Source organism: Chaetodon trifascialis, chromosome 6 (genome assembly GCF_039877785.1).
Source record: "Chaetodon trifascialis isolate fChaTrf1 chromosome 6, fChaTrf1.hap1, whole genome shotgun sequence".
Lineage (NCBI taxonomy): Eukaryota > Metazoa > Chordata > Actinopteri > Chaetodontiformes > Chaetodontidae > Chaetodon > Chaetodon trifascialis.
In genome coordinates, this window is record NC_092061.1 from 19,048,842 (window position 1) to 19,120,930 (window position 72,089).

Sequence of the window (72,089 nt, forward strand, 5' to 3'; positions counted from 1 at the left end):
GGGGTCTCAGAGGGAGAGGAAGATGGCTCGACGAGTGCACCCCCCGCAGAGAAACTCAACAGGGGGTCAGCTTTTTGTTTTGGAGACAAAAAAAAAAGAGAGAGAGAAAACCTCCTCACCACCCTCGACAGTAACACGGTGCTAACAGAAGCTCCATATTTCAGCTGGTGGAGCTGGAGCTTTGTTCAGAGAGATGGGGGGCTTCTTCTAATTTAGTCACTCACATCCCACCCCCACAGTCACACACATGCACACACACACACACACACACACACACACATAAAATTTAACACACAAATATAAGTATGCCGGCTGTATTAGGACAGTGACAACACGTCACATGTAAAATGAAACGATGCGTGTGTTTTTAAAGCACTTTTTAAACGCGATCTGCACAGACAAAAAGCTGCTGGGGGAGAAGTTGGTGTATCGATAAAAGCAAAATGTGACAAAATCCGAGACTTACACAGGTGAATGAATCGTGACATGCATCACATATCTGAATTAAAGACTCCAGCTTCCACTGAAGAGTTGAAAAACAGCAGCACAGAAACATCAGATTTTGGGGGAAACTGTAACGTTCCTCAAATGAATACATGAAACACACATAAATACTGCGCTTCCATCATGTTTCTCATATGGTTTTTGTCAGATTGAGCTTCGACTGACATTCTTTCATCATCTCATTGCTCTTCTGTTGCAATGGCTCTGCCAACCCTATCTGTGTGTGCACCAAAATATATTCATACACTCCAAATATGCTTTGCTAAATACTTTGATGACTTTTTATTTTCCAAAACACGTCAATGAGCCACACTGTTGCACTGCGTGACATGTTCCTTCATCACCATAAACACACATGGTGCAGTTTATTTTGACTCAATTTCATATACTCAAGCTTCAGTACAGTAAATGCTCAATAGAGCTTCAAATGTGGATTAATCCGACGAAAATAGTCCCCCAAAAATGCAGTATTTACTTGTATTTGAGTGAAGTTCACTAAAAACGTCACTGACCAGCTGTTTTAGGATATTACTTTTTTTTAAGTATATATTCATGTGATTTGTTGACAGTAGGAAAATATAGACTATCACCAGACTTGTGTGTCTTATGGTGCGTTCATGCTTTAGTTGCATACTGTAGGGAACATAAATAAAATATGCCAACACTGAATGCTTTGCAGATACCTTCATGCTCCTTGTTATAGAAAAAACAAAAGATGGATGCTGTATTTGTTGAACATGAAATTAAGCATGAGGCGACCGGGTTGAATATGAGGTTAAAGTACTAATTTTCAGCTTTAAGCATGTTTGAGGTTGTTTACATCCATATTTGGCGAACAGTAGGACTCGTAGCTCTTCTTGCCCTTGGGGCTGTTATGTATAAAGAGGGTTACAATTCCCCGGATGTGGATGTAAACGCCTTCGGATTAAAACTGAAAACCAGTATTTTAACCTCGTAGTCATTATTTCATTTCAAAGCCCATGTGCTGCAGCACAGAACAGCCGAAACAAGAGTCCAAAGACTTCAGGAGACCGTGCTGTATATTAATGCACACCCACAAAAACACCCGCAGCCTCCTGAGGAGCAGTTTAATGTGGATCCAGAGCAGATTAGCAGGCTAAAGCTAAATTCTGTAATCGCTGTGATGGGCTTAAACAAAACTGAGTAGGGGTCTTCTCAAGGTTAAACTGATTGCTGTCTTTTTCTATTACCTGTCAGTGTTCATTCAGGCGGTCGGCTTCTTCCTCTGCCTCCATTTCTGTGCAGCATGTTCAGGTATTGATTTGGATGGCAAATTTGGCACACTGTGTGTAAAAAGCTCATTTCTATTGAGTCATTTTTGTCTTTAATTGAATCTTATTTTTCACTCCTAAAAGTTTGAATTGTGTCCAAACAACAACCAAGCCAGCAAGTCGATTTCTAAATATTTTACTCCCGTAGTTTTTTCCCCACATGTTCTAAGAAAATAAAGTTTGAAGGACTCATTTAAGGACAGACTGATTTGATAAGATGAAGATTTTTTTTTGTTGTATTTAAATGAAGTGGCTGCAAATGATTCGCTGATAGAAATAAATTTGAAGGGCAGGACCGCATTTAGACCTTTAAATCCCAAATTTTACTGATTTGGCTCATTCACACCATTCATGCCGTGGTTCTCTGACACTCAGCATCATGACATTTACCAAAGACTTTCACCAAGTGCTGTTAAGTCAAACTCAACAACCATTAATAAGCAACTTGTCCCTGAAATGATTTGAAAGGTGAAAAGACTCCTTTCTCTCTCCACCCACTGCCTCGCTATTCACTTAAATGTCTTTGTAGATTCAAAGGCAGGAAAAACATGGAAAGTGCAAAAAGATCACATATTTTTTACTGATATGAAGTCAAAAAAAGGCAACGGCTCACACAGAGAAGCCTATCAGAGATATTTGGGTTGTTTTGTTGCCTTTGTGCTGTTTTGTGCCAGCTCTCCGTAACTTATTTATGATTCAGGGGACTCGCAACAGCAAACTGAAGAGGGGAATATGAAGAGGAGAGACAACAAAAGAAGAGGTTAAAAACTGAGAATCAAGCAGGAGGATTCACTGGAATGGGAGCAGAGGATGATGTGAAGGAGAGGAAATATTTTACTCCACGAGTTGTTCAAGTTGATCAGATGAAAGAAGAGAAAAGAGACCTGATGTGAGAGAAATAAAGAAAGGGAGGAAGGAGGAGAGGGAGTGGGGTGTTTCCCTGAGGCGGAGATGTGTTTGTGTGTGAACTAATCTCTCTCTCTCTCTGTCTCTCTCACACACGCACACACACACACTCCCTCCCTCTCTCTCAGTCACTCAGTCAGTTGCAACAACACGCTCTCCGAGGTCGGCAGCACAGAGCAGAGTCGCTCTCTTACCAGCCTGCACACACACTCACTCACACACATACCACGCCACACACACTCCGACACACACGCTCAGACACTCGACACACACCTCCTCAGCGACGCCCGGTGAGCTGAAGCACATCTGACTAGAGGAAGGACGGAAGGAGGAGAGAGAAGGAGACCGGCGAAGAGAAGATAAGGGAAGAAGAAGTGAAAGAAGAAGACTGGTGCTGATTTTAAGAGAACACAAAGATAGATTTTTGGGAAAACATCAGACAGGTAAGACCTGTTTTCTTTACCTCTTCCGTTCAGTCTTCCTCCTGATAGCATGCTGAATATGAAAAAGCTCTGCACTCTGTACATCACAGGCAATTTTAACTCAAAATGCAACATGTACATCAAGTAAAAATCAGTCCCGCTCCATGCTGTGCAGGGAGGCTGCACCTGTGCAGCATCAGTAGACAGAGTTAACCTCAGCTACCTTCACTCTCTGGAAGTTTGCGACCTCGCCTTCGTCTCTATAGCAAGTTGACAAAATCCAGCCCAAAATCACAGCTTTGGAGGCTTGTTTGTTTACTTCTTACTTCTTGCTCGCTCTTGCTTTTAAGCCACAAATGCTGACCCGTGGGGAGAGTATATGGGAAATGTAATGTTCATTCATTTGTGTTGATGAAGTGGACGAGGTAAGCGTGTGCAAAATCAGACACAGACTGAGTTCTGAGGGAAGTGAAAGCGGAAGGAAAATGTAGGAGGAAGTTTTTGTTGTCTGGAAAACTAATAAAACGAGCTGCCGTTGACGGCTTGTGTTGGCTGAGGCTTAACGCTAACGTGGACACTTGTTCCTGGACTTTGAGTGGAATTTGAGTTGGTTTGATTTGACTAAAGTCAAGTTACTTTTTCACATTAAAAAAAACATTTGGTTTGAATTGTACATGAGACTGTATAAAATCCTTTTGATTTGTTGTTTGCTGGATGACTTGAGGTACTTTTATTGATGATAATTTAGGCACTTTGTTCTTAGTTTGTTGGTCATATGATGTTGCCAAGCCACCTCCAAACATTTGTCTCATTTCAAGCGACAAAGCCCTTCAGTGGCTGCAGCAATAATGACTCTTGGTTGGTTTGGTCAAGAAGTCGTCGGAGTTTGTCACGGGACGCCGCAGTTTATTTCCTGTTTCTTGGCAACTGTCAACGGTGGCTTCTTTCAGCCATTATCATGATCGTTCCCTGACTGTAGTCAAGTGATTATCAATGTAACCATAACGTTGAGAGCATCCAAAGCTTAACAAAGTAGTCATTTTACCCTAAACCCAGATGTTTCTCTAACCGAAACCACAGTGTTTGCATAGAGCAGATTTGTTCTTCCAACAGTATTTTTTGAATGGTTGTGGTGACTTGTTGCAAAGACCAAAGTGGAAATGAGACGGATAATTTTTCCTTGATCATTTTCTTGTGTTTGCTTTGACGTCTCCCCTCTAATAACGTCAAATGAACATGTCTACAGCATGATGTGGTCGAGCTGTGAACACACGACAGCTAAAACAAAGCAGCAATTCCCAACCAGCAGCACTTATCATGACACTCCCTCCTGACTAATTGGTTAAGCGAGTCTGTACCATGAAAGACAAAACCTTCTCTGTAGCATCTGCAGTATTCAAACAGACTGAAAAAAGACGAAACAGGCAGTGCAGATCCAGGTCAGAGAGGCTGCGGCGGGACAGACATGGTGTGTTTTGTGTTTTTGACCTTCACCGTGTTAATAAAGAGCTGATATGAGCGGAGGAGGAGAGAGAGAGACAGAGGAGATGGAGAGAGTAAAGGGATGAATGGAGTCATTGTCTGCTGTGTGTGTGTGTGTGTGTGTGTGTGTGTGTGTGTGTGTGTGTGTGTGTGTGTGTGTGTGTGTGTGTGTGTGTGTGCGCGCGCTGAACCAGGGGGGTGTGTTTTGTGTCTCTCCAAACAAACCGTGAGCAATCAGTGTCATGTGAGAGGTTAATGTTACACCGCTTCTTGCGAACAAAGAGATCACGTTAAATAAATGTGTTACTGTTTCACTGTGAGCTGTTTCATTGTGCTCAGCGTTCGACACTGTGACACTGAAGTCTTCTTCAGAAGAATCATCTGGTTCAGAGGCAGTCGTGTGTTTTATGTTATAGGTAGAAGAAGACCTGAGCAGTCAGCATGAGCAGACCCACAGAAACCCAAAGTCAAAAAGAAAATGCATGAAGAATGACACAATAAATCTAATCAAGCACTGAACATATCAGCAAAAATAAAAACAGAAATAATCTATGTCCAATATGGATCATTTCAAATCTTTTGGATTTCCTTGGACAACTGATTTTTGGCAAAAACAAAGTTTTCAACATATCATCACCTTTTAAGTTGATATGGCAAACTTATTGAGGCAGCCAGCACATGTAGAAACTGACTTGGAGTCTTCTGAGTCTTTTAGCTCTGTTTTGGTTTCCACCAAGTCCTGGAGGAAATATTTGGCTGTTTAGCTGCTGAATGGCATTTTCAGTATAAAAGTACCGGTCAGAGCAACTTGCTCATGAAAAGCTACAGGCATTAACAGCATAAACATGAACAAAGTGAAGGAAAATGAAACTTTTTGTGGTGGAAATCCAACAAGTTTCAAAATGAGTGGCAGAATCAACCAGGCCTGAAAATTATTCCTCTGTTTCCAGACAGAAAGTTCAGCTTTTACCCCAAAAAAGTGACTTCACGGTGCACAATAGTACAATATCCCCACATCACTGCTGGGTGTGGCAACTCAAGTGCTCTACTGTCAGCCATTAAGGGTCAGCACAAATGTTTTCAGCCCTGAATGCTTCAAATGATTAAAATGAAAAGCAGCAATTTCCAGAGAGCAGCCTGCTAAATGTCTCCTGAGCGAAAACGCTTCATACATGCATTATTTCTTATAACAAATAAAAGCCATAAACCTGAGTTATATCGCACTTCAGAAGAGTTAAAGTGCTCCACAAAGACAAAAACAAAAGAGGATCACAAACCACCGAGGCAATTAAATCCACAGACGGTGAACAGGTGAATCAATTACAAAGCGATTAGAACATAAAACACTGTCGATAAAGCGCAGACGAGGAGAGCAGTGGGGATAAACATTTCACCTGAAACAGATTTTATGGTTTTTCAGGGGTTTCCTGTTTCCTTCTGGATGGAATCTGTTTAATTTCCCCCAAAACTGATTAAGATTATGCACTTAGGAAGCTCATTGTCGGAGCTTCACGGCTACAAATCCCAGTTTAGACAAAATCCTAATTCTGCAGAAAGCTGGCACCCCGGGGCCGTACAGTGGGTTTTTCAAAACTGCATTGATATATTCTCTGTTAAAAAACAGAGAGAAAGAGAATGAGCAAGGATATGCGTGGGGGAGGAGAAGGAGATGCAGTGACGATGGAGAATTAGAGCCAAATTGAGCAAAGTTCGATGGAAATATGGCGAGACAGCGTGAGCAGGAGCGATTTGGATCAAGAGTCAAATGGATTTTTTTTAGAAAATTAGGAACATCGGACAATTTCAGATGGAGATGAGAGCCTGAGAGCGACACTGAAAAAGACATTGTGACAAATCTAGGGGCGGAGGTTCGCCGATTGTGCGTGCATGTGTGTGTTAAGGGGGTCTCTGCCACCTTGGTAGCAGAGTACATTATGGCTGTTTGGGCACATTAAGGGGCATTAGCTGGAGGAGCAGTCCTGAATAATGCATGGCCTTTATTTATGAGCGGAGTGCATACATCTTCTGAAGCGCACCGAACCAGGGCACAGATACACACACACACACACACACACACACACACACACACACTGAAAGTCCTCCCTTTTTTAACTTGCTCTTTTACACTCTCTCAAAATCACATCATTTGACGAACTGGCAATGTGTTTGTGCTTATATGTATGTGTGAGAAACCATGACTGTGTGTGTGTGTGTGTGTGTGTGTGTGTGTGTGTGTGTGTGTGTGTGTGTGTGTGTGTGTGTGTGTGTGTGTGTGTGTGTGCAGCTGAGTGTGTCACTAACAATATCTCTGAAACACCTGCAGATTCCTACATGCTGACATAAAAAGGCGGCAGCAGACGGTCGGTGCGCTCTGCTGAACGGTCCTCTGGTCAAACAGGGCAGGCAACGAGCCCATTAACGTCACACACACTCTTACACACACACACACACACACACACACACACACACACACACACACACACACACACACACACACACACACACACACACACACACAAACAAACTCATGCCATGCACTTACAAGACAATCATATTCCGATGTCTTCCGACAATCAAAACTTTGAAGAGTCATTTTTATGATTACCTCCTGTCAGAGTTTTATCACAGTGTGCTTTATTTTGCAGCGTCACCTGCTACTGAACAGTCACTGAGATTACTGCAGGCATGAAAGGGAGAGTCACGTCAGATACATCATCAGCAGGAGCTTATTTTTTACAATGTGAAGGTGATTTAAGGTGGACTTGAGGATGCTTTACTTTTATATTGTTGACAGACTTATATGAGGTTTAGATCCAATCTAAATCAAAATGTACAAATCAACTTTCACCTCTAAAATATTTCCAAATAAGTCTGCAGCTAGACAGGGGCTTTTTGGATGAACATCATATTCTACTTTACTGCTTACTATTTAAAACATTTTGCCTTCTGAGGTGACTGATTTCAAGTCACAAGCAGCAACAGTGCAGTCTGCTCACCAGGACAGGATCCATCACTGTGAACAGTGTGTTCGGTTTTATCAAGTTTACATCATTCCTTTAAGGACCTGGACTGTTTTGAAAATGCATCTGTTCTGGTTCATCCAGGTGTTTGTGAGAGAGAACATTATCACATTCACAAGGACTGTGGTTGGAAAATGAAATCTCTCAAAATTGCATTATCGCAAGCGAGTGTGCTATTTTTGACAGTAAAGATGAAAGTCTACTGAACGTTGAACTTTATTTGAATAATCGTCCCTCGAGCCTAAAATTGATCACATCAGAGCGCATCTTCAATGTGCTCTTGGAAAGAAGGTTTCTCAGTAGTTTGTGGCCTGGTTTATATGATGAAGAGAGGTTGGAGCAGAGCTCGGTTTGTGGTGTTTGAAGAGCTGGAGCTGGAGGTCAGCGTTAACTGTGTTTGTTTGGAAAACCTTGGGGAAGGAGTTCATTGGCCTGGCCGCCGCCCACTCTTTCAGGGTGAAGGTTTGCACTGACTGCGGCTTATCACACACAAACACAGAGAGAGACACACACGCACACATGCACAAACATGTAGGCTGTTGAGGCCGTCACACCTCAGCAGCTCTGAGGTGACATAAACCCCTGGTGGCATAGACAGATGAAGGGAGCCAGCAAGACACACACACACACACACACACACACACACACACACACACACACACACACACACACACACACACACACACACACACACACACAAATTGTAATCTGTGTTAATTATGGTCCCACCTGTTTTCTGGCCGAGACCTGCAGGCATGGACCTGACAGCCCGACCGAGCTGTGATTCATTCAAAGATAAGTGAGAACGAGAGGGTCTTTGATTTTGTCTTAACCCTAAACCCAGGTCTTAGAGCGAAATCTGTTTTGAGTATCAAACGCCACCACTGACAGACTTGGGAGGATGGACGTTGAAGTCAAGTTGGACACACAGCACTTGCAATTGATCTTGATCTGAAGCTCTGAAGCTATAGCTACAGGTTGTGAATATTAATTAGGCTGCCACTGTCTTTAAGCGAAATTTGCAAATGAATTGATTCGGTAAGGGATTCAAAGTTCAAAATTAATTGCTGAATATGCTATTTCCATTGCAGTTTTAGAGCTATGAGGTACTGGAGGACAGGTGCAGCAGACAACAACAGACCGTAGATTGCGCAGCAGTGGTGGTTTGAGAAGATAGCCCACTGTAGATGTTTTGCAATCTGTGTTGGAATCAGTTGTGTTGTGAATCTAAGCTCACGGCTGCTGTTGTCTTCCATAAAGAAGCATGCTACAAACTTTTGAAAGGCACCTTTCGAGCCAGAGTTTGAGCGTTTGACACTCAAAAGTAAACGTATTTTAAATAAAGAATTAGCACCTTGAGATCCTGGTTAGAAGCCAAACAAACACTGCGTAAGCCAAACCCTTTAAAACCACACAACCACATTGTAAACATGTGTGTCAGTGAAGTTCACTGCAGATTGCTGGATTAAATGCTCAGAACTGGACTCTGGACTGTTTGCCTACACGATGCATTTCAGCTCTATCAATTACGTGATTCTGCATTGATCCCTGGAGGGAATTTTCCTTTCGCTTGCCCTCCTGCACACAGAGCTCAGAGGTCAGCCACAGAGCAGATGTCCTGAGGCTGGCTGGGTTTCAGTGTTCAGCTCAAGGGCACAACAGCAGGATTAGATTCCTGTCAACACAGTGGACTCGAGCCAAAGTTTTCAGGCTGAAGGATGATCTTCCCACTCACTATGAAGGGGAGCATCGTCACTCTTCCTGAGCAGAATAATGATACAGAGGGACTGAATTAGTGCACTGGATCATCTTAAGATATTGAAAAATGTGTTATTTTACAGTTACGACAGTATGAACGTTTGCTAATTAATCATGTTTTTATGATGTGATGCTTGATACTGTATTTAAGCAGCATTTTAATCAGATTCCTTAACTTTTTTGGTTGTTTTTGTTGTGTGTGTAAATGTTTCAGATGCTTTTCATATCTAACAATCTGAGATATGGCCAAAACACAAAGCCTCTCTCTTTTTTGTCATTTTGCCATGACTGAGGTCAAATTTGCAAAAGTTGCAGCTTTCAAACTCTCAAATCTGCTTGTCCCATCCCACTGACAGTCTGCACCTCCACTGCCCTCCCACCTCCTGGTGTCCTGCCAATTAAAATCAATCAACCCAATCTCCCGTATCGACCGGCTCTGAACAGTAACAAAGTCATTAGATGTGAATTCTGGCCTGCTCCCAAAATCAAAAAAAGTATGAAAGCAAGGTCATGGAGGGCAAACAAAAAGACTCCAGAGAGGAGAGCAATGCTTTAGATTAGCGGGGTGACCTTGATGGATTCCAGACGGTAGGAGGGGGCTCAAATCACAAGCTGGGTGGCAACATGTGCATGTGTGTGAGGTTTGTGATGGCTCCCATTAATTCCCTGTCCCAGAGACAGCCTGAGGAGTGTGTGTGTATGTGCGTTGTGACAGGGAGGAAGGAGGTGGTGTGTGGGGGTTAAGTAGGAAGGCAATAAAGCCATTTAAGAGTCATAAAGTGCTTGGTCAATCAAAACCGCCCCCTGCTAGGCACCTCATGTCCTCCGCTGTGTGTTATGTGTATGTGTGTGCGTATAAATGTAGATGTGATGCTGTGTGTATGTGTGGGCATATATGTGTGTGTGAATGCGGGAAAACGAGCGACAGAGTGCATGTGTGTGTTTCTGTGTGTGTAGGGAGGAATTAGGTGTGCATCTGTGTGTGAATGTGGGTGTCATTTGGGTGTGTGGGTGCGTGTGTGTGTGTGCGCTGAGGGGGTGTGCGAGTCAGTCTGGAGAGTCAGTGGGATACTGGGCTCAAAGAAAGAAAGAAAGAAAGAAAGAAAGAAAGGATGCACCACCAGTGGAGCTCTGTGAAAATAGCCACAGAGCGGCTGCAGTGATTAGAGTGTAAGGTTTGCGGCCACATCACAACGTGTTTATGCTTGTAAATGCATGTGCATGTATTTGCACCTACGTCGATGCCTGTGAGTCAGAATTTCTGCCTAATTTGCAGCCGCTGCAGGACTCTGTCCATTATGTGCTTGCCGTTCAGCTTGCAGATATGCTTTACAACAGTTTATGATGTCGAATTAAATATCCAAAGCAGCCTGCGAGTTAAACTGTGCACACAGAGCATCATCACACAGTTACTACTGGAAGCTCACATATGTCCTGATGATCCATTAAGGGAAGTTTCTGGCTTCATCTGTAGTTTTTCTCCCATTTAACACCCTTTAATGGAATCATCTGACAAAAAAAGAAAAGATAAAGATGCAGAAACAATACCTTTAAACAGTGAAAAGAAAGAGAAAGCTGCCAAGTATAAAGTGAGAATGAGCATTTGATCCATGGAGCATTTCCTTTAAAGTGTATTCATGGCTGCCTGATGGATGTAAATCAGATACTCGACTTTTAGCTCTGGCTTGGTTTGCATCATCTTCTTGAGGATGCTGAATGCTCAGCTAAGTTAATGAGTAACAAGTCATTTTTTTTGTCTTTCATTTGGGGCCAGGTAGGTGCAATCAGTTTACCAGAGTTTGTTCAGGAAAAATAAAACCTCCCTTGAGCGCTGAACCATCTAGTAAGTGTTCCTTAAAACCAAAACAATTTGCTAAAAGAGGCAGCAAAGCTGAAGAGAAATGTGGAGTAGAGTGATTATTCACTGTGATTTCAACAGTATAAGCTCTTTTATATTAATTCAATGTTAACATCAAGCTAGTGATTAATGCAGGTGCAAGTGCCCACCAGGAAACACAGTGTTGGTGGACATCTGGCCAATAAACTGCCCATTTTCTGATTTCCTGGAACCATCCCAACAAAAATTTATATTTGTGTGTGTGTGTGTGTGTGTGTGTGTGTGTGTGTGTGTGTGTGTGTGTGTGGGTGTGTGGGGGGGTGTTACTGGGTATTACAATATTTGGTTTGTACCAACCTTAAACACACTAACAGGCTAACACGCTGACAGCTGCAGCAGAGTTTACCTCACCTGCCTGCACTGTGTTTTACAGTGAGAGGCAAAAAGCAATGACATGTTATTGTACTCATCTGTCTCACAATTCTGCTGAAAACAAGCAAAATGTCAACTGGTAAAAACCTGCCTCGTTATTTTTCAGTTCATCACCTCCTGTGTTTGCACATGTGAGCATACAGTATTACGCATCAGAACTGTAACTTGGAAAACAGCATCGGGCTGATTTAGGACCACTGAGACTGGCATGTTTTTATGTAAGATTTGACTAGTGCAGCTTTAAAAGGCCCAAACATAGCTGCTAGCCAGGGTGTCTGTCTCTCTGTGGGTCTGTGTTGACTTTCGGGCTGAACAGTTGAGACACCAATCAGACTAATCGTCCATTTTGGCCAACAAAGCCACCAGCAGCCGGTTCGGTTTATTACTGTCGCCGTAGGCTACCGCTTGGCTGTAACACCACACCAACTGTGGCATCATCTGTAACCACCATCACCCTCCCTCATCCCCTGATTTTCTCTGTACGGCTACTCTCGCTCTCATTCTTTTTCCATCAACCTCAGCCTCCTCGCTTTAATAATCATCAATCCCTGGGGTCTACTGCCCAGGTGAGAGCGATCTAAACAATTGTTGCCATGGTAAGCTCGCAGCAGGAACCCAAACACACCTGATGGTGCTGGTACGTCATGTCTTTCTCTTTGTCCCTTTCTCTTCATCTGCCACTCACCCTCCACTCGTCTTCCTCCAACCTTCAAATCCTCATCTTTCACATAAACACCATCTGCTTTATTTCCCTTCATTCAGTCTCTGTTTTGATTTGTTTTCCTTCTGCGTGTGGGGAGTGTAACCCAGAAAAACCACAGTTCAGAACCCAGATAATATTTGGGCTCGCTGGCCCGTGATGATATTGACCAGACACAACTTGCCCGCCCCCATCTGTCAGCACGCCCTCGTTCCAGACGCCCATATGTACACTCAAACATACAGCACACAACACTGGATTCACCCGAAAAAACAAGCCGATAGTGTGTGTTGCCCTGAAGCTGCTGACCTTGCCGATGTGCCAAGAGGGACGCACCCAAATCCTCCTTTCTCTCATCCCCCCAGATACCACGCACACACACACACATACACACATACACAAACACAAATACAAAACAGTCCTGCACCCCTCGAGTGTCCCGTCATGCAGTGACAGTTGGGTTAAATCCACTCTGATGGGTCAGTCTCCTCTCACTGTCAGGCCAAGCTGTTGGGGCCCCACTCTCACTGTGAGAGAGACCACATATGTTATGTCTGTAAGTGCGTGTGTGTGTGTGTGTGTGAGCATGTAAACAAGGATGCTGGCAGCGGGGAGGGGACAGGGGTGTGAATTAAGCATGTTGTGTGTGGTCTATGAAGCTGCAGTAATTAAAATGATGTGTTACCCATCAAAGGAGGGACCGTCAGAAGGTGATCATCCGCCAACATCGACCAAATTCATCTCCACCGCTTTAAATAATGTTACCACTTTTTCTCCACGTATGACATTTTTTAAAAGTATAATTGGTTTCCAGATTCTGGTACGTGTGCCTCATTTTATGTGAATGTCCACAAGTCTTGAAAATGTGCAAATGCAACACATTTAGAAGACAGGTGCACAAGCCCCTTGAGGGAAATACTGGGCAAAATAAATAAAACTGACTTGACAGGTCACATCCAGGTGATCCTGCAAAATATGATTTTTCAATATGCGGCACGACAGCAAAATGATCCATTTAAATGGCTACAACTCAGTGGTCACGTATTTGACACTATTCCCTAATAAGCCCTAATAAATGTAGGCCTTGAAACAGAGAAGGACATTCAGCGAACTGTAGCCACAAGCTGGAAGCACACTGTTGTCTAAAACATCCCTTTCCCATTTCCCTTCAGTGGAACTACTGGGCCTGGAACAAAAAAACACAGAAGTTTGGGTTTTTACCAACTCTAGAAGATTTTGTGACCTTGGTGGAGGAATGCATTCAGACAGTCTTCCTTTAGACTGAAGCTGCTTACTACGGCTACAACAACAGACTTGATGCAGCCACTGAATTTCCACCTTGATCGGTGGGTAAACTATTTTGCAAGAAGAACAGAGTGAGACAGAGAGAAGATGTGGACAGACGTCGATGAAAAAGGTGGAGGAGAGAGAAAGAAAGATGGCCCCATCGTGTAGAGTACCTGACTCAGCATCGTCAGGCAGGCAGTGTCTCTCACTCACCTCACCTCTATAAAACCACATGACATGTGCTGGGCCCTGTGCCAGGTGGGCCACGAAACACACACACACACACACACACACACACACACACACACACACACACACACACACACACACACACACACACACACACACACACACAGTTTTAAGGACACTAGATAGACTTACAGTCATTTTCTGGAGACTTACCCTCACCATAACCATAACATCAACCTAAACCTAACCCTTAACGCAAGTCTTCACCCTAAAATGTAACGATTTACGCTACAGGGACCTGCATTTTGTTTCCATAAAAAAGGCAAGTGCCCACAGTGTGACCGTGTAAACAGACATGAGGTGCCTAGCAGGGGCGGTTTTGATTGACCGAGCACTTTATGCCCTGCACACACCAGACATGCAGACATACAGTAAGTGTGGATTGTGTGACCAGACACTCAGGCCAAAACCCTGTTAATTAGAGCAACATTTTACAGACTTACACTCTTTTCTTTTACAGACCCCCTCTCTCTGTCTCTCTCTTTCTCACACACCCACACCCACCCACACACACACACACACACACACACACACACACACACACACACACACACACACACACACACACACACACATACAGTACATGCACATTATTATAGAAACAGTTCACTTTTTATGTGTGTGCACACAAATATTCCTTTGATAAAACTGGATTTCCTAATCAGACTCCCCATGCACACTTTCTGATAAAACAACAGTAGACACCCACACACAATATGTGTGCTCCATACCCACACTAAACACACACCAGAGAGAAGGAGCAGGCGTATTTTGGTGTTTGATATGGTTGACCCAGATCTTGGAGCGTGCACGCCTGAAGATGCAAGGAGGTGGGGGTGGGGGTGGGGTGGGGGGGGGGGCTTAAGCTGCAGAGAGTGTTATGCATGTGTGAGTGAATAAGATGATGAGGTAGTGAAGGGACGGTGGGTGTGGGCTGCTGGGCTGCTCAGAGAGTTTTTTTTTCCAGGTTAATTTGAAAACCAGCGGGGGGCTGATGGGTAAAAGACGGACAGACCACAGTAAAGGTCAGCACGAGAGAGACAGAGAGAGTGAGAGACACAGAGAAGCCAAAAAATGAAGAAATGCTGGAAGTACGTGAGGTGAGGGGAGGCTTTCTGTATGCCAGCCATGTTGGAGGTCCTTGGTGGGGAGCTATTGTATTTGTAAAGTCACTACATTGATGTATAAGAGGGATTTAAGGGCATGCTTCATTTCTCGCGCTGCTTTTAATTTGATACAAACCTCATCACTAATACTTTGCAGCTAGTGACTTGATCCCTAACTAGATAAAGTATTAGTTTATAGTGCTAATGTTCCCTAAAGTGTTATAATTTGGCAGCTAGTAGACAAGAAATGAACGCAGACGAGAGACGATTTATTACGCGTTTTGGATTTTAGCTTTAAAAAAATGTGCAATAAATAGAAATAAACATTTATTCATGTTTATGTTTTTATTATCCATGTCAAAACTGGGTATTTTAACCCTTCCAAACCCTTCAGGGACCCAAACCTGACCTTTAACTACAGTGAACATACACTTGAATTGAAACATTCATAAATGTTTGAGGTTTGAAAGTTTGAAGATAAAGGTTCAAAATATCTGCGCTTTGCAGGATTGTACGATGCCAACATTTATTCTGGCAAATGGGCTGGGTTCAGATCAATTATTTTGCTCAACTAAATTGCAGCCTACATAACTAGACAACCAACAAAAAGAAAAACAACTTTCTGGCATCTCTATAAACACATAATTTGGGGAATGACCACGTTTCTAGTATTGTTCATCATGATGCACATAGATGATGAGACACAACTGCAAAGGTTTTATCTCATTGCCTGAGATTCATCACACTTGAAAAAAAAATTGCTAATTAAGTGTGGAAAAACAGATATTGAGCAGTCAGTTCCAACACTGCTGCAAAATCATTTGGCTTTGCAGACTCGATTTTGTTGCTTTTTGAGGATCGCATTATGTTCAAAAGAAATTGTGCTTCCAAAGAAAACAACAGAAACAGTCGTTTCAGCGAGCGCACAAAGAAACTGCGTCATCCTGCTGAGAGGAGCATCAGACCAGAAAACACTTCAATGTGTCGTGACGAAGAGCATAGAGAAACTAAATATTCTGTTATTAATTTGGAGGGCGTATTGGTTCAAAAATATCTACGTATTCATATATACAAGTACTGTTGTAGTAGACTAGAATAGTAAAATTCTGCTTGTGCACATGAGATTGTTGTTAATGCCAATACGTACTTTGGCAGCACAGACAAACTTCTGACAGAGAGATAAGGAGCGAGGAAGAGGCTCTTGTCAGGACCTACTTGGACAGTTCTGGTCTATTTCCTCCTCTCTCTATTTTCTTTTTTACTCTGAATCTCTCTCAAGAAAAGATCAAATCTTCCACTCATGTGCATAACTAAGCATATCTCTCCCCAGGCCCAGTACCTGGTGCAGGGTGTCTCATACTCCTCTCACAGACAGACAGAGTGCCTACAAGAGGCGAAACTCCTTGACTTCAATCAAGACAGCGGGGTTGTTTTCACTCTGGTCCACATCTTGCATTTCTTTCATCTTATCTCTGAACTCTGAAAGACCTGACAGCAGATAGGAAACTTTGTTGGGCTGAAAAGGATTTTCATAACATATTGTGATGGAAAAAGGAGAAAGGTGGACTTGTAGGATCTCTTTAGTATCTTCTCTGAACTCACACATCATCAAACATCTTAAAACACCATCTGAATTCTCACTGTTCAGTGTTCTCCATCTTTTTTGTGAGACGGCTGAGGAACGTAAGATGAACGCCGGCGGTCGGCCCAATCTGGAAGCATGACCGATTCCTGTCGTTCTCAGATGGCTTCATCTATTTTGATTACAAACCCCCCTCCGAGTGTTGGCCATCTCTTCTCCAGGCGGGTAATGGGAACAGGATGGGAAATAGGCCCAGCCTTGTTACATTTCGGTTTTTATTCTGAAAGCCAATCATCTCTGTGGCTGTGGCGTATGTGTGCTAATCAGCATGTGCAATTGGTCGAGCGGGAGCAGGGCACGAGAAGGTATATGGAGGCAAACTGAAAGCTGAGGAAGAGCAGTCAAAGTGGAACTTTGGAGGTAAAGAAAGACAGATGGCTGAGGAAATGAAGGTGGGACCCAGCAAATGAAGGAAAAGGAAAGAGACCAGGGAGTGAAAGAGAGATGGATGAGGGGGCAAAGAATGGAGGAAGGGAGAGAGGAAGGAGGACAGAGAGAGTTTTATCTGACTCTCACAGCCTTGGTGATATGACAGGCTTGGCAATCCAAAGCGTTTCACCATGCCACCCCCTACCAGGGACAATCTTCCTTGCAGCCTGACACACACACCCTCCTGTGGAGCACACACACGTGCACGTGCACACACACACACACACACACACACCAAATGCACCTCAGCCCCATCCGGCCTCCCCACCACCCGTCTCTTCCCTCCCTGCCACCCTCGGTCTCTCTGTACAGGATAATCCTTCCCCCACCCCCCAAATACCATCGCTCAGTCAAAAGATATTTCCAAGGGCCTGGATCGCGGGCAGTCGCATGCTGCGCGCTGGCACAAAAGGCAAAGGCGCTGCATACATGCAGATGAGACAAGATACACAGACAAATACACACACATGCACACACACGCACACACACACTCCAGCTTTAGCTTTTCTAGCCTGCATAGATACTTGTGCTTGTCAATATGGAGAATTCACGCATCATTGACAACCCTGGCATTGTTGTTGTTGTTGTTGTTTGCTCTCCCTATCCATGCTGGCTAATGTGAATCACAAGGAGCAATGAGCGGGAAAGACAAGGAGTTGCAATGAGTCATGCGAGCCTCATTGAGCAGGGCTGAGAGGCTAACTTAGAGCTCCTATGGCGCTGATAAAAAGAGCCGTACAGCCATTGAGTGGTGCTGATGAAGTCGGCCATTTTGTGTTGATTTTGTGGCATTTACAGAAAAAAGGCCAAGCATGAAATATCCTAAAACTCTTTACAGTCCTGAAGGGTGGCCAGTTTTAACCTGTGTGCAGACAGCCAGACACTACCTCATGTAAAAACAACATCCACACATACCAGCAATGGCATAAACAGAACTGTATCAGGTTTTTTCTTTCAAAAATGAATTTTTCTCCAAATTCAATAGTGTTTTTCATTTAAGAGATACATGTGTGTGTTTCAGGAACACACATGAAGAGGATAGATATACTGTAAACAGTTTTCAGGGCAAACTGGGTATTTTAGAATCTTACAAACCTGCAGTTTAAATTACAAAAAATGACTGAATATAATGTTTTGAATATATATATTCATATCCAAGAAGAAGTTTCAGTCAGAAGGACAGAACACTTTTGACATGTACAGGAAGCATTTCTAAATCCAATCCTGTCTCATTTCCAATCAGTCAAGATTAAAAGTTCAGTGACTCAAAAATATTTCAGGGCAGAAAGGTGCGCTTGTGTTTTATTTATGAGCCGCTAAGAGGCTGCTGCAGGGCATCCCCATTAGCATGGTGCCAGGGTTTGTTAGCGGATCCACGTAAACAGGGATGGATTCAAACGACGCACAAAGAAAGAGCCAGGAACAGGCGGAGGAAACAGAACAAAGGTGAGGGTTGAAGAGGACACGGAAAGGTAAGAGCGAGGGTAGGAGGAGGTGGGGGGGAGAGGGAGGAAGGTCATGAGGTGAGGTGGAAGCGAAGCGATTCGACAGCAGGGGAATATTCCAGTTTACAGAGGAGTCACAAGGGACTCACGCAACCACTTAACACAAAGCATGTGTCTCACTGTGCAACACACACATCTACACACAGACACACACAAACCTCCCCAAAGATCTGTGTTGTCTCCGTCGCTCCCATACACACGCATTAACTGTACACACTTCAGACTGTGATTGACATCAGCCCACAGTTTGCCACTTTACATCAAAAGGATGTCTGTAGGTGCTCTGGCATTCTCTCTGCTCGCTGCCAGCAGCAAATATACATGAGGAAGAATTCATATGTAGACTCATCGTGGTCAAAAATATTTTATATGAAATAATATTATATTATATATTAATCGGCCTGTCGTAGCTTATTGCAGATACATCACTATCGGTGAACATGCTGGCTAACAAGAGATTCCAGTAGAGAATGCCAAGCTGGACTTGAGGTTATTAAGAAGCAGTAGGTGGGTTTCTATCCTAAACTCAGTTGAAATGCTGAAATTTAAAAAAAAATGTGCAAGGAAGTTAAGTTAAATAAGATGCGACAAAGTGCAGTGGAGACCTATTCAGTGAGTAAATCCTACATGTCATAAATGCCATATTAACATCATGGTTTCCATATTTTTGTTCACCATTTGAGGTATGTTGGCGCCGTCTTGATGACATCATATTGTGCCCTCTTGTTTTGCAGTACGTTAATGGCATCTGACTGGAGCTTTAGCGCCACCTGCTGCTTATCTGAATGAATCCAGTAATTGCTTTTCCCCTCAACGCACAACTACATAACACAGCAGTGGTATATAAATGTGAGGGAAGCAAAGAGCTGGAGTGATATATGATTCAACGCAGACCCTGGGGTCAGCAGAGCATGGCAGCTGCAAGCCAGACCACTCAGTGAACTGTGCAGAGCAGCTCAGATGATAGCAGAGCCACCCAGCCACAGATGGAAATTTAATTCATACTGTATTTGGCCTTCTGCGCTGATTGGTTAAAGGGTATGTCAGTCATCTTGGCCTTCACTTACGAGACCACAGCGAGTGATGCCTGTGTGAGGCGAACATTACTGTGGTGAAGCAAACCACTGCATACGCTGAAAGGTTTGGAATGGCCCGCCACTAAAGCTTGATTCAGCACAGTCAGATGGCTGTGAGGAAAACGCTGCGTCTTTGAATGGTCTTTCATGATTTTAGGTTGTAGTCAGCCCTCTTAGAAAAGTAGTGTTTTGCACATGGAGAACAAAATGCCGTGCAATGGTTCAACCAGACTGACAACTGGAAGCTCAAAAAGAGACCTCCGAGCAACAGTTAAAGCTGGGGTTGGTAACACTGGAGAAAGCAGCAAGAGGAAGGTAGATGTTGAAAACATACAACCCAGAAACCCCCTCTCTCCAAAGCCCCTCCCACACACTACCTGACTGCTGGAGGACGAGGCCACGAGAGAGCGAGTAGTGATGAGAAGACCAGTTCTTTTAATAAGGAAACAACTCTGTTCTCTTTCTCTCTCTTCTCTCTTTTTTTTTGGCAGAGCATTTGATTCAGGATGTGAAGAGAATTACAGCAAATATCACAAAAAGTGCCTCTAAAATACTCTAGTGTTAAATAAGATTAGAAGAAATCACCAGTCAGTGGTGAAAGATTGGCATGAAAATCAGTTCTGATTTCAGCAGGAACAGGTTTCTCTTTTAGTGTCAAGTGCAAAATGCAGCCCATAAAAAGCTGAAATGAACAAGTATGTTTCTTTGGTAAAGCTATTCTTAATGCAAAATAGAAATAGATGAAGTCAGGTCAGAACTGGATCACAGAGTACCAGCTGAACATACTGTGGACTGACAAACAGACAGTCTGAGTAGACTGTAGCGGGATCACAGAAAAATTGATTCCCAAACTTTTCGGAGCCTAATCAAAGGCACCGTTATGTCTCCTTAATGACTCAGGGTCACTCGTGGTTTTCTGGACTCAAAAATCAAATTCAAAATCAAAGGTACTTCAGGGAAAACTGTGCAATAATATTCTACCCTGTCACGCAAGACTATGGAGACATTGACTAATGGAAGTTTAAATCATTCAATTATTTTTCTTTTGGGGCCAAAACTATCTCAAATGTAAATAATACACTTGGTGTCTGAATTCCACTGTTTTTATCAATGTTAAAATGGCCAAACTCTTGAGCTGTAGCACGTCAGCCAATGAGTGGCCTGTTGAATGAAAAAGATCACTGTAACACTGTAAAAATCCTGAATGTCTCTGACCACAATTTGTTTGGCTTTCACGTCTGCCTGTGATTGGTGATACTACACCTGGGAGGAAACTTTTTGGGTTATTGAATGCAGTCGCTCAGTTTTCAACCATGACTTTGCAGTAAAAAGTCAGAGGGGCTGAAACGGCCTTCAGCTCTTTGCATAATCAAACACAGGAGGCTGGCTTTTTTCTTTCTTTTTTTTTTTTTTTTTTAAATATTAGATCAAAAATATTATGACCTTCAAAGCAGACAAAAAGCAGGAACTGTTTAATCTTCCTCTGGAATAATGATGTGTCATGAAAATCTGTACCCACTGCTTTACAACAATTGATTCCACACACGTTTTAATATCGACTCTGAAGCTGTCCACTATGAAAATGACTATGTTTCTTTTAGCCTGTCACTTGCAAAAAGCCTTGAACAAAGAACACACTGAAGAAGACCAGAACCTTACCAAAAGCAGTGTAACGGATAGTCACCACACCCATAACAGCTACATCAAACCACACACTGCTTTACACTGGAACTCTCACCCACAGTCAGCGAGGGATGGCAAAGGTTGGAACACTGATGACGACAGTGTCACCAAGCCAGGGGATAGCACAGAAGGTCGGGGGTGCAGCGATGCTCCCTGAAGGTGCAATTAGTGCTCCGCTACAGGAACAATGCTAGACAGGGTTCCTCCTCTGAACCAGAACATTGTTACACTAATTAATAACTCAGTCGCGTCAGAGCAGCTTCAACACAACAACAACAGCAGCAACAAGAAAAGCAGAAGAACAAGAGGAAAGATTTTGCATTTTGCTAACAACCATGTACTGAGTCGCTTCAAATACATTTTTAATACTGCTAGAATTACAGCAGCAAACAATTTAACAATCATTTTTTTATGGCAGTCCTGTATTTTCTTGCCCCAACAATGACAAAATGCAATATTTCCAGTGCAAGTTTGGTAAGACAGAACATTTCAACTTTCACAAGAAAGTCAGATTTCTCTTCTGGTCTTTAAGAACCACACAGCAACAGCATCTTTCTACATCCGGGAAATTAAGCATATAACTCATCATAAATGACATGTTCACTTATTTTTTTCAAAGATTACCCCACTGCAAGATTTGCAGTGACACCATTGACATGGTCCAGATTAGCTATTTTTGTTGCGCTATATAGTTTGTTTCAAGGTAAAGCCTAAAATAGACGAACTGTGCACAGCTCCTGTATTACACGATTTTTTTATTTTTATTTATTTATTTTTTTTTTATGTAACCACAGAGGTGGTGATTTCTTTTTGCCCAGTGAGAGATTTTGTAGCTGTAAGAAAGGTTTTTCCCACTTGGCTGCTTGTGTTTACAGTCTGCAGGATGTGACATAAACGTGCCATAAATTGAAACTCTTACCTTTTCTTGTTTGGAATAACTCTCCATCTCATTCTATTTCACCACCTGAGGCTACATTTACACTTAGGGGAAACGCGTGTGTTTTCATGCAGTTTGGCCTCTCGTTTACACACAGAGGTTTTTCATGGAAAACAATCATTTTTAAAAACTCCGTCCAAAGTGGAGATTTCTGAAAACGCCGGTTAGAAACACCTGTCAGAGAAACACAGGTGGGCATAATGACATTAAAGATGGCTCTGCACCACAATAGTCAGCAGCCATTGTTAATGTGATCAGCTGCACCTGGAATCAGTCATCTTTTCCTAAATATCTAAAGGTCACTTGGTATTAAGTGCAGGGGCAACCAGATGCTTTCTGTCCTCCTCTGAATTAGTGAGAGTTAGAGGAGCTGCTAGACCAGTTTTTTTTGACAGAGTGAGGCTAGCTGTTTCCCTGTGTTTCCAGTATTGCTGCACAAGCATGAGGGTGGTATCGATCTTCTCATCTAGCTCTCGAAATAAGTAATAAGAGCCTTTCCTAAAATATTGAACTATACCTGTAATGGAATGGATTTTCATGCTAAAAGTTGTAATCACCTTCAGTGCTCATTGCTGTGTTGTTTATGTTCCATCGACCCATCAAGCCTATTAAACTGTGGATGACACTGAGGCATTTCTACATTACTTCGGGTGTTACCCTTCATAGCTTGTGGATGATTTTGGTCAGGATGAGTGCAAGCAATATGAAGGAATAAGTCCTGACATCACTTACAAACAACTCTGTTCTTATCCAGCCTCTGCTTCATGCTCATATTCTTTAAAACACACTCACTGCACAGAGTTGAGAACAACCTCACAGTCTTCTCTGTGGTCAAGCAGCTGATGAGTTCAAGCACATGGGGGTCTACGTGCCTTGCCTTGCTCAAGGGCAGCGTCGTTTAAGAAGAAGAGAAGCTATTCAAATTATATTTCACTAGTCACCGTCTCTGAATACATATAATATGTACGAAGATTCTCTCGCCTGAAGAAATCACAAACAGTTCCAGAGATGTTGTTGGCTGGTCACAGGTTTGCTTTTTCTTACAGGAGGCGAGATGATATTTGATGCTCAGCTGACACAAAACAGTCTTGATGAAGGATCAGTTGATTCTTTTAAAAGAATTCATCTGTAAAAAATGTGTGTTTTCTTATGGAACCTCCAGTGATGAAAAGCAACTAAGTGTATTCACTTCACTACTGTTCTTAAGAATTCAATTCTGAGTGACTTGTACTTTACTTAATTTGTCCAAACTTCTCACATGGGTTCATTTAAATGACTGTCTGAAGCCTAAAGAGGTCAAATTATCCAATCTTTCAAAACAAAGCTTCTAGAAAAGATTATACATATGTCCGAAATATATATGCAGATTTGTGTGTCAGAACTTTCCTCTTTCCTCCTCCATTAATCAACACCCCACATCTATATTACGACCCTTTAGAGGGGGCCTGAGCCCTAGATTGGGAACCACTGGACTAAACTAGCTAACTCTACATATAGTAGTTAAGACTAGCACCACCTCAAGCAGCTCCGACTGTAAAATGCTGCTTACACGTTGTTGCGTCAGTATGAACAATTGATTATATAACATATCATAATTTGCCAAGCAAAGGCACTTTCCCTGCAGAATCAGTACTTTTGCTATTGATATGTTCAGTAAATTTAGCTGATGATGCATTTGTGTTTATGCTGAGATAGGATTTAAAATGCAGGATTTTTACCTGTAATAGTGAGTGTTTTTGCCTTGTTTTACTGGTACTTTAACTGATCTACTTCTTCCACCACAGATTAAACTCCTACAGACATATTGTAGCATTCAGACGCTGAGGACTCAGTGCAACGTGTCTTCTATACTGTAAAAGTGGTTCAGCTCAACGCAGAGGGGTGTTTGTGCTCCTCGGGGAGACCCTAAACCTCCTAACAGCATTAATTTTCAATGCATCTTATCTCTGTCTGCTTTAGATGTACTGTAGATTAATATTTTAGCATGTTCTTTCCATAATCACATCACAGCCCTACATTCTGGGCTGAAACCACTACTGCTTGGACAGGGACTTTGTAAAATGTTAAATTAGAGTGCAGAGACATATGGGATCATGGAACAGTTGAGCTAGCATGCGTGCACGGAGCGACTGCTGTATCTGTATGAGATGAAAAGAAACGCTGTATGACTACACTCCTAATCTGAGTGATGCCGACACTGCATCCTCCCACGCTCACAGGACACATTTCACATTTTGATTTTTTTTGTACAGAAGGTTTTGGGGCCTTTATTTGTTTGAGACACACCAAATCTTCAGGAGATCTGCTGGTGTATTTTTATCTTTCACTTGCTTTCAAGTGTTTTATGTTACATAGTTGCCTGAAAATGGCCATGTTGTCGTATGGTGACATAACTGTGTTTAATATGACATTTTCTTTGGACATGATGTCTTTAATGATCACTTAAAGTTGTTGTTCATACAATGAAAAATGTTATATAGAAATCATTGTTATAATGTACTGTATTGTATACACTGGTATTATTGATATGCAATAATCAGCAGTTGAAGCCAGATTCCATGTTTTCATGAGGAAAGCTACACTTTGAGATCCATCTGAATCTTTTCAAGCTCTGTTGGAGGACATCATCAATAAGTTATCTTTGAGACAAGACTAACTTATAGTTACTGTAGAATGGATTAAGTTACCAAACAATAAATTAGGGAGTCAAAAGTGCTCACACACAAACAAATTGTGTATCTGTACTGTAGAAATTATTTGATCTATGTTTGAATCTTTTTCTTTTCTACCTTGCTTTAATTAATTGGATTTAATTGGATATTTTTTGAATGTGTGGACCCTGGGAAGATTAGCAACTAGAAGCTGATGAAAATCTGGTAAAATAAAGAAACAAATACTTTTAATACTATTATAGTGCTGATATTTTGTAATAAACAAAAACAATTAAAAATGACGTCAATTCAGGCCCTGGTTTAACCATCTGATTTGCATTAAAGAGGACTCATATTGCTTCTTTGCCAAGTTTATCACTTTTCTATCTTGTATTTCTACCAAAAAGCCAATATCAAAGAAGAAAAGTGGTCAAGACAGAAAAAGTGGCCAATAACCATTATGTTTTTCTTGGCTCATAGGTTGTCCAGTTGAAGAGCTCCCTCCTGAGGTCCCCTGCTGACTGATAACAAGCACAACTCTGTACAAGTCCAGGAGCTTCATGAGTGTGTGCACATAACCTCCACTCCACCCCTGCGTGTGTGTGTGTGTGTGTGTGTGTGTGTGTGTGTGTGTGTGTGTGTGTGTGTGTGTGTGTGTGTGTGTGTGGCACCATGCTGTGGACAGTGCTACTAGCGCTGCTGGTGCTTCTGCTTCTGCAGACTCAGCTGTCTGTGTGCTTAAGGGAATTACGCAGTGGGGGTTCTAGCTCCCCTGCCTACACCTCTTCATCATCCTCTCCCTCCTCCTCTTACAATGCCACCCAGCAGCGGCTGCCCGGAGCTATTATTATTGGCGTGCGGAAAGGTGGCACCAGAGCCCTGCTGGAGATGCTCAACCTGCACCCAGATGTGGAAGTGGCAAAGGCCGAGGTAAGACTGTCGAGGTATCACTGTCTCCTAATAACTGCACCATCACCACTGATGGACAGTAACTTAGTAGACTGACTCAAGGACTCTACTTAAGTACAATTTCAAGGTACCTTACTTGAGTATTTCCATCTTCTGTGACTGTATTTTTCTACTCCACTGCATTTCAAATATTATACTTTTTGCTCCACTAGATTCATGTGAGAGCTGGAGTTAGTGTTTTTTTTTCAGGTGAAGAAAAAAAACAACACGAGTTTAAAGATAAACTTACAGATTATACAACACATTGTTAAATATTAAACCAGTGATTCACAAACATCTTTGCTTGTGACCTTGTATAATCAAGCAGTGTCTGATCTTACATTTAAAAACAAATGATCAGTTTGGTAAAGTGCAGCACACTGTTAATGATTAATACAGTGCTTCCCAACCTTTTGGCTGCTGAATCGCTCTCTTTGATTTCACATGGCTATGAGTTGTTAGCGAATATAAGCAAATATAAGCAAATAAGCAAATATTAGAGGAAAGTGTGGAAAAAAACAGATATAAGTATCAAAACATTCTTCTTCTTCTTCTTCTTCTTCTTCTTCTTCTTCTTCTTCTTCTTCTTCTTCTCCGATTTATCTTTTGACCCATTGGAGGGATCCAACCCTTGGTTGGGAATTACTGGCCGAACCTCTTTTTCTGTATAAAGCAGTTAAAACAAGCTCAACCTCGAGCAGCTACAGCAGTTATATGCTACTTCCACACTGATGCATGAGTAAGAACAGTCTAATGATGTAATCTATAGCAATATGCAAGCCACAAGGAACACTTTACTGGTGGACAAGTACTTTCTGTGAGATAGTCATTGTTGGAAGCGTTTGCTTGTGGGGTCTCTGTACATTAAAGAGTAAGGTCTTGACCTGCTCTATATGGAAAGTGTCCTGAGACAACTTCAGTTGTGATATAACGCTATGTAAATGAAATTGAATTTGCTAGCTTTGTTAAGGATTGAGGACTCCAAACACAGACACTGATGATTTGAATAATAAAAGGACTTTTTGTCACAAAAAGGGTCATCATGATCACTGAGAGATGTTCAGTGTGGATCCAGAAAGGAGCGGGCAGGGAAGGGAGGTCAGCAGGTTCGTCAGGTGGTGGACTGGAGCAGGGCAGACATAAGGACATGGTCCTGAGACACGAGGAGAGCAGACTCAGTTTCTCAGAAAAACAGACAAAACTCTAGAGCTTAGAACAAAGCACAAGCATGCGAGACATGTGATCAGGCTGATGAACAGTCTGGTGAAGACGGGTGAGAGGATCTGGGTTTTTAACTAACCACTACTTGCCTAACCCTAACCTAAACTTAACCCAATTCTTCACCCTAAGATTTAATTATTCACATTATGAGGACCTGATGTGACTGTGTGAACAGTTTCATGATCCCCCACAACGTCAGTAATACATAGCCACACATTACGCGCACGCACACACACACACGCACACACACACACACACACACACACACACACACACACACACACACATGCACGCACACACATGCACGCACACACACACACACACACACACACACACACACACAGAGTCACACAAGGGGAGACTAACATGACACAAGTGTGTTGCAGATGAGAATTTTACATTCACCTTGAGACTCATGAAATATAAAGCATTATTGAATTTGAAACTTCCCTCTTGTATATTAAAAAGTTAGACCCAGTGCCACCTAGACCATCTGTAATGTTACAATGCTTCTTAAAGATTACCACATTAATAATTTACAGTGTGAAAGAGACCATTTTTCAAAATGACAGCTTTAAGTTGTGATACTTTGGTGTATTTTTCTCCCAATACTTATGCTTTAATTTAATGTGGGACACTATCGTGCACTCCCAAATACCACTTCAGACGATGGGTAATAACTTCAATGAATAAGCATAAACCATTACATTTCATTCAGAGAAAGCTATGCCAAGGTACTGACCATTTATTTCAAATATATTTGGCTCAAATAATCTGAGTTCTAACAAGAAGCAAGGGATAATTCAAACTGCACATTAAACCCGCAAATAATATTACATAGATGTTAGAGAGAGCTGCAAACATGCATGAACATAAAGATGTTAGAAAAGTCACTAAAAGTTTCAGCAGGTAAGGACAGAGTGGTAGAGGGAGTGTGACAGAGAGAGGTTTTAAAGGCCACACTGTACACGTATGAATATACCAGCAGTTGGCAACTACTGTACAACTCAGCAAGCTCCTTCAGCATGACTGAAACACCAATAGCCCATTAGCTGATGCATTTGCAACTTCAGTGCTGTGCTTGAACTGATTTAATGTTCCAATAGTGATAAATCTGCTTCACTGCTGGGATCGGATACTGATGTACTGTAGCAAACCTCTTATTTCCCCACTGAACCCTGCTGTTTACTCCCGGTACAAGGGACAGTAGTTTGCTTATATTGGTGTACAGTAAGCCTGGACAGTGTTTTGCTGTTGTAACCATATTGCTAAATTGGTTTCATTTGATATATCAAGTTGAACTTGTAAAACTGTTTTAGGTGAATTTGTGTCCCACTCGAGGTGAACTTTTCCCTTTTGATCATTATCAATGCAGAGAGGCAGAGATGGAATGAGAACAAAGTCAGCTCAGCTCATACGTGTATGGTTCGCAGTGTACTTGTGATTATGACTGATGACAGGCCTGTCCCGAAGAAGCTGCACAGAGAGAAATCCTAACCAGGGTAGTTTGAGGTGAGGACTGCAAAGTTGGAAAGCTGGCGCGAAGGAATAGATTGGTTTGGACAAGATGACAAGATGGGACAAAATGAAAAGAGCTTAGAGCCTTTTTAAAGGTAACAGGCTTACAGATACATTTCTCACCCCTGCACATTCTTTCTGGGTACCGGTGAAGAGGTTTTCATTAACACTGCATCAAGAGGACAATTAATCATTGAAACTGCTCCACCTTCTGTCCCCCACCAGGTGCACTACTTCAACCTGGAGGAGCACTACCGCCGAGGCCTGGCCTGGTACCGAGCCCAGATGCCCTTCACCCTCCCTGCTCAGCTGACAGTGGAGAAGACCCCTGGCTACTTTGCGGCCCCTCAGGTTCCTGCACGTGTCTGGGACATGAACCCCGCTGTCCGCTTGTTGCTCATCGTCCGGGACCCGGCCGAGAGGCTGGTCTCTGACTACACCCAGGTCCTCCACAATCGCCTGACTCGCCACAAGCCCTACCAGCCACTAGAGGAGCTCCTGATCCACAAGGGCCACATTGATCCTGGGTACAAGGCGCTGCAGAGGAGCCTGTACCACCAGCATTTAGCCCGCTGGCTGGAGGTCTTCCCCAGGGAACAGATCCACGTGGTAGACGGTGACGCCCTCATTCGGGATCCCTTCCCTGAGCTGAGAAAGGCGGAGAGGTTTCTCGACCTGCCTCCCAGAATAAGCCCCAGCAACTTCTACTACAACACCACCAAGGGCTTCTACTGCCTCCTGTCTGCTGGACACGACAAGTGCCTGGACGAGTCTAAAGGCAGGCCGCATGCGCCGCTGAGCACCCAGGCCTTTAAGAAGCTTTGTCACTACTTCAGGAAGCCCAACAAGTTGTTCTTTGAAATGGTGGGGAGGTCGTTTTCCTGGTGCTGATCCAGTGGCGAACAGCATCTGTGGAGATAAAACACCTCCTGAACAATGCCAACACATTCAGGGACGCAGAGGGAGAAAGAAAGTGTCGTTTGTGTGTTTTTATAGGTAGATGAGTGCAAAGATTTTAGTTCAATTAAGGTCATAAGCATCTCTTGTTGTTGATACCTACTCAGGTATAAATGTGGCCAACATGAGAAGCATGTGTGTGTGAGGATGTGTGGGGAATCGCCACATGTGGCCAGCACAGATTTTTACCATGACCATACTGGTGCCTCCTCCAAGAAGCTACAACAACTGTGCCATAAGTCTGAAACTGACCACACAACTAACTGCTCGTTTGTTTGTGGGGTGTTAAAAGAAAATGTGCAGACTTTGAAGTGATATAGGAATAGAGAAGTGGTGAAAATATGGTTGAATTAACTCATGGTTGCACTATGAACTCTCATTGCATTAAGAAGTCCGTTGAGGTTCAGCGGGGACAATTTGAAACAAAAAACTCCTTGCTTTGATTCCCTGCAACCGCCGTAACATGTTTGTGTGTTGGTAAAAATGCTTTAGTTGAGGCATCCTGTTCACTTCATCCTTTGTTATTTTACAAGACAACCTTTTAGATGTTCAGTGAAATCTATTTTTAGCTGTTTTGAAAGTAGCCATATTGAAAACTTTTTTTCGTTTCTCTTTAGTTTCAAGGCCAATGTAATACAATCGCTAGTTTGTGTTTGTGTTTTTTTTAAGATGACATTCTAATAAATGTGTTCGGTCCTCCAGTCTCCCGCCTGGTACCAGACTGCATTGAACCCAGCTGGGTTTAAAAACATCAAACATGAAGACACAGAGTCACTGACAGCTCTCTCTGAAAGCTCCTCTCTCTCGCTCTCTCGAAGTGTATGAAGATGTTCTCTGTCAGTGTCTATCTTACATGTTCTTTACATCGAGGATCAAAGGACCCCTGCGTTTCTTTTCATCATGAAGCCCAGGAATTACCTCCAGTTTCACCACCGCGCTGTAACAAATCACACCTGTTTGATACCCGACGTTATTCAAAGCGGGAATGGATTTCTTACGTTAATTCTGTTCATCTGGCAGAACTAGACCAGACCGCCATGATGTGACATCAGTGCAGAAAGTTTTAACCACTCAAGGATAAATGGACTGTTGTGTTTATGTGAGACTTGCTAACCCACAGTCCAGGAGGGAGGGTGTAAGGTTCAACACAGCTGAGAGGAGAACCATCAGATCGGATGGTGATGGTGATCAGCTGTTCAGTTTTGTCGAAATTGTCCTCAATTTCCTCAAAGTGACATCTTCAAATGTCTTGTTTTGTCTGATTAGCAGTCCAAAACTGAAAAGTAATCAATTTAACATAATAATTTGACATAAAACAGCAAATTCTCACAGTCAGGAAGTTGGAACTTGGGAATTTTTGTCATTTTTGTTTGAAAAATGACTTAAACAATTAATCAATTATCAAAATGGTTGAGTCCAACTCCAAGAGGAGGAGAGGGTCTGCCATACATCAAAAATGGTGTTTCTCTCTCTGGTGTTTCTTTAATTTGATTCAATCCCATTTGATTCAATCAGTTTTGCTTGTGTTTGATCACATTGCCCAGCACCCGACTGATTCCAGGTTGAATCACACTGTAACTCTTGTTAGGCCAGCCAGCAATAGAAACTAGAGTTAAACAAACACTTCTGGACTATTTGTTAAGCGCTGTCACTGTTTCGTGAGGCCCAGTTGAGCCTTCTTCTGTTCGCCGCAGAAGTAAATGGGAGCTGAAGGCTGACCTCTGGCTGTCACCCTCCCACCGTCCTCAAGAGAAAAGTGGAAAGACACAGCGAGAGAGAGATGTAAGAATAAACAAATGCTTCTCACTCTTTGAAGATGTGAGGCAGCTGCATCTTTCATGTGTTCCCACAGAGGCTCGCACTCATGTGGACAATACATCTGATGTCACATTTGATCAGAGGAATCTTGACTTCATGTGTTGGGCTTCCTGAGTGTGCAGCAGCATAACCGACTTTTCAGAGTTATTCTCTCCATCAGCTTAATTTTGGAAGACGTGAGGATCTGGTAAAGGGGTAATCTGCAGGTAATGATATTAAGTTTTCTTATTTGAGGTGAATCCAACATTTGTCCCTACTTGCGCTCGTTAGTCAAACACAGTAGGTAGGACCTATTTTAATTAATAAGAATTAATAAAGTGTTATCTTACCTTATCTAATTTGCTTGAAATTTCTGTTGATGAAATCTGAGTTTTTGGTCATGTTTTCTTTTTCTAATCAGCCAAGATGGCCATCACTGCTGAAGTAGAGACAGTTATATATCTTCTTGTGCCTTTAGTCATATGCGCAGCTCTAGGGGTGGCTATTTCAGTCAGTTCCAGACTGAAACATCTCAGAAACTATTGGATGGATTACCATGAAATCCTGCTGACTTTGATGATCCTCTGACTTTTCCTGTCATGCCACAAAGAGAAAAACATTTGTAGTTTCAGTGAAATGTAACAGCTATTGGATGGATTGTCCGGAAATTTGGTAGAGGCCATTTATACTGTATTCATGTCCACCTCAGGATGCATTGCTTCAACTTTGGTGATTCCCTGACTTCCATACAGCGTCATCAGCTGTTCTTTGTGCTTAGTGCCTATTAGCAAATGTTTGTGTGGCATATTAGCACAACTAACAAAGACGGTAAACATACTGTTAAATATCAGCGTGTTTTAGCATACATGCAGACTGGCAGAGCATCTTGCTTGGCTGTTTGTAGAACAAGCAGCAAATGGAAATAAATCCCATCAAAAAAACTCTACAGCAAATGCAGACCCACAAATATAGCAAAGCAGCAGTGGTCTGACTCTGGTGTAGAAGACGTTGTGTTCCTCCAGTTACATCTTGAAAATATGTCCATTTGTGGCTGATAATTGGACAAAACTCTAATATTGACTCAGACTCACATCTGAGATTTTCTCATCGCTGCCCTTGCAAAGGTCAGTCCTGTCAGTGTCATAATAAGATCCTCGGTGTTGGCGTTGGGCTGTGAGCCACCAGCATGTTTTTATCATTTCAGAGTGATTACACCTCTGAGTCAGACATGAGTAAACAAAACTTCAGAAGTGATTTTTTTTTTCACCCTTTTTTAAATAAACCACAGTTTTCTGTTCCTGTCATCCTCAGAGCTGCTTTTTGCTCTGCTGTCTCATCACCGGTCTCTTCCACATCATTTGCAGCTCATACAATGAAAAGACTTCCAGCCAGTAGGAACTGCAAAGGAAATAACGAGATGAGCGTGACGCTGAGGTGATGGGATGCGAAGGAGAAAACTATAGTTAGGCTCTTTTATCTTTCTACCAGAGAACAAACATTAATTATATTCCTTCTAAATGTGAAAATACAGAATTGTTGCAAGAATGACGCTGTATGAAACACATTGAAAGAGTTCAAATATGTTTACTAATTGTTTGGTATTCAAAGAACAGATCAAAATTTTGGCAAATATGCTTGATCGAGTTAAATGAGAAGATTGATGTCTGTAAACATGAAGCTACAGCCGTTCGTCAGTTAGCTTAGTTTAGCATTAAGACTGGAAACAGAGGAAACATCTTGCCTGGAGCTGTCAGGAGGTAAAGAAAATCTGTCCAGCAGCACCTTTAAAACTTTATTTTTGTCCCAGTGCAATGATTTCCCGCTGCCTTATTGCCATTATGAGGAGGTTACCATACCAAGCCAGAAATGTTTGGCTCATAACACCCCTAAAACCACAAGTTATTATTGTTATACTCTGTTTCTTGTACAGATTAAACAAACAAGGTAGAACCTGTTAATTAGGGAGCTTTGGAGGTACTGATTTTGTCACCTTTGACACAGGCAGGCTAGCTTTCAAGTCTTTATGCTAAGCTAAGCTAACCATCTGCTGGCTGTAGGTTCAGATTTCCCACACAGATATGAGAGTGCTCTAAATCTTCTCATCTAACTCTCACTGAGAAAGTGAATAAGCATGTTTCCCAAAAATGTTGAACAGCTCCTTTAATTCAATTTTAGATAACACCAGTTTTTCACAGACTGACAAACAACCCTGGTTTTCCTCATCTCACAATAAATTTGAGACATTCATCTCACCATCTAGTTTGAGTGATTTCATGAGGTGTGTGAGTCCTCAGCTGTTCGGGAAGTCGGAAAACTTTTAGAAAAAGTGCGATGTTTGTCCATCACTGTGCCTGCATGAGTCCCACTTGTAGTTTTAAATCCACAGCAGGATCGCGTTTGAAACGGTCACTGCTTCTACTGTTCATGCTTTAATAAATATGAGTTATTTTGCACTTTTAGGAAGACTTTCAGTCCATGGAAACAAGACATTGTTCCACCTGGATGATCAAACCTTTGAAATTTGTATTTTTAAGAGAGTAAATTTCAACTGCGCAGTAAAGGATTTCAATTCTTCTTCCACTGCTGCTTCTTTCACAAATACAGACTGAAGCATGAATGTTTTCCTTGTTCTTGAGCTGCCATTTCGAAAGGCTGTCACGTTAACTAAGATGAACTCTTTCAAGGTTGACATGTTTCCACACAGTTAGAAGCATCATCAACAATGCCCTTCAGAAAAACCATTACTAGCAACAAGAATGTAACAAAAGGAATAATAGAAAGCAAACATAGAGTGAAACAATAGAGTGAACACAGCTGACGCATTTCAGCCTTGAATAGCACACACAGAATATATATAAGGGTTAACACATGATTCTCACAGCAAACAGAACTGTCCTTGAAATGTCCTTGTTCACCTTGGTGAAACTGCAGTAGGACAACATGGGAACGTACAAGTTGTTCAGATGAATGCAATGAAAGCTATGCGAGGCATTTTCTTCGCAGTTTAGTGCCAGACGCAGTGGAGCTGCAGATTGCTCCATGTGAACTCTTTCCATCGTCGAAGATGAGATGTCTCCACAGCACAGATTGCTACAGCCTGTGGCAAGTTCAGACATTCACAACCAACTTGTGCAAGTGTGTGTACGTGTGTGCAGAACATACATCTCCATCTTCCTGATTATGTCTATTCTACACTAGTGTGGTGTGTGTGTCTACATACAGTATGTGGTCCATGGTCATGTAGCTTTTCAGTGTGACAGTGTGTCTTATACAGAGATGTGAGATTCTACAGTCATTAGATGTAGACAGACTGTGTTTTTCTAGCATGTAACTTGAAATATTAACATAAAACCCAACTGTGTGAATTAAAATAGTGGTAGGATGAGCTGCTGATTAAGTATGTCCACTTTTCAATGAGTGCTGCTTCATTCTACATTATTTTCTATATCATCTACTTTAACTACTTATATTTTATTGATTATTTGTATTATTTTCACAACCACCCTGCCTCTCGCCCATTGTAGCTGGGATAGGCTCCAGCCCCCCGCAACCCCGAAAGGGATAGGCGGTATAGATAATGGATGGATGGATTTTCACAACCAACTTCCCATCAAACCTATGGAACTTCATTACAAAATGCTGCCGTTAGCACATTGTTTACACACATCGTTTGATGACTGTTACTCTGAGGTAGGCTTGCCTCTTTAATCTTTGCTTCCTCTACAGATCTGATGAGCTGAAGGAATGTTGCACGCTGTCTCAGTGAATGTTCATAGTACTTATTGATCATTCAGAGATGCCATTGAGAATGTAAGTGGCACCCCCTACTGGCATGTTGTACTCCTGTGGTGAGACTGTTAGAAATACCTTCATTTAGTCAGGTGACCAAATGAAGTGATGATTTCCTTCATCAAACAAAGTGTGGGGTTCTCCTAAACTAAAACAGCACAAAGCCAGCAGTACTGTAGAATGCACAAACTCACTTGATGCATCTGCTCTCACTGACTAAATTAACTGGACATCCAAAACACCTGAAACACAAACACATGAAAACCAAGCTGCACTTTTTGTTCATGTATTGTTGAAGCACATTGCATGACTCATGAAATTCATAACATGCAACGGGTATTTATTCAAAGATAAAAGACGTCATTTCCCTGAACACATGGCTTTTAGAAAAGGCTCCGACTTTTTTTATTTTGAAAAATTAAGTGGACTTAAGGTCGGGACATTTCAGTTTGTGCATACATTTAGAAAATGTGGAAACAATTTTAAAGCACGGATTCATATCTGCCAGATTTTCAATCTCCAACCCACGCTCTCTAAAGTTTAGGGCACCACCTATATAATTGCGATATGTATGACAGATGTCTCCAGTGATGCAAACACTGCTGGATCAGTGCCACCACTTACATTTAACACATTTTTTTAAACTGCTATGAACAAACACAAACACTGTAGCATAAAGTTGCGATAAGGAATTTTCAATCATGTCTCATTCAGGTATAGAAAAATTCAACTTTTAATACATCACTATCCTTGTGCAGTTCAAAATATCATTAAGTGAAAGGGGGGAAAGCATATTTAGCTGTTGTTACTCATGTTGCTGTCCCAAATAAAATCATTGCCTTAAAAACTTGTACTATAGTAAATACTGTAACTTCAAGAAAATAACCACAAAACAAGTTTTTTTTTTTTTATATAAAAACGGTTTTAACAATTTCTTTTTTCAGTATAAAACATTACAGAGTCCCAGGCCAATCAAACAAATTCACTGTCACCATTTGAAATAATCATGAATTTCCCAGCCAAACATTCTACAATAAACATACAAAGGTTTTTTGTTTTGTCTTTTTTGTCGTTAATGGGTTTTCTGTACTTTTTCTAGTTATGGGAAAATATTACAACACAAAGCCTAACAATCACTCTTCTTTTGCTATAATATTAATAATAAAAAAGAACAAATGTGAACTCCTGGTCCGATCAAAGCCCCAGCCCAAAAATTTCTGGTCAACATGGCATCTATGCAGTCTTCTGCTGGCCTTTCTTCCCGATGAGGGATTTGTGGATGTGGGGAATGACACCTGAAAACACAGAAACAGTAGTGAGCTTAAAGGTTTTGTGAAAAAGTAGCCGTGCACTGCAGAAAAAAAACATTTCTACAGAATGTATAGTAAAGAATAGCAGAGCACACCAACACCAAGACACTTGGAAGTATGATGCACATACAATCAAGACACAAAAACTTGATAAAAGATGGGGGGAACTTGGCTGTCAACAAAAATGTCAGCTCACCTCCTCCAGCAATTGTTGCCTTGATAAGGGAGTCCAACTCCTCATCACCACGGATGGCCAGCTGCAAGTGACGGGGAGTGATACGCTTCACTTTCAAGTCTTTGGAGGCATTGCCTGCCAACTCTAGTACCTGAAATTAAAAAAATGACCACAGACACGCATTACTGCAAACGCCAACATCACTGTATGTTGTGACATCCAACCCCACTGTTAATTACAAACATGCACAAAACAGGGAAGGCTTACTTCCGCAGTGAGGTACTCAAGGATAGCAGCACTGTACACCGCTGCTGTGGCTCCTACACGACCGTGGCTGGTTGTGCGAGTCTTCAAGTGCCTGTGGATACGACCCACCGGGAACTGCCAGGAAACAAACACAAGACAGTAGTTTGAGTAAAACAAATGGGCAAACCCTGTGCAATCAAGGAGGGTGGCACATAAGATATGCAGTAAAGCCACAAGTGGCCATATGGGAATTGAGAGCGATTTACCTGCAGCCCAGCCCTCTGTGAGCGTGACACTGCTTTTGCCTTGGCTTTGCCACTGTCTTTTCCTGCCTTGCCACCGGCCTGCATAAGATGATTTCAGGAAATTTTCAAAGGGAAACAACAGACAGCATGAATCAGACAAATACAAGAACTACAACTGAGGCAGAAATGTGTGAGGTGGTTTGTACTTTGTGCAAGAATACACCTTGCATAACAAAAACAGCACCTCATATATTCAAATTGGCAGGCTAGGAAGCTCACGAAACCAAATATTAGTTTCATCAGTTAAGGTACAAAAAGAAAATCCCTGAAATGTGAAAGTCAAAACTTAACGCATTGTATTTACACTTCAGTGGAGAACGTAACAGATGTCCGTTTCAACTTCTACCGCTTTCCCGCCAATCAAAAATAAACCAACAAAAAAGGGCGGCAACCATAACTGTTACTTAACATCACAAGCAAAAAACTTAGAAATACAACGAAAAATCAAAAAGCGATAAGTAACACAGACGCATTCTGACAAAAACACGAGAAGCTGTCAGCGGGCTGCTGCCTGTGAGCCTGCGGCACACAAAACAGACGCGCCGCTTTAAGACGGTCAGCGTTTGAGTTTGCATTCACGTATTTAAACAGTCAGAAAGTTTGCTCATAGAGTTAGCTGTGGGCATAGAAATCACACAGTCAATTTTACTCCATTCTCATTGTGCATAGACTTAATACGAAAGAGTTACGGTCAAGTAGTAGTTGACCAACCGTTAAGCTAATGCAATAGCTGAAGTTAGCTTCCTAATGGTTGCTAATCCACCTTTCAGAGAGGCTACATCGAGTGGGGAAAAAAAAACAAAAAACACATTGTTAAGTAACGAAGTTTGCATTTCTAATGAAGCAAGTCATTTCTGCAAAAGACGAACTGTCCGACGAAAGCACGTTTCAGCAAATGTAAGGTTACCTTTAAGAGAAAAGCAACACAATGCAGACTTCTCACGCTAATGTTAATGCTAACGTTTTAGCTGACAGTTAGCTCTTTAGCAAGCTTTTTAACCACACACCTTCTGGTCGAATTTCCTCAGTTCAAATTCAAAACGGCACTTTCTACAGTTAAGCATTAATTACAGCACAAGTGAGGCGATATCCCCGGTAGTGCATATAGCAGTAGCCGAAGCGTACATACCATTTTTCCGTCTCGTTATTTGATTGTAGAACTGAGTAGATAGCAAACAATTTCGGCTCCCGAAAGCAAAGAAACAATAAACCCTTTCGGAAATCTTGTGCCTGAGACCCCTCGTGGGAGTCTAGAAAGCCAATCACAGTGTGCGTTGTTACTTCGAATCTCTGCATTGACCAATCGACAAACGCCTTGCAGAATACTCACCCATCCCCCACCATAGGATCATTGTGCCTGCCTTTGCGCACGAAACCAACAAGTAGGCGGGACTGTGCGTGTGTGTGGAGTGTCCTTCCAGGGGCATCCATCCTAAAAACGTACAAAATACATAATTAGGCGGCCATTGTTTAAATTAACTACTAAATTTCAGTATAAGGGCACTTGTAACTTTTTCAAATACAGACAATTTGTACTGACTGCATTGAGAAACTGTTATGGCAACAGTAAATTCACCAAGGACAAATCATCCGTTCCAGACACACGTTAAATATGAGTTGAATACTGTAATGGAGGGCTGTTATGGATTGTAAAATATAATATGTACTCGAATGTCATCCAGAAGGCGGTTTTGTTATAATGACAGACAAAATTCGTGGCGAATGAAAACGCAAGTCCTCAGTCTGATGTTGTAAATGGCAGCCGAAGCGGCCAACCAGAGCTCAGCAGCCAGCGTCCGGTTTCCTCTGCGAGCACTGCGAGCAAGGGGGGGTGGGGGTCAAAGATACGCAGAGAACCGGGCTGCTGGTGGCGAAGATGGCGGATGGGGACAGTGGCAGTGAGCGCGGTGGCAGCAGCGGCGGCGGAGGGGGAGGAGGCGGCGGCGGGTTTCAGCATTACCAGCGGGACTCGGAGACCCAGGAGCTGGCTTCGAAGCGGCTGGACATTCAGAACAAACGCTTCTACCTTGATGTGAAGCAGAACGCCAAAGGCCGGTTCATCAAAATCGCCGAGGTCGGCGCCGGGGGCTCGAAAAGTCGGCTGACCCTCTCTATGTCAGTTGCGGCAGAGTTTCGCGACTACCTGGGGGATTTCATAGAGCACTACGCCCAGCTTGGGCCTAGCACCCCGGAGCAGATCGCTCAGTCTTCCGGTGGGGATGACACCGGGCCTAGACGGGCCTTGAAGAGCGAGTTCCTGGTGCGTGAGAACCGAAAATACTACCTCGATTTGAAGGAGAACCAGCGGGGTCGGTTTCTCCGGATCCGACAGACCGTCAACCGAGGCCCCGGTTTCGGAGTCGGTGTGGGTGGCATCCCCGGTGCTGGTCTGCAGGCCGGACAAACCATCGCACTCCCGGCCCAGGGCTTAATAGAGTTCCGCGACGCCTTGGCCAAGTTGATAGACGACTACGGGGGAGATGAGGAGGAGCTGGCCGGCGGCGGAGGGGCCGGGGGCTATAGCGAGCTTCCGGAGGGCACCTCGATCATGGTGGACTCCAAGCGGTTCTTCTTTGACGTGGGATCCAACAAGTATGGAGTTTTCTTACGGGTGAGTGAAGTGAAGCCCAGTTACAGAAACTCTATAACAATCCCCTTCAAGGCGTGGAGCAAGTTCGGGGGAGCGTTCAGCCGCTACGCCGAGGAAATGAAAGAGATCCAGGAGCGGCACCGGGATAAGATGTACGAGAGGAGAGCCGGAGAGGAGTCGGAGGGCGACGACGTGGACGACGATTGATGGAGAGGTGGCTAACTTACTTGTGATGAAGCTGACAACATGATGCAAAGCCTGGTGATAAACAGAGAAACAGAGAGAGAGAGGAGCGACTATTCTGTGCATGACGAATCGAACTTTAAAACGCTAAAACAACGGATTAAAATAAAAGTATATTTGACTGAGAAATTACTGTCTATATAAGAGAATCATGTTCTAAAGTTTAGGTGGATGTTATAGCTAAATGAGTGCGGACTGCAGAAGTCAGCTCTGATATGAGATTCCCCATGATTAAAAAAAGTAAAATATATACATATATGTATATAGCTATATCTATATACATATCTATATATATTGTGCATGTAAAAACCTGACACATGTAGCCCAGCAAATTAAGTTTGACAGTGCTGAAAACACAGCAGTAGGCTACATGTCCCACTTCCTGGTTGATATCCAATGGTAAGAGCTCACCTAGTGCTGACCTGTGGTCTGTGATGGTGATAATAAGGAAGCGTGGCATACTCATACCAGCAGGTGCAGAGTGGGAGTGAGACAGCGTCTGCATCACTCACCGTGGCTGTGTGTGTTTTCCTCTAAAACGGCTTGTAACGGACAGCTTGCCCAGACAGACCCACAACACCCGGAGCCACAGTCTCAGCTATAGGGCATCCTTGGCATCGCAGGACATCCGCTCGGCCCAGCGAGGACCCGTAAGGTGATCTGTTACAAGCACATGACTCATCTGGATTCAATGGACAATCCAAATGAGTCCAAATGACCCCGCCCCTTCCTCCCCCCCTTCCCCCTCTCCCTCCTGGGCCACCCCTCAGGTGCTAATCTCCTGCTCCAATAGCTGAAGTGTGGCGAGGCCTGCTCACGCGTGGCTTCTTTTGTGTCAGTATTTTGGGGTATATCAGCATTACCTGTGCCTGAGCATCATCCTGAGGAGGTTCCTGGTGCACAGCTGGTCAGCCAGTTGCTGCAGCTGAGCCGTCTGTGGCAACTGATGATGTCTCCTATGATGCAGGCCCGCGTCTGACCCCCGTGACCTTTTTATCAAAGGGGACACAGTGAGCTCAGGCCTTCAGCACTGGTCACGATTTTTCAAGTTAAAAGCTTAATATTGCCGGGCTTGAGCTATCGTCTCAAGGGAATTGACCTTGTTGACTTATTTAGGGTGCGCCATTTGGATCCTTTAATCTTGAACTCAGACCATTAATGACTGAAGCGATATTCAGTCTGATTGTAAGAAAAATTAGGTGCTTTTGGAAAACAAAACCCACAGTGGGGTGCTGTACCTAAAGGAAAAAAAATAAAAATAAAGAAAAATATATACTGGAAGAGATTTACTTACTAAAAAAGATCAAGTATAGATAGAATTATTTTTCAAAAGAGATATATTGAAATATGTCTTAGAAATATGAGACATTTATTAGATAATGCTGCCTAAAGTGGCTTATTTAAAACACTAAACTTGGATGCAACTGTCCAGGGTGATATTTCATACCTGCTTTTTTCCTAACATTTCTTTTATTCCTTAGAGGAAATTAAGAAGAGTACAACAAATTGATAACACAATATGTGATAGCAATTTCTAGAAACAACTTCATTGAAGTAGTTTGTCAGCAAACACTCAGCACTCCAGTTCACTTTACATAGCATCGAGTTGTCCCCTCGTTTCAGTCCAACCGTTAACCATGTTTTGTCATAAACTGGCTTTCCATCAGTTGCCATACGACGCAAACACAAACACCTGCAATCATCAACATTTTGTCTTTAGTGCTCCTTTTAAAAATACGATCTTTTTTTGCATGCCTGCTCTTACGCGGAGCTGCCTTGTGTTCTTTTCTTTTGCATACTCTGATTGCTGTATGATGGTATTTATCCATTTTGAGAGCGGTTTCAAGTTTTATTTCTTGCGATGGAAAACAAAAGTTTAAAGTTTACTTCTCAGCCTAATAAAAAAAAAAAAGCCACAAAGTTCCCGTGCTTTGGGGAATGTCACTTTCATTGTCCCACTTCCTTTGGTGTGTAAGCCTCTTGTTGAATTTTACTTTACCCACTTCAACACAACAAATGCAGAAATGCCATATGAAAAAATGAACACCTGGGAGCAATAGTTTTTTTTTTCTTTTATATTGATATAAATATACTATATATAATATTACACGAGATTGAACTACATCCTTCTTCCTGTACTGTGTTACGTGAAATGGCAGCTGTTTCAGTCGTGTGTTCTGCTGTAATATTCTACCAAGTTCCTTTCAACGAGAAATAAAAAAGGTTTTTGCTCAGGAGAGGTGTGGTCTTTCTGTCCTCCCACTTCAGGGTGGAGATCACTCTGTCTTCATGGGACGAGTGCAACAAAGGTGCAGCAATTTCCAGCATTCAAGGAGACGTGCTTAAACTGCTTCATTTGTCTGACCAGTGGTCCAAAACTCAGATATTCAGTTTCTAATCATAGAACAGTAACATTTTAAGAAAGTGTAACCCGTGAATTTCTTTATTAATTTGCTTAAAAATGGCTTTAACTATAAACCGATAATCACATTTGTTGCAGTTTCCGTAAATAGATGAGTAAGTGAATCCACAGAGTTCAGCTGTGTATCAGTTGATTATCAGTCTGATGGAAAGTAACTGTTCTTAGTAGCTTTACTTAGCAACAGGAAATAATTTATTGTCCAGACGTCCTTACCCACTTCTCTTATTTCCATAGTTTTATCTAAAGTTATTCAAATACATGGAGCAAAAAGGTTAGCTGTTAACTAAATAATATGGAAATGTGAATTTCCTTGAAGCTGAATTGAATTGTATTACGTATCAGCTCTTGATTCCCTGCAAGTAACAGTGGTGGAAGAAGTATTGTGATGTTTTTCTTCTGTAAAAGTACAAGCAAACAATGTAATGTAAACATGCTCGATTACAAGAAAAGATCTGCATTCAAAATCCTGCTAAGTGAAAGTATTTCATATGACATCATTCAGTGTAGAATTTTACCGTTGTAGCTGTCTGAGGTGGAGCTACTTCTAACTGCTTTATATACAGTACAGTTGGCAAGTTTAGTGTTCGGGTGCCTCTAAAGGGTCACCAGATAAATCTGAGGGGCTCATAAGCTGATTAATGAGGGACGAAAGAGGAAAAAACAAAATCATCTGTCAGATAAAAATGGTGAAGGAAAAAGCAGCCTACATTTTCCCCTCTGAAATGCAAGTGTACAGTAACATATAATAGCAATCCTTCAATAAAGCAACTCCAACTTAAGTACAGCACTTGAGTAAATATACTTAGTTACTTCCTACTGTTGGCAAGTAAATGTCGGCAAGACAGTTTGATCAAAGAACAAAAAAAACAATCCTTAGGTTCCACTTGCAGTAGTGGCGTTCCAACTGTTGCAGTAGATCATATCTCTTTTCAGACCTGGGCATCATTTTTCAACACCGCTGACTTTGAAAGTGGAGGACTGACAGACAAAGTGCATCTCCATCCCATCCAACAATAATGTGTCACTGAGCGAAGAAGAAGTCAGCTTGTATACGTGCTGTTCACCTCATTCGAATGCGAGATAACAGCTGGGGATTTTATAGACCAGATTCCCTCCTCTGGTGGAAGGTGTGTCAGCTTCCAAGAAAACATGTCAGACATGTTTGTGGCTACAAACACACCTTCCGGATAAGGTTGAGTTGTTCAATCATCTGTTTGAGCCCCGATACAATCTCTCTGTGCTCAGCAGAGGATTTTTAATGTTTGCTTACGTTTTGGATACTAAGAGAAACCTTTAGGTAATGAACCTCATCGGCCGTGAGACAAGAAGATGGCAGTCAGTGAGGAGACGGTGGTGGACCTAGCTGAGATCTTTTACTGAAGTAAAAGTATCAGTACTACAATGTTAAAACACAAAATTGCAATACAGGTACTGTATGTATAAAAGTACATAAAAATGGTCAGTAACATGTTCTTGAAGTATCAAAAGTAAAAGTACTTATAATGCAAAATGAATCAATTCAGAGTGTTACATTTATCATATATTTATGTTACTCGAGTATCATTACTGACAAGAATGCAGCATATTTGATCAACTCATCGTATGTTTGCCATAGAAAATCTGCATCTGAAAAGTGAACAGAAGCTACATTTTAGTGCAGTGGAGTTGAGTAAAAAGTCCAATAATATTGGACTCAATTGAGCATCAAATATCATCTCATCTGCTGGAGCAAAAAAATCTGTGATCAGCCACACATGATCAGCAACATCATCTTTGGGATTTTTTAACATGTTCAGATACATGACATTCATTCAGAGACAGTGAATAGTGAAATATATAGTGTTACATTCCAACTCTGGGATGCACAGAAAACAACAAAACAGAAAAATGACAATATTAAAACATAAAAACACTGAAAGTGCGTAGGTGCATCGAAAAACTTGACTGCAATAAACACATGTTTGAAGTCAAAAAAGTGCATATACAGTATACAGTATTGTGCTAAAATTGTTGAAATTACAACACATAACACAGACCGTGTCTTAAAAAAGCGGAGTCAGATATTGGTACACCTACTGCTGCATCACTACATTAAGCTAAAATTCCAGTGCATCTCTCAAGGTTTGCCTGAAACCTATAAATACTCTGCCGTGTACAGGCCGACATGGTGAAGGTCAACAGGGCAGCTTGTGGAAGGCCTGACAGGGCAGGTTCCAGCGCGGGGTTTTATTTTAGAGGCACTGAAAATTACCCAGCTGTCTGCAGTCTGTCATCCCTCAGAGGAAGGAAAGATGATTCACAGAAAGAAACACTTCAGACATCTCTCAGGATCAGCTCTTCTACCCCAACACTGACAACATTTGTCTCCCAGCAGAGACCTAAAAACACACTAACAATAGGTTGCATTACAATCAGCACCACTTTTGTCTTTGAAGTCCCCTTTCTTCATTTATTCATCATGAACCCAGATTGTATTACAGCAAAAGACGTCTTTATTGCATGCACTGTGTTAGATTAAAGCATATATGTCACAGAAATTAAATAGTTAACCGTGTCTTCTGCATTTGAACACGTGTCATTGACACCTTATGTCCACCAGGGCAAGAATCTCTCTGCATGCCTGCTTCATCTCTGGCTATCATCCGCCAATATAAACAAACATCCATTGTGTCCAAGAGGGACGTCTGATTGTCATAAACTTTCCACCTCCACTTTCCAATATTTTCTCTATGGGGTTGAGTTGAGTTGTGCTTGTATGTAAAAGTGTGTAAAATGGAGCGTAACTAAGTGTAGTTTTGGTGGCGGCTGAGTTTGAGTAGAGAACAGTTGATGGTTTTAATGCACTGGATGCATTTTGTATGGAGGAAATGAAAAGTGATGCACACACTGACCTCTGTTGTGGGGAGTGCGCTTTGAAAAACTCAGCATTGAGAAAGTCTTATGATGCCATCAGGTGACACTTTGTGGAGTTGCACCGCTCACACTGACTGATTACACTGGCCTAATCAAAAGGTTTTCTTTGAGATGTTTCATCAAAAAGTTTTAGTTGAATGTACTGTAGGGATACCACCAGAAAATCATGAAATATGTCCATGTACCAGTAAAGGTCCCCATGGCTGCTGGTGTTAAAAGGAATAGTAGTAAATTACAAAGATGCCACAAATGTATCATGAGACATTTATCAACGGCAAAAAATTCCTCAGAATTTGAAAATCATTTATAGCTCATATGACCCAGACCACTGAGTACAGTTTGACATTTTGAAGGATGTGTTTGTGGCTGACATCACCCTCACCAGGCCAGATGAACCCATTAGATACACCCAGGACAAGGAGTGATTCATTTTACCAAATAAATTAGCAACTTATGTATTTCAACTGCATTTAAAAACATATTTGTAATCAAATCGCCACACTGGGCAGTTAGTTCAGAGCCCCAATGGGTCTGGTGGGCCTTTGGCTCAAATTCACAAATCAAAACTGAGCATTTCAATATATTCTTACAAATAACATGAATTCAAATTGAAATGCTTCTTATTCTGGTCTTTTAAAGAATTTAAACCTTAAACTACTTGACCACTAGGGGACAGAAAGAACTGACAGCAGCAGTGCCTTGACAAATCTTTTGATTTTCAAGCTAACATGTTAGCTAAATTATGGTCACATCCGTGTTCCATTAGAGTTGTTGGGTATAAAGAATTACATGCATATTCTACATAGATATGGACTGAAAAAAACAATTCTTAGGTCTCCAGTATTTGTGCATTGCAACTACGTTATTTATGTGTCTTACAAACTAGCTGTGACTGAGCATTAGCCCACTCTTACAGTCCTACTCGCTACTTCCTGCATTGATGCTAAACCTTGGCACTGGGGACACAAACTGCAGTGAATGTCTACATGAGCAAGCAAAGGTACGTGCAGTGGGCACATAGCTTTGCTCACTTGGGGTTGTGGATGGGCTAGCTTCAGAGTAGTGCAAAATGAGTTTGACTCACACCTCAGTCAGCAGTTGAAGCGACGCTTACGCAGCAGGGCTGTGAGAAAACATGTTGTGCTCAGAGAAATGCTGACCTTGAGTTAGCATTCAAGGCGACAAATGAAATGCAATTGAGCCCATTAACAGCTAAGTTTCACAACATGATTTCGTGCAGAAACGGCCTTTGCTGAGACCTCTGAGGAATACATCTGGGTTTCAAAACATCAGTATTTGTCATAGACATGGTAAAGGGAAAGTGACCCAGACAGGAAGGACTATGACCAAAATGACAGCAACACTGTGTGGAAACTGACTGCTGAGCTGGTGCCTTATCACGTCTCCACACTTTCACTATCCTATGTGGGATGATAGGGAACGTTCATGCGTTTTGTCATGTAAACAAGTGCAGCTGCACTTTCAATAAAGCCTTTGTCAAAGATTTAAACATGGCAGCAAAAGAAGACAGGAAGCAAATGAATGACCTTCAAGACTCGTCTGCATGCAGCATCCTCGTGACAAAGCTACAATATGAATCTATGAGCCAGCAGCTGCAGCGTATCTGATAACACGACTGTTTCTCTGACAAAGCGCTGCAAGGCTTGTTGTCTGCATGATGCTTCCCCAGTGATTGGAATCAGTATGTTCTGTGATCCACAGTGCCCCGTGAGGATGCTGCTTAATCCTTTGCCGTGTACTCCACTTCACTTCCTCTATTTAGCCTCATGATTCACCTGCACAAACGCTGCTCATTTTCTCTTACGCACAGATGTTTTCATTCACATAAACTAGCACCAGCCCCTCCTCCCTGTGACCTTTCTGAGCGCTGACTGATGGAAAACGAAGAGCACTAATGTGTGTGCGTGAGAGAGAGAGAGGCTCAAGGGCACATAATACCACACTGAGCTGGGTACCAGTGAAAGAGGGGATTATTTCACATGGCCTTGGTGTCCTGATGGCCTGCCCGAGAGATACAAGCCACACTAAGCTGCCCATCCATTGTTCTGAACAGACGAGGAGAGAGAGCTGGTGAAGGCTGTGAGGCAGCGAGGTGTTGAGTACACCTGGTGCCTTGCATTTAAAATGCTTTAATGTTTCCATGCATCCAAAAGTCTTTCTCATGCTACAAAAACACACTGAATTTTTTTTTTATTCCTTGATGATCCCAGTGAAGTTGTGCTAGGTGGGGAAAGGGAGTAAGTGAGGCAGAATCCAGAAGGTTTTGTAACTGCACGGCTCAATGTAGCGTTTCACCGTCCTCCTCCAGTCGTAGAGTGGTTTACAGTCGATTCACAGGATGGTGTCCCTTTTCCTTCCACTCCACACTCAATTCCTCAACCCCGTAGAGGACATCTTGGAAAGTGGAGGTGGAAAGTTTATGTCGATCAGACGTCCCTCTTGGGCACAATGAAAGCTATCATATTGGAAGATGATAGCCAGGGATGACGCAGGCATGCAGAAAGATTCTTCCCTAGTGGACTGCAACAGAGGACAAAAGGTGTCAATGACAAGTTTGTGTTCAAATGCAGAAGACACGGTTAACTATTTCATTTCTGTGACGCATATGCTTTAATCTAACACAGTGCATGCAATAAAGACGTGGCCGTCTTGTGCTGTTCTACAATCTGGGTTCATGATGAATAAATGAAGAAAAGATATTTGAAAGGTTTGGTTGCATTGGTGCATTTTGGATGTGAGATTTAACAGCTGGTAAAGAGACCTGTGGGAGCAGTTTTGAAAAGTGAGCTGGGTATGGTGACGTGGGTGTTAGCAGGAATGTTCAGATTTTCCAGCTCACTTTGAAGATGTTTTGAATTGAGTAAATTGTTTTAGCAGGATTTTCCCGTTAAAAGGTAAAATGCAGCTGGGCACATCAAATAATTGTCTTTAACTTGGCTCTTGTGACATAGCAGGGACTTTCAGAGTGCATTATGAAATCATTTGTCTATGTCATCATCTGAGCAACCAGCAGCATACTCTAAGATTTTTTTTCTGTGACTCATCCCTCCTCTTTCTGAGGGATGACAGACTGCAGGCAGCTGTGGTTAAGGTCTGGTTAGGTTGAGGGACAAAAACCATGTGGCTAGGGTTAGGAAAAGATCATATTTTGGTTTAAAATACCCAGTTTTGTTGCCACAAACATGGCTGGAAAATGCCCTGACGTCTCGCCTCGCTGTCACACCACCACCATCCCTCCACCTCCAGTTGAAAAGTTCAGTTCATATACATGTACCAGTACTCTGAACTACATCACTTCAATATGTCCTGTGGTAATGTTGCTATGATACATATGAAACGTATAAAATTTAACATGTCTGGTTTGCAGAAACATACAATGCCAACATTTTACTCTGATGACTGGGCTGACAGTTGTGTATTGCATTAATTACTTTAGTTTGATTTTGCAAAATTGAAATTATTCAATGAAAATTGAGTCAAACAAATTCCCAATTGAAGCATATTGCAGATTTCTGATTAACTTCTGTGATACACTGTAAGGCAGCACAATGCATGCAATAAAGAAGTGACCTTAATTTTGTTGCAATGGAATCTGTTTATGCTAAATGAATCAAATCAACTTTACTTATTTGTTAAACCTGTTGTTTGTGATTTCACAGTTATTGTGTAATGAGTGACAGCCAAAGTCTGTCATTCAAGGCGATTAAATACAAACCTAATGGATATACTGTTATGATGTCAATTCAAGTCTGCAGTCATTAACCAATAATTGGCCTACTTAAAGCAAAGGTACTCATTGTAGAGGACAATGGAGACAATGCTTCATTTGCAAATTTGCATATTACAGTTGATTATTCCAGACATTTTACACTACAGACTACCAAACTCTGGGAGCTCCATGGAGTAGTGGTTTGGGATGAAAATGCAGCAAATGACTGGATCAGCGCATGAAATCCAGGCCGCGGTAAGTGATTCACTGCTTACCAAGCATGGGAGAGATATGAAACAGGGCCAACACCAAATGCTGATTTTGAGCTTGTCACAACCTTTGCTGACAGTTTTAAAACCTAGCATTTATTGAACAGTATAAAAGGAAAAACCAACCTAAAATTGTGACATCTCACATATTGTACTCCACATGTCTCAGATATAAGACATTCCCAAAGGGGATTGCTGTGTCCCATCACAAACAGGATGTTGCTGCTTGAGTAAATCTTCATCATTGCAGACATTTTGACATTTTGTCTTGTTTCAGCAGGACTTACTCATGACAGCTCCTTTTCATTTTGGTAAGTAAGCCAGTATTACGGCACTGAAGTTGCACAAAAGAGATATACTATTACATATGACACTGACATTGTGTAATCTTGATGGTGTCACAAAGCCCACACTCAACTGTGCCAAATCTTTGATTCAGCTGATGATTTTGATCCTTGACCATGGTTCACAGGAAAATATCAAAAGCAGCAGTTCTTTCAAAGTAAATCACGACATGAATCGTCAATGACATTGAGTGCAGACTTAAAGCGCCAACTGGAATGGTTAAAGACATCAGCAACCTCAAAACTTCCTTTTCAATGCAGGACTTTTACTTGTAACAGAGTACTTTTACAGTGTGGCATTTGTACTTTTACTGAAGTAAAGCATCTTAATACATTCTCCACCATTGCCAGATTCATATTCACAAATTTGTCTAAAAGGCTTTGCATCATATGATGCCCTCTGGATTTGGTTAAGGAAAAAAAACAACAACAACAACAACAAAAAAAAAACAGCTTGACACACGCTATTTCCTGTCCAGCTTGGTTTTCGCCACACAAATTCATTTCAGCAGGCAATATGTGGTTCGACCACACACACAGTGAGTGGTCTGTATTGTTTAACTCAGACTGGTTCTTGATGAGGATCTAAATTTCTTAAGCCACGTTCATGTCACATCTGAAAAATTGATCATGTCAGGAAACGCTCTCATATGTCCCGCTTGGTGCTATATAATACAGAAGTGCCTGACAATCAAACAAACATGGATATCATGTCAGCAAAAGTATAATAATCCACAGAATTAAATCCAAATTTAATGAACAGTAGAGTCTAACATTGTCAGTTAATGTATTTTTGACCTGAACACAAAGTAACATAAACTCTCTCAAATCCTATTCCCAATCTCGTCCATCCCATATGAGTCAGTATTCACCAGAATGTCATTTGTCAGAAAACCACTAATTCAGCATAAATAGATAAAGAACATGAGAAGTACAGTATAAAGCAAAGTTGAGTCATTTTGCTCAAACACGCAAAATACCCCTTTCTGAGATGCCCTAAATAATTCAGTGAAATGGGAAGTCCTCCCACAAGCAGTGTAAGCATAAAGAGAAGTGAGAGTGGTGACTCTTTTGGTCACTGGAAAGGTTGTCTGTCCTGCTGGGTTTCCCAGTTAGCCTGCCTGATAAAATCCATCAGCAGCTGTTTGCAAATCCCTGAAAGGGAGGCAGAAAAAGGTAAAGTGGTAAGGAGAAAAGGCAATAGATCAAAGAGTTCAGAGTTGATGATGGAGAGAAAAGTGTGAGGTAACCAAAGAGGTTGCATACATCAAATCTGGACCAGAACCACCGGGATCCCACGCCTGCTGAGCAAATATCCTATTGTGGTGAATGAGGGGCTTCTGAGCTATTTTTAGCCTGTGTTGCCATGTGTGAGAAATGTACTCTGCTGCAAGCTCAGGCAAAGATATTTTCTACGCGCATGGCACAGCCTCATCCTAATCCCATCCATGAATGGAGGAAATTATCAGCTCGAATCCACAGAACTGAGCTGCTGGGAGACGCAGCGCAGCTCATGATGCACACACAGAAGCACAATCACACTTTCTTTTTAGTAGCTCGTCTCCTTCTTCCTGTATCTCAATGTCAATTTAATCCACTCTGCTTTCCTGGCAGGACAGCTGAGGACAAAGCTAACTCTCTTTCCAGAGTCATACTATAGTTACATGTAAAATTATATCCCTGTACCCTTTCCACCAGTTTATATTGGTATTTATTTCATCCTGCATATGTCAGGTAGAACATAGCAAATATCTAAAACTGTAGCGCTTACACCCAAATTAAAGCCCCCATTAAGAATAGATGGAAATAAATATTCGACAATAACATATTTATTTTAGAAAATTAAGGAGAAAATTGTGGTACAGTTGCAAGATAGCATGATAATGAAGTTGTAATCTCGAGATAAAGGGATGATATGACAGTCACTGGTGTCCGGTGTATTCAAAAAACATTCCAAACACAAATAAGACAATACAAACAAAAGAAAGCAGCCAGAGCTTTCAGTTTTTGAGAAACAATTAAGCCTCCATACATTTAGCCAGCATTGTCACAAAGTTCCTGCAATACTCAAATCTTTCCTGTGTAAAGTTGTTAAAAAAGAAAAAAAGAACAAGATACTAGCGTCTACAAACAAAATATGGCAAAAGAAAATTCCAGAGTTGAAATGTCAGAGCCCACTCATGTTCTCTCAAATAATGCCTTGTTTTTTAGCATCTGCATCACATTATGTTCCCAGTGTAACACTCTGAAAATCCGCAGTAGGTAGCATCCTTTTCTGTTGCACACTCTGACATTACCAGCAGGGTTACTAATGCTAGTTTCCCTGCTGCACTGTCACCTGTGACACCTATCACATATTAGTCAGAGTGGCAGTACCACCCTAATGCCACATGTTCGCAGCAGAGATCGAGTGACTGTGGTGCTGCCTCGTGCACTCAGGGAGGCTGCTGAGGGTGAAGACTCTGAATGATTAAGGGGCCTTAGACCCTGTCAAGTAGCATAGATTTTAATAGTGCCTGAGGCTATTATTTGGCTCTTTTAGCTGAAAATCCCCAAAACCTTGAAAATGCAGTGACAGAAATAGCAACAAAGGCTACGTTCATGAGTTTCATTATAGATTGCTGATGCATCAACCTTTATTCTGCTTTGACGGCAAAAAAGTGCTTCCCCTCCACACGACTGGAAAAACCGGGCGTTACTACGAAACTGCAAGCAAATGTTATAAAAAATATGTTTCAATCTTGTGGCTATGAAGGAAGTTTCGGATATGCTAACTGTCACAACATGCAACGTGTCACAGCTCTAGACCAAGACAAACAAAGGGAAAGAATAACAAAAGGCTGGCGAGGAGACGTTACATAACTATGTGTCTTATTGTTCTGCTTTCCTTATACGGCTCAAGGTCTGTAATTCTCCACACCAAATAAAAAGAATACTATTTCAGAAGAATTATGCTGCATCCATATCCTTCCTTTCCTCCAGCCTCTCATAGATTGTGCCAGCTTTGCTTTTTTCTGAAGATGAACAGGAGTGTTTCCTGTGATATCACATGGCTGTAGAACGAGAGCAACTTGACTTCCTACCACATAATGTGTAGTATTGAGTAAGTGTCACTGTTTAATGGAAAGGCTTCATCAGCCTATTGAAGCATTGGGTCCTGTGAGTTGATGGCTCTTACGGGAGCTAACAGTTGATATGTTCAGGTGCACCGTAAACTAGGTTGTTAAGCTGCAACTTTTTCATAAAAGTACCTTTTGTTTTGCTGTCCGCAATCATTGAGTTACTTCCAGCAGACTTGAAATAAAACAGACCAGCATGCCAAGCAGCTCCTGTTAGAAGGATTTTAATGGTGTGATGTTTCAAGCGCAAGGCTCTTCCTCTGACATCTGATAAATACAAAGAGACAACATCTTAAACACCCATGATACATCTCACAAGCACACGTGACATACCACACTAGTTGCAAATAGTCATCGGTCAAACAGTAAGATAAGACAGATAAAACTTATTGATCCCACGCCAAAGAAATTAAGTTGCTACAGCCAGAAAAGTATTAAAAGAAGGCAAAAACAGTGGCATAGAAGGGGGTCAAAATAAAGAGGATACAGGATAAAGAATAAAAAAATCAACTATGTATATATACATTATGCACACATAAAAATACTAATTGCAATAAAAATACTATTGCCATTATTCTTATGAAAAACTACCAATGCTGTATGTTGAATTGCACTTGAGAAATACTGTTGCATAAAAAGAACACTGTGTACAAACAAGTGCACGAGTCGAATGTTTACGTACAAAATGTACTGTTGTCAATATGGGTAATAAATACAGTGTCCAACAATAATCAACACAGTGTTACATTAAATGATGCTGGAGTTAAACAGCCTGACAGCTGTTGGGATGAAGGACCTTTGGTAGTGTTCTTTCTTACACAATGGATGCAGCAGTTTGCTACTGAGAGAGCTGCTTAAGCCCCCCACTGTCTCATGTAGGGATGCACCGATCCGATATTGGTATTGGTATCAGTCCCGATATTAAAGAAAATTGTAGATCGGGTATCGGTGACAATGGGCCCAATACATATGGGCCAATCTATTCAGTCTAACGCTATGCTATGGGCGCTGTGAGTGGTGTCATGCACGAGCACCACGCAGTGCTGAAGCACACATGATGTGGACCACATTGTTTTCAAACTGCAGCTAGCGAAAGGATCAGCTATCTGGAACTTTTTCACACTACCTCAGCCTACAAACTCCGAGGGGCAGTGATAAAACATCAAGTTATGGCAGCCCACCGCTCCTGGTCTGCCGCGGAGGAACGACGGACCGAGGATGGGTCAAACGCAGAAAAAATAATTTCACAAAAAGCATGGCGCGTGCACAGCATGTGTGTGCTGTGATTAATAAAGTACAAATCTTAATCTTGATCTCATTTTCAACCCGTTCACACGCTCACACGCCACACCTTATGCTTCTCACGCAGAGACATGAGCAGGATAACGCCCACCAAGTTGTGCCGCTGCTTTTTATAACAGTGGAACAGGTAGAGGAATTAGTGATGTGTCGGCCGGGAACGAAACTGCTCTTAGAGCCGGCTCTTTGAAGTGAAGGATCGAAGCGGTCTCCTACCTGGGAGCCGGAGCGGGAGCTGCTTTTGTTTTTTTAATTTCTTTTTTGACTTTTTTTTTTTATGAGATCAGATCCCCGTCCCCACCCCCGCCGCCGCCAAAATCTCACTCTGAACTCAGTTCAAAACTTGAGAGCCCTGCAACCAACTCAATCAAGCACATATATATTTATTTACATGTTGTTTGATCAAGCTAGAGAAACCATTGGTTTAAGATTGTTGTACTGGTGCACAGTTATTAATTAAATAAGTAACTCAGTATATTTATGTCTGTTTGTTTTAAAAAAAATAGGAAAGAAATGTTTAAGTCAAGTCTGATGCACAAAAGAATGATCCCACTCAATGAGAAACACCATTTTGTAGGCAATTCAGCGTTGGTTTTCTGGAGCAGTATCGGCCGATTACTAAAGCTCAGATATCGGTATTGGAGGTGAAAAAAGCGGATCAGTGCATCCCTAGTCTCATGCAGGGGGGTGGTATGGGTAGTCCATGACTGATTTCAGCTTGGCCTCTCACCCACCTTGTCCATAGTGTCCAGCGGGCAGTCCAGGAAAGAGCCAGCTCTCCTGACCGGTTTGTTCAGTCTTTTTCTGTCCCTCTCAGAGCTTCCACAGCCCCAGTAGACCACTGCATAGAATGTCCTATCCTATGCCTTCCTATGTCAGTTAAAATGTAGAGAGAAAGCATAGAAAGAAAAAGTCGTTTCAGTATTAAGCATATACTGGGATATGTGTGACTTTTGTATTTCTTATTCCAGACTTTTAACATTTAAAGAGATTGCACTGAAACAGTAATACCTAAACACAAAGACCTGTGACAGCCCAGCAAGACTTCCCATCAGCCCATCGGTGAACCCCTGCGCTGTGCCACTACTGAGGGAGAGAGTGAACAGTGATCAGCATTCATAGCAACAAACACCTTGGCAACTATGACCTCAGTCTTTCTAGGAGCAACTTAATGGCAGATGAAAAATGTTTTTGTTGGCTTACTCCAAGTTTTCCTCCTGTTGCAGTGATGCAGAACAAAATTAATTACGGTGTCATCAAGGCTACAGGGTGTGGTCGATACACACTGATGACACAGTTAACACGGCACCATTTTGCAGTCAGTTTCACAAAGAAATTTTAGATTGGTGTGTATATTATGTCTCACGTTTTCGTTTGCCAACATATCAACAGGGTCAACTCAGACATGTTTCCATGTTACCAAGGATCCCATTTCTATGCTGCTTATCCCTTTCGGGGTCGCGGGGGGGGCGGAGCCTATCTCGGCTGTCAATGGGCGACCCTGGACCAGTCGCCAGCCGATCGCAGGGCACATACACACAACCATTCACACTCACACTCACACCTAGGGGCAATTTAGAGTCACCAATTAACCTAATGAGCATGTTTTTTGGTCTGTGGGAGGAAGCCGGAGTACCCAGAGAGAACCCACGCATGCACGGGAAGAACATGCAAACTTCACACAGAAAGGCCTGACCCGGGAATCGAACCTGCGACCTTCTGCTGTGAGGCACGCTCACTACCTGCTGAGCCACCGTGCAGCCACCAAGGAAACTGTCCCGACATATTAGCAGACATAATGAGCCCTGAGACAATAAGAAGGCATCACAGCTATGCCACAAGTCTGCACTGCTAACAGGCTTTATGTCACAGGGAGTTTTAATATTGCAACACTCTGGATCTTCTTAGTAAAATGCTGTAACTGTAAGATATTTTTCCAGCTGTAAATGCAACACTGGTACATTATCATCTTTAGAGGTTGTTCTATGGCGAACATGTTAGCAGATGGTTACACATCCTGAAGAGGTGTAGCAACAATAGCATTCATTTGGACTTCTGTTGCATCCACCTCATGAATTTAAGTTTCATATTCACACTTCATTAAACCTCTTTTTCTGGTCTCCACCAACTCCTGGGGAAAATATCTGCCTCCTCAGCCGCTGAACACTCAACCATGTTCACCAGCTCATCAGCAACTTTGTCCACTGTTTGGTGCCGAGCTGGTGATGATAAACAGTGGGTTTATCAGCGCTTTTTAATTGAAAAACAGACTGCTGGGCTGGACACTAGATTTGACAACGATGAGACAGAATCCAAAGGTAGCCATAAAAGCAGAACAACGATCCGGAAGACAGCAAAACACAGTGTAAAGCTGAGGGGAACCACAGTCAGGCGATTATTCGCTGTAGGTCTGTCATTATGACGAATTACACTTGGCCATTCGATTCATGATGAATATAGATATATTGATTGGTGCAGCTTTAAAATGAACAATACTGAAGAAAAGGAAAAAAAAGAGAGAAAACCTTTCTTAAACAGTTTCAACATAAAACAACATTTTAAGTTTGATGATTGCAGGAGTTGCTGCAGGGCTGTTGAATTAGACTGCATTATGACTGAGTGTATCTCAATACTGTACTCCTGACTTGTCTGGTATATCAAATATTATTATTGTATGTTTAATTTTTTTCACTTTTTTCAATCCCTGGAGGGAAATATGTATTATGCTTTAGATCCAGCCTTAAACTTTCAAAGCACTGTGCAGTGACAGTGCAGAATCACACATTTTTAGTATCATGCTGTCTAGCAAACACATTCAGAATTGATGTGGCATTAGTTTTTACAGCTTGTGCTGTCAATGCAAAACAGGTGTGAAATTTTACCAGGTTGAACACCTCGTTTGCTGCGATATCTTGTGTAAAGGTATCGGAATTTTCATGGCGGAAATTCCCTTGTCACTCTCCCTCCCTCTGGTGACTTCAAGGTGATTCAATACGGCTCTGTGGTAACCATTCAAAGACGATTTGACAGATTTAGATGCTTATCAGGGTTTAGGTCTCATCCATTGGCAAGAAACAGAAAGGCATCAACCTATACCAAAAATTTTTGGATATAGGTATACTACACAAATATATATAACAAACGACATGATACTGTGTAAAATATAAATAAAACAGAATGTGATAACTAGCTAATCCTTTTTGATATATACCTAATAGAAAACAGTACAAAGACAGTAAATTTAATGTCTGACCTCATCAGCTTCATTGCTTGTTGTAAATATCTGCTTATTCTGAATTTGATGCAGCAACATTGTTATGTGTGAACAGGAAGAGTCTGGGCCCAGTTGCAGAGTCGTAACAAAAAATGTTTATTGAAGGACACAAAATCACCTTTACAGGGAAAAACTCCATCAAAGAAAAAGGAACCCAAAAATACCAAAGTAGCAAACAAGGAAAAACACAAAAACACCACAAGGGCAAAAACTCACTCAGGAGGTAGTAATAACTAAAAGTGTCTTGGAGCAAACTCACTAGAGAAGCTGAACAGCAAACTACAAACACTGGAGGCACGAGAGGGAGAGACAAGGGATAACAACAGGAGCGAGACTCGTATGGCAAGAGCATGGAGAATAGTCTGGCACGGGAGTCAAACTGGAGCTGGCTTAAGAAGCCGGTTGATTGGCCGATGAGGCGCAGGTGTGTCTAATGAAACTCACACCTGGGGAGATCAGACCCGTCTCTCTCCCTCGCGCTTCGCCTGCTGACAGAGAGGAAGGAAAGAAAAAACACCGGAGCCGAATCATGACAAACATCCATCCATCCATTATCTATACCGCCTATCCCTTTCGGGGTTGCGGGGGGCTGGAGCCTATCCCAGCTACAATGGGCAAGAGGCGGGGTACACCCTGAACCGGTCGCCAGCCGATCGCAGGGCCACATGTAAGGACAAACAAACATTCTTACTCACACCTACGGACAATTTAGAGTAATCAATTAATCTAATGAGCATGTTTTTGGTCTGTGGGAGGAAGCCGGAGTACCCGGAGAGAACCCATGCATGCACGGGAAGAACATGCAAACTTCACACAGAAAGGCCCCGCCTGACCCGGGGATCGAACCGGCAACCTTCTTGCTGTGAGGCACGCGCACTACCTGCTGCGTCACCGTGCAGCCATGACAAACATCTTTCAAATAAGTTCTGACAGGAGCAGCTTAAGACTGGGAAAGTTATGGAATGCTCCAAAAACACCTGTTTGGAACATTCCACAGGTAAACAGGTTCAATGGCAACAGGTGATAGTATCATGGTTGGGTATGAAAGGAGCATCCTGGAAAGACTCAGTTGTTCACAAGCAAGGATGGAGCAAAGTTGCCACTTTGTGAACACATGATTGTATGAAGGATATTACTACATGAGCTCAGGAAAGCCTTGTAAAACAGCTGTCAGTTAACAGATTTTTTTAAGCAAATGATTACTGTTCTTATTTGTGTCTTACACAGAGTCCCAAGTTTTTTGGAATTGGGGCTGTGATGCAGCAGAAGGCAGCAGAAGAAACTTCAAATTAAACAACCTGCAGATAACCCCGGGCTAAGTAATATGCTGTGTCAATTGTGAAGTCATATTTAGAGAGGTAATGTTCCTCTTGTTTCAGTAAATTATGCAGCTGCCTACAACTTAAGCAGGAGTTGGATCAAACTTCTGGAGTTTATCCAAAAGTACTGTTCAGGCTTTTATTCACTGAGGAGTCTCCTACACACTGATTGTGCTACTGTGTGTCTGATTGTGTATAATTGTGTTAATAAAAGTCATGTATTCACATACATACAACACTGTTTGTGCTGTGGAAAAAAGTTTTCAGACACCCTTAAAATTTTAAACATTATCATGAAATATTTGTGGAAAAATCTTTTTTGTGTTTCAAAAGGTGTGGCTGCATTAGACAGACACAAACAAATGATTTTTGTTTGTTTGTTTGTTTGTTTGTTTGTTTGTTTGTTTGTTGTTTACAAGAAAAACTAACAAAACCAAATTCTTGACAGTTTCAATATGTCAGTTCTCAACATTGTCGGTATCAAAGTCAACAAATAACAGAGAGTGTGTCCAGAACTGAACAAAAAATAAATAAACCATCACATCATTAAATTAATATTCAGTAGTCTTGTCATTAGCATGCAGTAGAGCTGGCATGGCATGTTCGCTACGAGCCTTTCACACTGTTGAGGGGTAATCTTGTCCCATTCTTCTTGAATTTACTGCTTTTAATTCTTCTAAATTCTTTGGTTTACGCTTTGGAACAGACCTTTTGATAATCCACCACAAATTTTCAATGGGGCTCATGTCTGGGGATTAAGCTGGCCTATCTAAGAAAAGATAAAGCTGGAAACTGGACTCATCTGACCACAGAATCTTCTTCCAGTTCCTGGTTGTCCACTTCTTGTGTGCTTGGGCCCAACGACGCCGGGCTAACCTCTGTCTCTCATTGATCAGGGGCCTCTTGACAGCCTTGTAGGACCTTAAGCCATGATCTAAAAGTCGGCCACGTACAGTGCGGGTGGAACACTGGACACCAGTTTGGTTTGACCACTGCTGCTGAAGCTTCTGTGATGTCATTCGGTGGTTTTCCCTGCACATGCGGATCAGGATGTCGTCATTTCTTGCTGAAGAAACACTTGGACACCCAGATCTTGGTTTGTCTCCAAGCTGTTGGTTTGTATGTATTTCTGCAGAGTGTATCTGACTGCTGAAGGACTGCATCTGCACACACAAAAATTGTGTCTTATAATATAAAGCACCACCTTCATTAGTGGATCACTGGTACCAAAATGACCCAATACTCAAAATTTCTTTTGTATTTTTATGAAACCAATCAATTTTTTAGTTTTTAATAGCTTTTTTAGGATTTGTTTAGTATTTTGGCTGTGACTGTACTAAAAGAAATTGCACTTGAAGACCTAAAAGTGATTCTTAATGCAGTATTTCACAAATGCATGGGGTATCCAAAAACTTTTTCCACCACTGTAAATACGTGAATTTTATTGACAAACAAATTTTTCTTGATTTCAAAACAAATCATTAATAGCTCCTGTCAAACTCATTAAGACTACTGTCTCAGAAGAAGCCTCTTGGACGTCCACCATCTATCATAGCTCACCCCATTCCCGCAGGCATAAGCATAACACATTTGACCTATATCAGAACTCCCCAACCTATATAGATGCAATTGGAGTCCCCAGAGATGTACCTGATGAATATAAATTGGTTGATCAAATTGCTTCAGGGTTTGAGTCTCTATTGTGGTGGATCACTATAAATAAAAATGTAGACAGTATCAATTACATCTATTTTAATGTCCAGAGGCTCAACAATATGACTAGAGATGCTATTGCTGGACTGCATCAACAATTGGCTGCTACCTCCCTGATGGCTTATCAGACTGCTGTGAGTTCATCCCTGACAACACAGCCCCAGATGGCTCCATAACTCAAGCCCTTTCTGGCCTTAAGACCATGTCAGAAGAGTTAGCAGAACACTCAGGGATAGACAATCCCTTAGCTCATTGGCTAAACAAGACTTTTGGCAAGTAAAAAACATTAATTATGTCTGTTTTCTTTTCCTTAGTTTTTGCTGTAACTGTGCAAACTTTTTGCTGCATACCATGTATCAGGCACCTCTGTCTGAAGTGTATTACCACGGCTATCAGTGACAAATTCCCCACACCACCTCCTTATCAATTGTCAGAACATGCTGCTGCTGGTCTCCCTCTCTGAGCCCGGAGAGGATGAGACTGAAGACTACAAGGATGCTGATGATGATGAAGATCACTGTTTATACTTCTGAATCCCTGTAAATACATATATTCTGCTAAAGTTATCACATACCCTCATATAGCATTACACACATGTAGAGGCGTGAAATTTATAGTTTTCTGTTATGATTTTTGTGCTCATTGCGGGTATGCTATCAGTAGAGTTTTGGAAGGTTGTACCTGGGAAAGAGGTTCTGTTCCCAGCACCACGGTTGTAACTCCTGATATGAATTGTTAAGTTGATGCTTTGTTTTATGACTGTTTTCGTATGCCCACATTGCTCTGTTTGTCATTTCCACATGCCTGTGAAATGAAGAATTACTTGCTGCACTTACATGCAACGAAGGACAGCTTACACATACTTACATACATATAGGACGCTCAATGCAATGAAGACTTGCTTACACTATACACTATACGGTTATGATGTGTTGCTATTTTGTGTTGGTATAATAGAATTATATCGAAAGAGGGATATCAAAAATCTCCTATCTGGTTGTGCTGCATCTGAGCCACTTGCAGTTTGGAGGCCTGCTGAGTTGGCTGGAGCTCACAGTTGTGACCCAGTACAGCGAGAATGCTCCATATTTAATTGACATAATGAAATGATGTCAAAAGGGGGAATGTTATATTTAGGGTCCATGTTACTCAATTCAATGTGAATTCTTTCCTTTTCCTTTGTTATGGCTGTGGTTCCTGGCTATGTTCTATTTCCCCTTTTTTTCCCTTATGTGCGTCCAGGGCTGGAGCGTGGCAGGGATGGAGCTGATCTCCTCCGTGGTGAGCGGCGAGTCGACACACCTGTCTCTAATCTCCCTCATTAGGGTCCGCCTTCTTAAGCAGGCTTCTCCCATACTCTGGTGCCAGATGATCCTTTGTTCTTGCCTTTGTGTCTCACCAGATCTGATCTCTCGGCCTCTGCCACGTGTCCTGCAGCCCGGACGTCCGCACGCTGTGCTCCCGTTTTTCTCATGAGTTTTTGTTTCTGCCTGTGAGCATTTTCCCGGTTGGAGTTTTTTGTTACCTTCCTGAGTCTGTTGAGTTTCTCCAGCTCTTGTCGTTTTGGTTTGCCTGAGAGCTTTTTCCCCGAAGAGGAGTTTTGTGTTCTTCCTGCGCTGACCGGCTCACTCCTGCTTCAGCACCTCTCAAGGAGACAAGTGACTCTTCCCGGTGTCTGTTGAGTTTTCCCTCCAGCACCTGTTGTTCTCTGTGGCCTGACGGTGTTTTTTGTTCTTCTTACCAGAAGCTGTCGAGGGATCTCCAGCTGAGACTGCCACCTTTGTTCTGACTTTCGCCATCAGGCTGATTATCATTTTGCCTTTTTGGTTTTCAATAAACTGTCATCCCTGCTCTCCGCATCTGAGTCCTGTGTTTCAGCACCGGCCGTAACATCCTTTGTATTCATGTATTTTTCTGTCCTCATCTAACCTGCAAATCATCTGATTATGGACTCATGTGAACCTGCAAATCATACTCATTAGTTTGAACACTGTGGCATTCTACTCCATAAAACAGACACTAGGTGTGCCCACATAATCCTCTCTTACCGGTTTAAGTGTGTCTCGTTAGATTGTTATGATTGTTATGATTTGTAGCATTTGTTTTGGCATATCCTGGATGCTGTGTGTCATCCTGGGCATAAGAGGGTGTGTGTATGTGTGTGTGTTCTGCTCTCTCTGCCCTTGTTACAGGTTGCAGGTCGGGAGGCGTGATTGGCCGGTGCTGCTACTTAAGGGGGAGGTCGGTGGACCGTCTCCCTCTCCTGTTTATCCTTCCGCTTCCAAGAGAGGGCTGTGTCAGATGGTGTTGCTGCCGCTGTGGCCGGTGGCTGAGATTGTGTGTGTTCGTCAACTGTTATTGTTATTATTGTAAATACTATTAATATAATATTAATATTATCCTAACAAGGTGAGTCATATAGTAGCTGTAGGGGAGGGAAGCCGTTTAAGTTTACTTGATTTTTCTCATGTTTTGGGTAGGGAAGATTAGAGTTTTTTATTTTATTTTACTTTGGACAGGTAAGCTTCAACAAAATGGAAGTCTTTTGTTTGTTATTTTGGCCATGCCCTCCCCGATGCCATTGCTACTTGATTAAATAAATAAACCTTGTTAAACTGCAGATAGTTGTGACCGGCCTTTCTTGGGAGCTGGGAGGAAGACGGGAGCCCTTTTGTGTTGTGTCCTGGTTCCCCTAGTCTGGGGCATAACAAGATACACGCCTTGAAACCAACACACACACACACACGTCTTTTGTATTATAGTTCAGTTGGTTCACGTGAACTTTGGTTGGCCTGTTCACGTCAGAGATAACTGGCTAATGAGAAATCACATGTAAGGTCAACCTCTGTAACGGGGCAAGTCCCAGCCCAAGAAGATAAAATGTGTATACATGCGGAAGTCTGGGCCCGCTCTGACTGAGATCCTGTGAGACCTCTGTCACTTTGAGCCCAGCGCTGCTTTACTTTACCTGTGACCTAAATAAATTCTACATCTGTGAACTGAAGCCTTCTCCAGTCTTTTCCTTGGACTTCCCAAAAAAAGAATCGGGGCTAACAGTTGCATACTCTTAATAATTAGTAAAGCTACTACAATATGCTTTTTAAAGTTCTTTACACAGTTGAAATACCAACCACCTTAATGTCTGCTGCTGAGTGTGGCCGTGAAGTGGGTTGGGTTACTCACCCTCCAATGTCCATTTTTCTCTCTGGGCTTAAGTGTCTGGGCAGCGGTTCCTCGTTTAACAGATTAACAGCAGCCCTGGCTCCTGTGAAAAAAATGGCTCCACGCCACAGTCCGCAGCAACATGAAGAAAAGTCAGTCTCTCGTGCCTCATCGCCAGAGGTGCAACTGAGCCTCATTTGGTCACACAGTGCGCCATCTGGATTCCTCATGGCTGGTCGCTTGATTTCCTCTGGAGTGCTGGCTAACGGCACTTTTAAATACAGTCCAAAGTACGAAAGTGGTGGCACAGTGACAACACTGTTGCCTCACAGCTAGAAGGTCCCGGTTTCGATTCCCGCGTGTCCTCCACCATGCCTTTGTTGCCTGCTACTCGAGGAAAGGGGCCTTTCTGTGTGGAGTTTGCATGTTGCATGTTTGCATGCTCTCCCCGTGTTCACCTGGGGTATCCTCCTTAAAAAAAAAAAACACTAAAAACATGCAAGAAGATCACCACTTGAACAATGGTGACAAAAGAAACTGGGTCCCCGGGTGCCGGTCAGATGGAAGCCCACCGCTCCTGGTCTGCCACGGAGGAAGGACGACCAGGATGGGTCAAATGCGGAGGACAAATTTCACCAATTGCATGGCGTGTGATATCGTATATGTAGTGTGTGTAACAAATAAAGGGGATTGTCCCTCTGATTCTTCTTGGAAAGCGCTTAATTGCTGGAAGCGCTGCGGTTAGTCTCCAGGCTAATGGAGATATGCCAAAAGTGCTTGCTCATGAGGGAATTGTTGGGTCTCTGTAGATAAAAGAGCTCGGTCTGTACCAGCTCTGTATGGAAAGCGTCCTGAGACAACTTTTGTTGTGATTTGGCGCTATACAAATAAAATTGAATTGAATTGAATTGAATTGAATTGAATTGAATTGAATTGAATTGAATTGAATTGAATTGAATTAATGACGTCCAAGGCTGTCTCGTGCTAGCTCGATGTTAGCTTGGCTGTTACAGTAGCTTGACGTCAGCTGAGTGCTCATACTAACTCTCACAGTCTTAATATGCTTCATTCAACTCACAAAAAGCAGTGACCACTTCACTGTAACTCTTCGTAAAGTTCAGAGACTATATACTGACGAGCTGAATTACAGAGCGTTGTCTCCTCACTCTGAAAGACATCAGTCCACGAGTGACATCGTCAGTACTCATGCATCATTGCTCTCACTCTGATGCTATTATCCCGCTCTTAACCAATCAGAAACCAAGGAACTTGACGTTGCCTCCTGACTGACTAATTAGAAGTAGACTCATACAAACATCACGTAAAATGCAAACTAGCAGGTTAGGTTTTAACACCTCTCCACATTACAAACATTAAAGAAACGTTTTGTGATGCATTCTGGTCAGAAGTAAATCACAAAAACATAACAAAAGGAGCCATCACTCAATTTAGGAGCATTGCTGAAGTGAGATAATTTGTTGAAATTTCGGGATGAACAAACTCTTCATAAGCTTGTTCCCACCAAGTTGATCCGTCCAGCTTACAAAACATACGGTCAGGGAGCTCTCTTGGAGTGCTTAAGCTTTTAGCCCATTTCTCCAATTTGACCTCCCTGAACTGCTTACCCATGACCCTCAGAATTGATTTGACATTGTTACTGTCTGTTTGTTAGATATTTGTAATCTCATTCTTTATTGTTGACCCTCTCACCTCATGGGCTGTCTGTCCCCTGGGATCCAAAGAGTCTGGATGAGTCATCCTTTGGAAATTAGGGGATCAAATGTAGTGTTTTCAAATTGTTTTTCAAACTTCCTTTTTTTTTTTTTTTGAATGTGTACAAATACTTGGCCAATAGTCAAAAGCTAATTCTGATTAAAAATCAGAGTTGAGTAGACACTTAAAAATGAGCTTGCCTAAACCATCTGTGGAATACCAACCTTACAAAACAATGAAAAAAATGCCAGTCTGCCTGCTTTAAAACACCTACACATCAGGATGTAAGGGTGGTGGAAATATTTGTTCTGTTGTGTGTCTCTCTGTCAGGTATGCAACAGACAGGGGCCAGAGCACTCCTTTCTCTGGAGTGTCAGCTGAGATGGATGACTCAGCCAACAAAATTTATTGCATATTAATAATGACACATCCATCCATCCATTATTACAGGCTGCTGCGCCACCGTGCAGCCCGTAATAATGACACAGTGTTTTCATAATTGTCAATATTCACAAAAAGTGAATAAATCTAACTAATACATCACGGACATATAGATGTGGTTCCTGATCTGATGCGACTATCAGAAAGGCAACATAATTTGTCTGTGTTTTCCATCATGGAAAAATAAAGCAATTTCTTTTATCTGACAACTCTACGGTTAAAGTTAGTTTGGGTTTAGACAAAAAATGACTTCGGTAGTCTTTGGGGAAACATCATGGTTTGGGTTAGGCAGCAGAAAAAAGTTGACACAACATCGACAAAAAGTTTGTGCTTTTAGATAGTGACAGCAAAGGTAGGGAAGAAAGAGTGGATGAACACCCAGCACAGGGCCTTCAGGCTGGAATCAATCCTGTGGTTTGTTGTGGTAAGGACTCAGCCTTGATACATGGTATGAGAGCTACTGTGTGAGCAACCAGGTGAACTACTAGCTAGTGCATTCACTCACTTTTAGCTCTGTTTTGGGTCTCTGCCAAATCCTGAAGAAAATATTCTTAGCTGCTAAATGTTCCACCATGTTCACTAGCTTGTTGCTAACTCTGTCTGTCTGCTGTGCGTATGGTGAACAGTGGATTTTTAGAGCTTTCTCACTGAAAACAACATTATGTGAGCAGTGAGTAAACCTACACAGTGAAGTTGCTGGCCAAGACAGCTAATCAATGAACTGAAACTCACTATAAAGCTCCATAAAGATGAGGAGAGTTGCTTACTCTGTACGTTCATCACTACAAGTGAACCCTTCCACATTGTCACATTGTTTTCACTGAGATAATGATAATATGGATAATCGTAACTTTGAAAATTATAACTCTTGCTTCAGCAAAAACAAAGTCTCGTGTTGAATAAGAAAGAAAGAAGATCACGTTCACCGTGGATATTTTTCCAGTCACAGCAGTGTATTGTGCCAGCCCATGCATTATATTACATGAGGAAGAGATAAGAAAAAATGTGAAGCATGCACATGAAAGATAACCCCGAATAAACAACAAGCACTTCTTATACCATGAACTTGGGAGGCCTTCTACTGCCAACAGTGTAACATCCCAACTGGTTGTTGCAGGAGTTGTTCTCTGACTTGATGTTAATAGAATGAAGTTGAGGCGACAAGTGCAGGTGTTGATAGTGTTGAGGTGTGGAGCTCTGATGCTAACTCATACTCATAAAAAAACTGGGCTGAGAGTAAAGGCTTTATTGTTAAAATAACAGGTAATTTAGCCTAATTGTGGAGGATATAATTCTGTTCAACATCAAAAGAATTCATTGTCTCATTTGAATTTTTGTTGTTGTTGGGGTGGAAGTGGGGCACTAAAACTGAATTTCTGCCTGAGTCACATACGTATTCAGTTTGAATCCAGTCAAATAAAGGCGACTGTAAAAAAAATATAATAAAATAAACATGGCTTTCTGACATGATGGTTTTGTCTACAAATGTTTTTTGTGCAGACACTGTAGGGGAGGAAGCACTGCTGATAAGAGCTGGAACACACCCCCAGCTGATAACTAAATATACTTTTTTCATGCGGCCAACTCAGAGAAGCCTCAGTTCATAAAGTGTTAAAAATAAAAATCCCATCTGCATTAGTTAGTCTGTCCTCCTGGCACGTTCATGAAAGGATTCAGCCTATGTTTACACTTAGGGAAAACGCATGAAAACATATGCATTTTCCCTAAGTGTAAACGTAGCCCGAAGCCACCACACATCATGTAGTTGACCAATCACGTGCGGCTTGAATGGGAAAAAAAAGTCGAGAAAAAACAAACAAAAAAAACAAAGCGGCTCTCGCTCTGGCTCCCAGGCAGGAGGCTCTGATCGTTCACTTCAAAAAACGGCTCTAAGAGCCGTTTCATTCGCGACGGACAGCTGTCTTTCTCTTCTTAAAGAAATATTTGAACAAGCTCATCTGAAAATGCAGTCAGCAGTCACATCATGGCTTGTAGATATTAGCTTAATGCTATCAATTAGTCTACTCACATTAGCAACACTGAGTTGGCACCGGGCCCAATTAACTTAAGCTACCGATATGTTACGTAACGTTAGCTGGCCATCAGTATTTTGCAAATGTCTATTCAACTTGTAAAATCTATCATGAGTTATCTTAAGCTGATAAGTGTACCTTTCCTCCAGTAAGTCACTGCCCTGTTTTCCAAGACGACACCCCTCTGACTCTCTGACCTGGCGCCTGGGTGCTTGACGTGATGTCACTTTCAAGGCCGCACTCTCACGAGTAATTAATGTCGGACTCTGCTGTGAAGGTGGAGACATACAGCGCCGGTGTATTTGCGACAATAAAAAAAAAAATTGAAGGAGCGGTGGCTACGATTTAGGAATGGCGGCCTGCCACTCCTAAATGAATGTAGAGGAAACACTGTGGATGTGCTGTTCCTCCAACACAGCCCAGTATGTGTGTAATCTTAAGAGTATTAGAGTGCCTGTAGACACAAATGTGAGGTGGTGTTGAGTCATTGTGCAATAAAACTGTAGATTAGATTACTTTTCCACAGGGGTAGTAATGGTGTCATTGCTCTCTCTTTCTCTTTATACACACACACACACACACACACACACACACACACACACACACACACACACACACACACACACACACACACACACACACACATAAACACATGTGCAATCTCGTTTCCAAAAAGTTTGGACATTGTGTAAAACGTACATAGAAATTGAATGTGATGATTCACAAAACGCTGAAACCCCAAATTTAACCAAAAATAGCAAAAGACAACATATCAAATGTCGAAATAGAAATTTAATTGATTTTGAAAATTCTGTCTTCATGTAGAATTTGATGGCAGCAACATGTTTGAATAAAGTTGGGACAGGCTCATGTTTAGCTCTCTGTTGCGTCACCTCTTCTTTTAACACTTTGTCAGCGTTCGTTTGGGAACTGAGGAGACAAACTGCTGTCACTTTGGAAGAGGAATGTTCTCCCATTCCTGCTTGATGTACGATTTCAGCTGCTCAACAGTTCAGCGTCTCCTTTGGTGTATTTTATGTTTCATAATGCACCAAACATTTTTAATGGATGACCAGTCAGGACTGCAAACAGGCCAGTTTAGCACAGCCATGCTGTTGGAATGCATGCAGAATGTGGTTTGCCATTGCTGATATAAGCAAGGCCATGCCTGAAAAAGATGTCGTCTACTTGGAAGCGTACGTTGCTTCTCAAACTGTTGCAGTATTTGGCAGCACAGTCTGTCACACATTGGTGAACCCCTCCCCATCCTCTTTAGGATGCTCTTTTTATACCCAATCATGTTACTCACCTGTTGCTAGTTCATTGTGAGATGTTCCACCAGCTGTTTTCTTTTAGCATATCACGACTTTTCCAGTCTTTTGTTGCCCCTGTCCCTCCCAGACGTGTTGCTGGCATCAATCATCATTATAAATGAGATTATCATTTTCAGAAAACAATGACATTTCTCAGTTTCAACACTTGGTGTGCTGCCTTTCTGCTATTTTCAATGAAAAATGCTGTTTCACTGTTTTTGGAAACAGGGCTGTATGTATGTTTTTGTTGAGGCAGTCAGAGGTGATCTCAAAAAATGCCTTTGGTTTCGTGTGTGTGCGTGTGATGGATGGATGGATGGATGGATGGATGGATGGATGGATGGATGGATGGATGGATGGATGGATGGATGGATGGATGGATGGATGGTTTCAAAGTGAGGGCTTTTAAGGTGCATGGTTTACACATTACATTTTAACAGCATTTAAGTGATGATATACTGTGTTATACCTTCCTGATCTGACAATTCAAATGAGATCTTGTGTGCTCTCAACCGTCTCTGAAGTCAGTCTCAACATGTTCAAAACATTCATTTTAACCTCAGTTCTGGACATTGCTTGTTTGTGCGGCAGGAATTCCCTGCTGGACGAATTGAATTGAATTGAATTGAATTGAATTGAATTGAATTGAATTGAATTGAATTGAATTGAATTGAATTGAATTGAATTGAATTGAATTGAATTGAAGTCACCATGGCAGGCCTTCATTAGATACCTTAGCCTGTCGGGTCAAGACCTATGCAAGTATTTTCTCATGCAGCAAGAATTTGAACCTGTTCTGCTCATATGTACAGTGAAAACATCATGATAGTGTGTGGGTAGAGAGTGAGAGTAATTCCAACTTTCTGTCTAACCCCAATTATCCCAAATCTAATGTCTCTCACTTCTCTAAATGTCTCTTACACAACAATTCTTTCCAAGACACCAGGACGTACTTCAGGATATACAACAGTTTATTACACAGCGTGCTTATATTTACAGTTACACTGCTAGTATGAAAGAAACATGATTGATATTCACGATTTCACCAAGGTCTGAATCAGGCTTGTAACCTGAAGCTGGGTCAGCATTAATGGCAGCCCATGAGTGAAGTGGATCATGAATATTGTTGCATTAAAGAACCCCAGGCTGTTTCAGCAGAGATTATTGTAGAGATCTAGTCAACCAAATACACTGTGGTGAAAAAACAAATCTCACAAAAATAAGAAAACTTTAGCCTTTGACAGTAGAGTATATAGAGTTATAAACTGGCATGTTGAATTTGAAAGACAGGGCTTAACAGAATTTACCAGGAGGAGAGGTGAAGAGACATAATTGTATTACTGTAGGTTTAGGATGCAGTGTCAGAGTTTGACCCATACTAGAGATTAAAGATCAGGATATCTCAGGTTCAGGAGCATGCCTTTTTAAACAGCCTCTCCCAAGTCCCATAACTTTACTTGAATTGCAAGAGTACCCATTTCATTAAGTTTAACAAGAAGACACTCAGCCACCAGAGAATGACAGATGATCTATATAATGCCCCTGTCTGCTTGGTCCACAGCTGGAGTGGATCTGTTAGCGTGCAGGAGGAAGCAGAGGAATCTTGAGTTATGTGGTAGAAGGCGAAGCTGAGTTGGTGATGGATGCCTGAGGGAACAAATAAGACAGAGAAGAACAGTGAGGGCCTGTTTCAGAATAAATAGAGGCATGGCAGTGAACCACAAATTCAGATAGTGATTCAAAGTGATGGATGACAGAGTGGATGAGGGGGGAATGTGGAAAATGCCACTCAAGTATAAAGAGATTCAGAAATAATCAGGAAAAAAATCAGCTCAAATAAAGGGCGGAGAGGCAAAGTGAAATGATGCGTTCTCATTTATCAACTGAGAGCATTGACCTCTTGTTTCTGGAGAGTCAAGTTCTAAACAGTCTGCAACAAGAATCAACTGTGCCCTTTCCAAAACTGATGTAACTAAGCAACATATTCTTTTGCTAACGACATGGGATGGTGATGTCTCCTGGTCCAACACTTTGGTCCTGAATGAACTATCTCAGCAGCTGTTCGATGGATTGATGTGACAGCTTATACATCCATGTTGCCCACAGCATGAATTCTGCTGACTTTGGTGATCCCCTGACTTTCCCTCTAGCACTATCAGCACATCAGAGTTTTCTCAAAATTCCCCTCCTCCTGTATGCTTGCCATCACTCAGCTCAGTATATAAACCAGGGCTCTTCTCCCACTCTGCGCCCGCTCATTGCTGCTTACATGCTTACATTGCTGCTTACATTGCTTGCATGTTTGCCTGACTTCCTGCTCCTTTGCCTGCTACCTGCTGATCCTCGTGCCATTCCAGCCTGCCCACACCATTCACCATCGCTCCTCTACTCCCAGACATCTTCTCCCAATAAACTCTCTCAAACCTCATCTTTTTAACTGTGTCTGTGTCCTGTTTAACAAGCAGCACTGTGTCCACTGTATTTAGTACTGTGGTAATCTATCACAAAATGTAGTCTCTAGCTAGTATCCCCCAGTGCAAAACCATCCATCCATCCATTTTCTAAACCGCCTATCCCTTTCAGGGTTGCGGGGGGGCTGGAGCCTATCCCAGCTGTCAACAGGCGAGAGGCGGGGTACACCCTGGACTGGTTGCCAGTTGATCGCAGGGCAACACACAAGACAGACAACCATTCACACTCACACCTAGGGGCAATTTTAGAGTCACCAATTAACCTAATGAGCATGTTTTTGGTCTGTGCGAGGAAGCCGGAGTACCCGGAGAGGACCCACACACGGGAAGAACACGCAAACTTCACACAGAAAGGCCCCGCCCGGGGATTGAACTGGCAACCTTCTTGCTGTGAGGCACACGCACTACCTGCTGCTCCACCGTGCTGCAGTACAAAACTATTCTATTTTTAAAGTGGGAAAACATTTTGAGGTAAAAGTAGATGCAATATAAAACATAAAACATAAGTAGCATACAAAATGAGTTTGGAAGAAGAAT

The 72,089-nt window shown here is 42.1% G+C and overlaps 3 protein-coding genes and 1 long non-coding RNA gene across 5 annotated transcripts in view; 2 read left to right on the forward strand and 2 right to left on the reverse strand.

Moving 5' to 3' along the window:
- The first annotated feature begins 2,840 nt into the window (after positions 1-2,840).
- On the forward strand, positions 2,841-31,711 carry hs3st1l2 (heparan sulfate (glucosamine) 3-O-sulfotransferase 1-like 2). Its single transcript, XM_070964741.1, has 3 exons — positions 2,841-3,145; positions 25,399-25,848; positions 28,831-31,711. Exons 2-3 carry the CDS (start codon positions 25,591-25,593, stop codon positions 29,494-29,496), a joined length of 924 nt encoding a protein of 307 aa, XP_070820842.1. The 5' UTR covers positions 2,841-3,145; positions 25,399-25,590; the 3' UTR covers positions 29,497-31,711.
- A 3,760-nt stretch (positions 31,712-35,471) lies between these two features.
- On the reverse strand, positions 35,472-38,435 carry h2az2a (H2A.Z variant histone 2a). Of its 2 annotated transcripts, XM_070963837.1 has the most exons (5): positions 38,314-38,435; positions 37,146-37,223; positions 36,901-37,014; positions 36,655-36,784; positions 35,472-36,443 (listed from the first exon to the last, which is right to left on the reverse strand). In XM_070963837.1, the coding sequence occupies exons 1-5, from the start codon at positions 38,314-38,316 to the stop codon at positions 36,382-36,384; spliced, it is 387 nt and encodes a 128-aa protein (XP_070819938.1). In that variant the 5' UTR covers positions 38,317-38,435; the 3' UTR covers positions 35,472-36,381. The 2 variants fall into 2 exon arrangements, with proteins under 2 accessions (XP_070819938.1, XP_070819937.1); XM_070963836.1 differs by lacking the exon at positions 38,314-38,435 and having other exon boundaries at positions 37,146-37,229.
- A 563-nt stretch (positions 38,436-38,998) lies between these two features.
- LOC139332118 (transcriptional regulator protein Pur-beta) lies at positions 38,999-42,254 on the forward strand. The gene has a single exon (XM_070963835.1). It carries the CDS (start codon positions 39,061-39,063, stop codon positions 39,979-39,981), a length of 921 nt encoding a protein of 306 aa, XP_070819936.1. The 5' UTR covers positions 38,999-39,060; the 3' UTR covers positions 39,982-42,254.
- A 28,298-nt stretch (positions 42,255-70,552) lies between these two features.
- Positions 70,553-72,089, reverse strand: part of LOC139332928 (uncharacterized) — a 4,467-nt gene continuing 2,930 nt past the window's right edge. Inside the window, exon 5 of the long non-coding RNA XR_011602302.1 lies at positions 70,553-70,728. This is a non-coding gene — a long non-coding RNA (uncharacterized lncRNA). The remainder of the gene's footprint in view (positions 70,729-72,089) is intronic.

Excerpts from the sequence above, each read along its gene's own strand:
- hs3st1l2 (XM_070964741.1), top strand. The coding sequence starts at position 25,591 with ATGCTGTGGACAGTGCTACTAGCGCTGCTGGTGCTTCTGCTTCTGCAG. Across the intron at positions 25,849-28,830 it reads TGGAAGTGGCAAAGGCCGAG|GTGCACTACTTCAACCTGGA; the intron begins GTAAGACTGTCG and ends GTCCCCCACCAG.
- h2az2a (XM_070963836.1), bottom strand. The coding sequence starts at position 37,229 with ATGCAGGCCGGTGGCAAGGCAGGAAAAGACAGTGGCAAAGCCAAGGCA. Across the intron at positions 36,785-36,900 it reads TTGAGTACCTCACTGCGGAA|GTACTAGAGTTGGCAGGCAA; the intron begins GTAAGCCTTCCC and ends TTTTAATTTCAG. Across the intron at positions 36,444-36,654 it reads GGCAACAATTGCTGGAGGAG|GTGTCATTCCCCACATCCAC; the intron begins GTGAGCTGACAT and ends CTGTGTTTTCAG.
- LOC139332118 (XM_070963835.1), top strand. The coding sequence starts at position 39,061 with ATGGCGGATGGGGACAGTGGCAGTGAGCGCGGTGGCAGCAGCGGCGGC.